The sequence below is a fragment of a genome, unplaced genomic scaffold, assembly GCF_019419815.1.
Source record: "Pyrus x bretschneideri cultivar Hongxiangsu unplaced genomic scaffold, Pyrus_bretschneideri_v1 Contig7, whole genome shotgun sequence".
In the NCBI taxonomy this organism is placed as follows: Eukaryota; Viridiplantae; Streptophyta; class Magnoliopsida; order Rosales; family Rosaceae; genus Pyrus; species Pyrus x bretschneideri.
This window is the reverse complement of record NW_025999809.1, coordinates 7416028-7475703: the sequence shown is the minus strand read 5'-3', so window position 1 is coordinate 7475703 and position 59676 is coordinate 7416028. Positions and strand designations below refer to the sequence as shown.

Genomic DNA, 59676 nt, shown 5'->3' with positions numbered 1-59676 from the left:
TTGAGGCTCTAAAAATGATCTCTCCCAATAAGAGCTATATATCTTTCGGATTCTATATAAGGCTATATATTTTATTTATGTAGTAATTTGATTATGCGGTAAATTTATTTTTGTCTTAACTTTTCTTAATTTGATTTTTGAACGTATTATCTTAAATTTTAATTTATGAACATTTTAACCTAAAAAAATTCAAATTCTGACAGAGTTAGATTTCATCACGTATGTACTATTATAGCTTTCTTATCTCAATCTCATCCGTTGGTTTGTTTCTATGAAATCAGACAATATAAGATTTCATTTCATAACAACCATTGAATTTAATTATCTTATCTCAATCACATCCGTTGGTTTACTTCTCTCATTGACATATTCTCTGAAATCAAACAAGATTTTCATTTCATTACAACCATTGTATTGAATTATCTTATCACAATTTAGTTATGTTATTTGTTTATATTTTCGGTTTAGGTCTCTAAACTACCAACGTTAAATTTCCCCACTTTTCATTTTTCAATCTAGAAAATTAAACACAAAGTACTACATTTTTTTTTTCTAATCAATCACACAAAAAATAGCCATTGTTTGTATATGTTTTCTTAATCAAACAAACAGTTGACAATAAACCATTAAAATGTTGTTTTGGAATTAAAAATGGGGCTCACCCATTTCTTAAAATAAAAAAATAAAAAAATAAAACCCAAGATTGGGCCTCTAATTTGGTGTGGGTCTCCCTACTTTCTGCGGTTAGATGTTGCCTAACTTTTTGCCACCCAATGATTGAAGTTGCTAGCCCATGTGGTGGATGTAGCCCCATTTTTCGTCCCATTGGGGATGAAATTTTTCATTAGAGCTACAAACGTGGTAGTCTCAAGGAGGATAAAGCCTCCATTAGGGATGCTTTTACAGAGCTAAAATTAATTTAAAAAATCCTGGAGTTGCTACGTGGACTTTTTTTGTTCTTTCAAAAAAGATTAGAATACCATCATCAAATTAGTGAGACCCACATTTAATCCACGCGTAGTTTAGACTCCTTGAATGTAACGACCCGTCCCTAATTTTGAGATTTTATTTATTTTAAAAGAGTGAATTGATGAAAATGCCCTTGGAGGTAAGGTTATTGACTTTCATTGACCGTTATTTCGTGATGTGTATAAACTATTATTTTACTGTATTCTCGCAGTACTCAACGGTACGAACGCGTAGGCGCAAATAGAATCGAAATTGGCAACGAAAATATTACAGAACTACGAATTCAAAAAATAGTTTTGTAAAAATTACTATTTTATATTTTATATTTCTTTTAATTATTATATTATTATAGTATTATTTTAGTAATATTTTGTTAGGATATTTTGTTATTTTAATAATTTTAGGCCCGTGGGACCCATACCTCTCCTCTCCATTTTTGCGACGTATGTCTCTTTCTCCCACACACTTAGGTCTCTCTCTAACTCTCCCGAAGCACTCTCTCTCCCGGACTCCTCCCTTGCTACAACATTGGGGACACCATTTCCGGCCTTACTCGCCATTCCAGCGAGCAACTTCACCAACGACCACTACCTTAAAAAAAACTTCATAGTCACGATCCCAAACCATGCTGAGGCCTTTCTTCCTTCTTCTCTATCTCCACAGTGGCATCGTTGCTGTTCATATTTTCTTTGACGAGTTCTCGAGTTTTCCAATGACGATGGGCCTCGAAACTAACCCAAAGCTTCATGGATCGTGTTTTAATTTACGATTCTAGCATATTTAAGGATTTTTGGTGATGTTTCAACGTAGAAACACCTCGAGGAAGGTCTCCCCAGTTTTTCTGGTGAGAAACCTGAACTTTGCAGGCTTTTTCCTGTCGCCTCCGATCACGGCTTGACTTCTTGATGGTATATTCATACTGCTACAAGGTCATGCCTTTTGCCCTCAAGAACGCGGGAGCCACTTACCAATAATTGGTAAACATGACGTTCAAGAAGCAAATTGGAGTAACCATGTAGGTCTACATCGACGACATCATGGTGAAGGGCAAGCAGCGATTAGACCACATTGGCAACTTGGCGGAAACTTTCGACATCCTTAGAAAGTACAAGATGAAGCTCAATCCCACCAAATGCACATTCAGAGTATCTTCAGGTAGATTCTTAGGGTACCTAGTAACCTAATGAAGAATCGAAGCACATCCCAAGCAGATTTGAGCAATCCTAGAGATAAAGTCTCCAACTACCTTGAAGAAGATCCAAAGCTTGACCGGACAAGCAACCGCACTTAACCGCTTCATCTCGCAATCCACCGATCAATGCAATCCTTTTTCAAAGCAATCAAGAGGGCACAACGAGACAAATAGGATGATGAGTGTGAAAGAACTTTTCCAAGACCTGAAGAAGTATCTCACATTACCTTCCTTACTATCCAAGCCAGAAGTAGCGGAAGACTTATACATCTACTCGGCAGTCTCAGAAGTAGCAGTAGCTCTGCCTTGATACGAGAAGAGATGAGGGCCCAACTGCTGGTATTCTACACTTCTAAAGCTCTTCTCGATGCAAAAACTAGATATCCGAAGATCGAGAAATTAATTTCGGCACTAGTTATTGTGGCTCAGAAGCTCAAACTATATTTTCAAGCTTATACAGTCATCGTCATGACTCAATATCCTTTACGATCAATCCTAAATGGTCCAGATGCTTCTCAACGAGTAATGAAATTGGACCTCGCACAGCAATAAAGGCCCAAGTGTTGGCGGACTTCATAGCAGAATTCACGTCTACCTAGGCGACATAACAGAGAAACCCAATGACGCCTCGGAGGCAACCGAGCACACCCTAGCCATGCCTGCTTCACCTGATACGGTTTGATGCTCGAGCAGGCAATCACTCTAGGCTTCAAAGCATCCAATAACAAAGCAGAGTACGAACCCTGATTAGCAGGTCTTCAAATGGTAAAAGACTTGGCAGTGAAAAAGCTTGCAATTCATTCTGATTCCCAACTAATCACCAGCCAGACTACTGGGAAGTACACGGTAAAACATTCGAAGATGGCGCAATACCTAGAGAATGTACGAAAACAACTTGAGGCATTTTAGACTTACATCTTCACTCAAGTTCCGCAGGCAGACAACACCCACACAGACGCGCTAGCCGGCCTAGGCTCCACCCTCGATCACCAACTCAAACGCTCTATTTTGGTGGAGTATCTGGACAAACCAAGCATAGAGGTGGAGCCAGCAGCTGAGGTTTCACAAGTTAGTACAACTCCAAACTGGCAAGATTTTGTTATAGACTACCTGGTCAATGACGCACTCTCCATGGAAAGATTGGAGACTAGGATGCTCCAAACAAAGGCAGCACGCTATTATATGTGGAGCGACATTCTCGTTCGAAGATCTTACACTAGTAGGGCCAATGTCACCTGCTAATGGGGGCAGATACATGATCATCGTGGCAACTGACTACTTCACCAAATAGGTGGAAGTAGAGCCCATGACAACCACAACTCAGACGGACTAGAGCGCTTCATATGGAAGACCATCATTTACCGATTTGGTATCCCTCAATCCATTGTCACAGACATTGGCTCGCAATTCGTAGGCAAAGATCTGGCGAAGTTCTTCTAGAAATATGGCATCAAGTAGCACATGTCCACACCGAGGTATCCCCAAAGCAATGGGCATGCTGAAGCATCCAATAAGACGATTCTCGATTACCTCAAGAAATCCCTCTCCAACAAGAACAAAAAATGGCCAAACGAACTTCCCGGATATCTATGAGCATATTGCACAACCAAACGACGAGCAACCGGTGAGACTCCTTTCTCTTTGAAATTTGGTTTAGAAGCAATCATTCCTCCCAAATTCATCGTGCCAAGTATCAACACTTTATTGCCAAACATCGAGCAGAACAGAAAGGAGATGGCCACAAATTTAGATCAGGCAGATGAGAAATGCGAGAATGTTATCACTCGCATTGCAGCTTACCAGCAGCAGTTCCTCTCTAACTACAACAAAAGGGCCAAGATTCGACAGTTCTAGCCCAGGGATTTAATCTTAAGAAAAGCCTTCATCATTGCCCATAGAAAAGGCTCCAAAGAGATGGATCCCATCTGAGAAGGTCCGTACAAGATCAGCAAAATAGGCGGGAAGAGTGGTTACACCATCGCCACCATGAACAATAAAGAGATCAAAAAGCAGTGGAATGCCTACAATTTGAGGAAGTACCACGTGTGACCTCTCACTACATCAAAGCCTGAAGACTTAAACAGCTCGATGGGCACCACCTCGCAAGCCGAAGACTATCCAGTTGTTATGCAGTTCCTACTTTACAGCTAAGTTTTCGTTTGTTTCACTCATTTTTCAATGAGGAATTCAGAATTAATTTACAACTTGGCTCGGTTACATGCTTACAATAGCTGATCACTCATGCACTTCAAAAGAAGATCACGCACTTCTTAGGGACTTAGTGTAGGAATTGCACCCTACTAGGGACCAACAATGCTCTCTAGTATGAGAGGGTAAACTAATTCCCTGACAACTATATGGGTCTGCTCTCCGATGTGAGAGGATAAACTATACACTCTGAATATCTATACATGGATGAATCGGGCTGCCCTGGTTTAACTAAGTACACAATGGCTTGCACCATGATTCCTAGAAGTAGCCGTAATGGTCTTTTTCAAGGCTTAGCTAACTGAAGGATTTTTGGTCTCTTGGCTTAATTCGTGTGGAACAGGGCCTTAGAGACAGAAGAGGCACATTACACCGTATGCCCTATGGACGGTTGCCCTAGAACCCTAAAGCTGCAACCAAGTGCACTAAGGTAGTCTATGGTTTCCATAAGACTGCCTACGGGTTGCCCTTTAAGCAATAAGCAGTGCTAAACTTATACAACCGCTCATTTTTATGAAAGGTTAAACAGTTAACGTACATTTACGAAGCTCTATCCATTACCGACATGCTACACATTCAATAAGTTTCACCTTTGCCAAGTGCAAAATGATTGTTTAGATCTACACTAATTCCTAAAATGTTGTGATACTTGCTATACAACCCACGGAATTGGTTACATAAAAAGCAAAGAGTTCTCTTTGAACTTTGATTACGAAATTCCATACAACAGCATACTTTTGATATGATAGTGTTGGAAATGTGCCCTAAAACCAATCATATGATGATACTTTATGGACATTTCACATGTTAAACTAATCTAGTTTAATATTAAGGGCAAACATTATTGTTTGAGCCGTCTCATATAAATGTTATATGCTTAAACGATAAGTCCAAGGAATATGTGATTGGAAGAATGCGATCTAAAGAAGTTAGATTCATGAGACCATTCTTTCGTTGACACATCCTAAACGTTCCTGATCATAGGATTGTCAATTGGGCATTGACAGTCCGTTAAGATCAGTACGTGCTATGTCTTCTCTCAGGGAGAGTGATTAGTCTCGAGTCATTGGTGTGTGTGACATCAAGACAAGTACGTAGGTGCTCAATAGAGAATGAGTTCACTGAACACGATCAACGAAGATTTCTCATATTCATGTCACATGAGAACTCATGGTTGGGATAATGCAAATTAGTCTTTTGACCTGAGGCATCACAGTTGTCTTGTGGTTAGGTCCTTAATCTTTGATTATGTCAAAGTCACTCCATCATGAGGGTGTCCATGACATCGTTGGGGTTAAGCCACTTAGCCATGGAGGCAAGTGAATGCGCAACAAGGGATCTCTAACCTTCAAACTGTTTGAGGGAGAATACTCTATGATATGATTAAGAATCTTTGGCCAAAGTATGAATGAGATTTAGGAATGTGTTCCAAATCACATTCAAGGTAATCATATAAGCACAAGACTCACATTGGATAGTAGACATGAATAAACTATCAAACCAAACAATGTGGTCAAGAGTATTGTATTAGAGAAAGACCGTATTGCATTTGTAATCCTAAAACTGAATAGGTTCTCCACCTCTTCTGATTAGCTTGGGTAACCATGACATGCTGCTAGGCGTCAACCATGGTTTGTGGAAGCCCTAAAAGTGTATTATCACTAACGGGAGAATTGAAAGTAAGTTTCAATTCACAATCGATTAGAAAGAGTTTTAATCGCCCACTGCCTCGCTAAAAGGAACCTAATGGATCGTTCACCGAGTAAGGTAGAGTTTGAAGAAACAACGGAGATGAGTAAGAATAATTAAATGGTTTAATTATTTATCTAAGGCTAGGATTAATTAATATGTTAATTAATCAAACGAATAAGTTCGTTAAAGACCTCGGGTTAGTTTTGGGCCGCAAGGCCCAATGGGATTTGAATGTCAAGCCCATTAACTCAAGTTGTATGACAACTTGAATAAACAAAGGGCTTGAAAGCCCAATAAACCCTATAGGCTTGCCATGTTAGAAGAATAGGGCTTTTGGTCCATTAGGTCACTTATTTGAAGGGACTATATAAAGGACTTTATAGCCTAAAATTTACATATGGTAATTTTTGAGGAAAGGATGAGAACACAAGCTCTCCTTTCTCTCTAAAATTTAGGCCACCTTGGAGGGATCATCTAGCAATCAAACTCCTCCAAGGTCACTCATTTCTTCTTCATTATGCCTTGGTGATGAATCATTAGAGGTTCTCAATTTTGGGAACTTGGAGAAACCTTTTCATCCATCCAAATCCATGGATCTAAGATGCAAGGAATGAAGGCCCTCTCTTTGGGTGATTAGCCTTTGCTTATGCAAAGAGGAATCTACAAAGGTATTGATTTCTCAACTCACTTTGTTTTGAGTTGAGTCTTGGTTCACCTATCTACTAGGCTTTGAATTTCACGGGTAAATGTTTTGTTTTTAAGTGCATACAAGCATGATTCCGCCTTTAATTGTTAATTGCATGCTATTGATGTTGCTTAAATGAACATGTTTTTCACAAATCTTCCTTCAAGTGGTATCAAGAGCCTAAGTCTAGTAGTTGGTGAATCCTTTTGGGTTTTGTAGTTCATAGTTTGTGATTTGAATGTTGTAATTGTTACAATCTTTATTCTTGCTTCTTTGAATGTAAATTTTGTTAGAAAATTTGCCATCTCAAATGTTGTAGATGTAGTTCATATGAGCATGAATTTTGGAGCTAAAATTTGGTGCCATGTTTTTGGGGAAATTCGGCCAAATCCAAAGGGTGGATTTTTGGGTTCTTGTTTGACTTGTTAAAAGTGTTTTAAAGTGACTTTTGGAACCCCTATGTACCCTAGTATGGTTGTATGTAATTTCCCTTAAGTTTGAGTGGTTTTGGTATGTTTTTGGGTGAAGAATGTTCATGGAGCTCTTATGGGTTTTCATGGATGTTTTTCATTGTTCTTGATATGTTCTTGCCAAGAACAAAAGGTTTGGTGTTTTGATTTATTTCATAAAGTTTTTGTTTTGAAATATTTCTTATGTTTAAATATATTAGATATTTATTTTGAAAAATTAAAGAAATTTTAGTGGGTTGGTGTGTAATGATTTATTCCATTACACACACCCACTTACAAAAAACTTTGAAATTTTTATACACTTTGTTTCAAAGTGGCCACCCTACTCAATTAGGGTCCTTGTGGGGCTTTTATGCAATTATATAAAGTTTTGATACTTTTGTGTATTTGCATTTTGACCCAAAAGTTTACGTTTTTACGTAAAGGTCCAAAATCACTAAAAGGACAAATTGTTTTGCTCCTTTAATGAAATTTTATTTTTTGTGGAAATTTTTGGGTTCTAGTTGTAATTACATGAAGTAGTGGACTTTTGTGTTTTTACAAAGTGACCCCAAAAGTTTAAGTTTTTGCAAAATAGCCCAAAAGTTGAGGTTAATTGCACTATGGCCCAAACAAGTTGAGGTCATAGCATTTTGGCCCAAATTAGGTAGAGAACAAAATTGTTTTGTCTCTTTAAATGAGAATTGGATTTTCATTTCATTTAGCTCCATTTAAATCAATTCTATGGATACAAAAACCAAATGAAAATGTTGCATTCAAGTTTAATTAGTTAAAGCGTTAATTAATTAAAGAAAGGGTGATTATGAACCTTAGCCTACGATAATTGAGCTATGTGAAAGGCCGTTTCAAATTTGTTTGAACCATGGGAATGTGTAGATTAAATTTTGGTTGTAATTTGATATGATCAATTGTTGTAAAAGAGCATAAGCTCTTCTTTACTTTAAAGTAATTTGATTTGATCAATTGTTGTAAAAGAGCATAAGCTCTTATTTACTTTGAAGTACTCCTTTCTTGTTTTATTCGATATGCATGAAATTGGAGTAGTTGGGTCCAACGCCCAATAAGACAACACGCCTTAATGTGATTAAACGCGTAACTAAAATCAATCACCATCCCTAGACCGAGATTCAACACTAGGCTCGTGTTGAATCGAATCAAAGGTTCATAGTCATCCTAAGGCCCTAAGGCAACTATATAGTCCATCAATGAATGCAAATCTTATGTTAGTAGTACCATATAGTCTTGCTTTAAAAAACCGTTTTAAAAGCATAGTGGGAGTATTATATACTACTAAATCAATCATATGGACCAATAGTTGTAATAGGACCAAAATGTTTTAATTGGATTAAAATGTATGTTTATATGTGATGAGACCTAAAAACCCTCAACCAAATCAATATTAAGTTGATAAGCGAGAGATGCTTTGAATATCTCTTCGTGGCCTTCCACCGTGGTAGGCTCCAATCGTTTGTGACTTGTACACCGGCTTCACCCTATCATGGGGGAGTACAAAGTGCATGCTTACATTCAGGAGGAGTCTATACGCATATGATGAGGTGAGTGTAGGCAACGAGGATGGCCAACATCATATCATTGTGAGGCTATTCTTGAACCCCTACACAAACTAAGCATGGTGGGAATAACTTAACTAAGTGCAATAGTGCCAACATCGTATCATCGTGAGGCAACATTCTCTAGAGGCCAAACAAGATGGGTAATTACAAACGTTGTAAATGAGTAAAGCGTTATTCTCTCATCATTATTTTTGCTAACCAACATCGTATCATCGTGAGGTGGGCTTGGTAATAGTGAGCCTCCCATACCCTACTAAGAGTTTCCTCCAAAACTCTCGAATTCCGATGAGGGATATGGAATTTGCCAAAAATAGTGGGTGGTGCTATTTGATTTAAAGACCCGAATCAAATGGCTTAAAATCAATCAATTTATATTCGTTATGTATTTGTTTACCAATATATATTTGCAAACGCTATCCAAAACTTGACAAAGAAAAGCCGAATGCTTTAATTTTCGGACTTAGTTCTACAATCTCATAGATTGTCTTTAATGGCTTGTAGATGTAACTAAGTAGTCTCATCCTCATAATCTTCCTATTGATAATGTATCATTGGAAGAATATTTTAGATAAGTCTAACATGAGAAGGACAACACTTTTAATGTCATAATTCTTCAAATACAAATTGTTGTATGAAGAAATAAGAGTTGCTTTGAACAACCCTTAATCAACACAAACTTTAGTGCTTGTTTCTTTGTTACATAAACAAGGAACTTTTGAAGTAAGCACAAGGGCATGTACGCTTTATGTGCCATGATTCTTCACTTACACATTGTTGTATGAAGAAATGAGAGTTGCCTTGAACAACTCTTGAAAGTTTGTTATTATGTTTAGAACATAATGGTTGGTTGACAAAAATAGTCCATCAATATGGACTTATGATGATTTTGAATCATTGAGTGTTGAAGTGTTAAACCACTTAACGAGACGGAAACTAGGCAAGGACTTCACCTTTGTGTCCCTATCCTAATGGTTCACTAAGTTTATTGTAAACTATATAGTGAACAATAACCGCACGCTCTCCAAATCGTTTGATGTGTATAACACACTTGAAATAAGTTTCAAGAGAGATAGTGGGAGTTTAGGGACCATGACTATTGTAATCAAAAGGGAAGTCAAATGAAGAAGGCAAAATAACTCCAAGGGAACAAACTTTCTTTATGAAAGGATGGACATTGGAAGGGGTATTTGCAAGAAATGTCTTGCAAGTGTCAAGAACACACCTTTCGAAGGTGTTGTAATATGTTATTGAAATAGTTCAAAACAGTTGGTTCTTCTACTTGAATGCTTGATTCCGTATTAGTAACTATGTTTTACAATTGTTGTAAAAGTGTGCTAATAAAAAGTAGAAGATTAATGAGAGAAAAGAAAGTACTTCACATTCGGAAAGTGAATCAAATATAGATCTCTGCAAAAGCGGATTGCACTTACTTCCTCATATGAACTACCAAAGAAATTGGAAAATACTAAAGATTGTCTTTACATTCCAATTTTAAGGAACTTAAATCCGTCACTATAATAGAGATGGATGAATGTTTTGTTTGACAAAACATTGTTCTTTATTAATCAATGATTAGATTATGGTAATCTAATTAATTGTCTCTGTAGTAGAGATGATGTGGTAGTGTTAACTGTTTAAGAATATAACGATGCTTAAAACCCAAAAGGTTGCAAGGTAGTGACTAATCCCAACTGAGTTGTGATACCTCTAAAACATAAGTTACGAGTTGGTCATAGATGGATGCTTTGGATCGTTAGATCCGGATCCAATACCTTCTTGTTAAAATTGTATAGAGGCGAAATGTTCGAATTTTTATTCTTTTGGAAAGAAGAAAGAATCACAAAGTTGTTGAGGTTGATTCACTTAGATGTTAGTGGCACTTGTCCACAACATAATACTACTCATGTTGTATGACATTCACCGAAGATCACTCTCGGTTGGACTATAGTTTATTTTGAATAAACACAAGTCCGAATACTTTGCAAAAGGTTTCAAAGAATTCAAGAAATGTAAGTAGATGAGTAAGACGTCTAAAGTATTTACCTCCTTAGATTTGATCCAAGGAAAAAGTAACATTTTAGATTAATTTCCTTGAAAAATATCAAGGAAAGTAGCATCGTAAGATAATGTATTTCTCCATTAGGAGAAGAATGAACATAAATAAGATTTAGTTCGTTGGACATTATCAATTACCCATATATATATATGATATATATACTTCTAAGACATGTTAGTTGTAAAGATCCATCCATCATGGATCTTAGCAAGCTAGTGGGAGCTATAAGCGTCTTATGAGAAAAGATCAATTGTTTGATTTCTCATAAAGATGTAAATGAATCTTTTGTTTACTAGGTTTACAAAAGATTAGTGGGAGTTGATCATATTCCTAAATTTGAATATATATACATGATATATATTAATTTTGAAAATGAAAGGAATTCTTCATCGTTAAAGTTATGACTTTAAACATTCTATAATGATAGAATGTATATTGGAGACATAGTCTATATACATGGGATGGAAATCTATAATGATAGATTTCAAGATATAATTGGATTATATCAATCCCTAAAATAGACAATGAGATGCTAGGAAGTTTCTCATATGATGATAAACTTCAATTAGAATGACAATTCTAGTGAGACTAGGAAGTTGTTCTTATCAAAGGGAATGTACCCTTTGACTCCCAAAGAAATAATGCGTAAATAGAATCCTTTATGCATACGCAGAAAGGTGATTTATGTATTTCATATTATATGAAAACATTGATATAAGTTGTACCTAGAACGGTACAAGATGATATCAGTGCAAGCCCAGGATCAGAACCATGGCAACTGTCAAGTGAATCCTTAGGTATTTAAGAAATACTAAAGATGGATTCCTCAAGAATGAGGAAGAATTAGAGTAACGTAATGGAAGCGTAAATGTATTAGATTATGAATCTAATCCATCATAGAATATCTCTTCATTATGAATGAAGTGATAATGAGATATCTCTTTATTATGACTAAAGAGATATTTGGGTGGAAACGTTAAAAGTAAATGACTGTAATGTATTCCATCATATATGCAAAATATATTGCCATATAGAAGCTTACAACATTGTTGTTTGGATGGGAAAGTTCATTCATGAACTCTCCATTCGGTTCCAACCAGAAAGTGTATGACACTAATGGGGCGATAGCTCAAGCCAGGGAATCAAGGTCTCATCAAGGTCCGAACTCAAATGAGAGACTGAACCACATGATTGAGAATCATGTATAATGGTGACGTCGTTATTCTCAAGGTTGCTTCTATGGATAACATATAGATATCCATTGTCTAGGCCTACTACTCAGCCATTTATGAAATGACTACAGAAGAGGTATCATCACTGATGACTAAGCTGATTGGCTCTAGTGCAAGTGGGAGATTGTTGGAAATGTGCCCTAAAACCAATCATATGATGATACTTTATGGACATTTCACATGTTAAACTAATCTAGTTTAATATTAAGGGCAAACATTATTGTTTGAGCCGTCTCATATAAATGTTATATGCTTAAACGATAAGTCCAAGGAATATGTGATTGGAAGAATGCGATCTAAAGAAGTTAGATTCATGAGACCATTCTTTCGTTGACACATCCTAAACGTTCCTGATCATAGGATTGTCAATTGGGCATTGACAGTCCGTTAAGATCAGTACGTGCTATGTCTTCTCTCAGGGAGAGTGACTAGTCTCGAGTCATTGGTGTGTGTGACATCAAGACAAGTACGTAGGTGCTCAATAGAGAATGAGTTCACTGAACACGATCAACGAAGAGTTCTCATAGTCATGTCACATGAGAACTCATGGTTGGGATAATGCAAATTAGTCTTTTGACCTGAGGCATCACAGTTGTCTTGTGGTTAGGTCCTTAATCTTTGATTATGTCAAAGTCACTCCATCATGAGGGTGTCCATGGCATCGTTGGGGTTAAGCCACTTAGCCATGGAGGCAAGTGAATGCGCAACAAGGGATCTCTAACCTTCAAACTGTTTGAGGGAGAATACTCTATGATATGATTAAGAATCTTTGGCCAAAGTATGAATGAGATTTAGGAATGTGTTCCAAATCACATTCAAGGTAATCATATAAGCACAAGACTCACATTGGATAGTAGACATGAATAAACTATCAAACCAAACAATGTGGTCAAGAGTATTGTATTAGAGAAAGACCGTATTGCATTTGTAATCCTAAAACTGAATAGGTTCTCCACCTCTTCTGATTAGCTTGGGTAACCATGACATGCTGCTAGGCGTCAACCATGGTTTGTGGAAGCCCTAAAAGTGTATTATCACTAACGGAAGAATTGAAAGTAAGTTTCAATTCACAATCGATTAGAAAGAGTTTTAATCGCCCACTGCCTCGCTAAAAGGAACCTAATGGATCGTTCACCGAGTAAGGTAGAGTTTGAAGAAACAACGGAGATGAGTAAGAATAATTAAATGGTTTAATTATTTATCTAAGGCTAGGATTAATTAATATGTTAATTAATCAAACGAATAAGTTCGTTAAAGACCTCGGGTTAGTTTTGGGCCGCAAGGCCCAATGGGATTTGAATGTCAAGCCCATTAACTCAAGTTGTATGACAACTTGAATAAACAAAGGGCTTGAAAGCCCAATAAACCCTATAGGCTTGCCATGTTAGAAGAATAGGGCTTTTGGTCCATTAGGTCACTTATTTGAAGGGACTATATAAAGGACTTTATAGCCTAAAATTTACATATGGTAATTTTTGAGGAAAGGATGAGAACACAAGCTCTCCTTTCTCTCTAAAATTTAGGCCACCTTGGAGGGATCATCTAGCAATCAAACTCCTCCAAGGTCACTCATTTCTTCTTCATTATGCCTTGGTGATGAATCATTAGAGGTTCTCAATTTTGGGAACTTAGAGAAACCTTTTCATCCATCCAAATCCATGGATCTAAGATGCAAGGAATGAAGGCCCTCTCTTTGGGTGATTAGCCTTTGCTTATGCAAAGAGGAATCTACAAAGGTATTGATTTCTCAACTCACTTTGTTTTGAGTTGAGTCTTGGTTCACCTATCTACTAGGCTTTGAATTTCATGGGTAAATGTTTTGTTTTTAAGTGCATACAAGCATGATTCCGCCTTTAATTGTTAATTGCATGCTATTGATGTTGCTTAAATGAACATGTTTTTCACAAATCTTCCTTCAGATAGGTTATCAAATTTCATGCCTAAAAAATCTTTAGTATGTTGTGATGCAGGCCACATAGCTCAAAGGATTGAAGAAAGCTAAGGTTAATAGCCAAGTGGTCACGCTGACTTATCTGTTTCTGTAAGTAAGGCGTCCGGCTGCCGACCCTATGGCTAACAACTTTGCAAAAGTTATACACAAACACATACGGCTGCATAGGCTACGTGAACCTGTCCGTTTATAGAAAAGCAGCACAACTACCACTAGTTTAAAGGTCAAAGGTTGGGCGTAAATAAAAGAAGTGAAGATAAAGAAAAGCGAATGAAGCAAGTTTATTAAATTTTTTAGCAAAATTGATAAACAAATAGAAAAGACCCTAGAAGTTCAAGCAAAGCAAAAAGCAACAAGGAAAACAAAGAAAATCCTAAATGCTACCTAGAAGACTACTTTTCAGCAGCTTGGACAACCCACGACTATTTGGTCGCCACACCTTCAACAGCAGCGACGCTCTCAGCAGTGACATCATCCATCACTTCACCCCTGGCTACCCCAGCTTGGGCACCAATCTCCGACTACTTCACTAGTAGAAGCCTAAAAAAATAAAGGCAATCAAGTTTTTCGGAGAAATAGAGAAGGTTTCGAAGTCTTTCTCAGCAAACTCAAAGTCATATAGCCTACCAAAGAGATGATCTACATAACCCAGCTTATAGAAATCAGCCTAACTTTAAACAAGCGAAGCCTCGAGCCCAACTTTCTCACATTTCAGCTATTTGTTCTCCTTCAGCAGGCCAACACAGACGTGTTGTAGCTCATCCACTTCATTCTTTAGATTTTCGTTGATCTTCAGCGCACCTTGGAGTTCCAACACTTGGGGTTCAAGCTTATCGATGACCTTCTTGAAATGAATCATTTGATTATAAGCAACAATCAACTCTTCATCATTTGTGTAAATAGCAGAACGAAGCTCAGAAATGACATGCTTAAGATCTTGAATTTGAGGTATATAACATCCAATTTCCTTCTCTGCACTTTCATACTTAACTTGGATCGCATCAAGCTTAGTCTTCAAGTCAACAATCTACTGGCGATCGGTCAAGCTGCAGAAAAATGAGGGTAAAGATATTGGACCCTTTCAAAGCAACAAGTTTAGACTCCAACCTCTTGATCTTCTTGGCAGAAGAAATAGCCTCAGCTACCATAGTCGTTGCCATTTCATTAGTAGCCTTGGATTTTCTTGGTCAATGAGCATAGATTCAACTGCCAGAATTGTTGTTTTCTGCATCATAGGAAGTAGATGAGTCTTTCTATATTGGGTCGTATGTTTCATAAAGGAACTTGGGCAAACAACCCCTCTAATGCCATCAACAAGCTTAACACACGCGTCCATGTCTTCAAGCATATCTGGCTTCAAAAGTGCACAAATCTCATTTCACATCTCGTCCTGGGGTCCATTATATCTGGGGCCCGGATCCACCACCGTAGCACGATATTGTCTGCTTTGGGCCCCAACCACGCCCTCACGGTTTTGTTTTTGGAAACTCACACGAGAACTTCCTAGTGGGTCACCTATCATGGGAGTGCTTTCGCGTGCTACTCGCTTAACTTTGGAGTTCCCATGGAACCCGAAGCAAGTGAGCTCCCAAAATGCCTCGTGCTAGGTAGAGATGGGAATATACATATAAGACTTACAGGATCCACTACCCTAGGTGATGTGGGATGTCACAATCCACCCCTCTTAGGGGCCCGACGTCCTCGTCGGCACACACGCGGCCAGGGTTAGGCTCTGATACCAAATTATCACATCCTGGCCCACCACATCCCAGGCTCACTCCACCACCGTAGCACGATATTGTCCGCTTTGGGCCCCGACCATGCCCTCACGATTTTGTTTTTGGGAACTCACACGAGAACTTGTCAGTGGGTCACCCATCATGGGAGTGCTCTCGCACGCTACTCGCTTAACTTCGAAGTTCCCATGGAACCCGAAGCCAGCGAGCTCCCAAAATGCCTCGTGCTAGGTAGAGATGAGAATATACATATAAGGCTTATAGGATCTACTCCTCTGGGCGATGTAGGATGCCACATCTCAGCAGCCTCTCTAGAAATAGGCTTGGTGGATTTCTTACAACTGCGCATGTGAGCAGTCTCCTCTTTCTCAACAGGTAAACCAGTCTCAATAGCAAAAGGAATAGGCCTTGGCACAATTTTAGCAGTGGTGTCCACCTTATCGCTATTCATATTAGCAAGCCTCTCCAAAGGTGAACAGGACTTAACTCTTAACAGACGTCTTGCCACATATTTAAGCATTGAGGGCATGATGAAACCTATATGCTAAGCAATCTTATCAGCAATCGTACTAGCTATCTTTGGCATGGTAGGCATCACTGGCTCAGATCTAGCAGCCTTATCTTTCTTTCCCTTGGAAGAAGTTAAGTCAATCACAAGTTTATTGGCAGCAGACGGACCCTTACAAGTGGCGGCAAAAGCCTTCGATTTTTTCTCAATCGGCATTTCTTGAGCAGGCAGGGAAGATCTATTCTTTCCACCTTCATTCATAGCAGGCTCCACGACAACTATCAGACTAGTTAATGCATCCGCCTTGATCCGTTTTATCTCCTCTCTTGAAGGTATCCTACCTTTCTCCTAGCGAAGAGGACTAAGCATCCAACGCCATTCACGGTTCTTAGCAAGGATACCTAAAGCAACATTTACCTTCTTCATATCTGGAGAACTCTTGGGAGTTGAGCCGAATTCCTAATCTACATAATCAGAGGAGAACAATCAACAAATTAGAGAGTAGCTTAGCAAAAGTACAAAGCAGCCTAGAGACTAAGCAGTCTACGTATCAGTGATGAAAATCGTCGGAACGTGCAGCGCAGGGGAAGAATCAGACTCTCATTCTCCACTTATCTCCAAAGTCTTCTTAGCCCAGTCATGATCTCCCTTGCTCGAATGATCGAATAGCTTATTGCAGGATCGCAGCTGCCCAACTCCAACAATATGGCATATGTCAAAGAAGTACCAGAATTCGTTGATGGTTATATCCAAGTCAAAGAATTAACTTAGATTGAGGAATCCCACTATCACACGGACCGCATTTAGAGAACATCGAGCGGAGGTACACTTCATGGAGCAAAGCAGTTCTTAGAAGGCCAGGCCAAAAGCCTAGCCGGCTGCTCAAATGCATGGCCCATGCCAGGCCCAGCCCAGAGCCTCAGCACTCCATCAGCTCGACCTAAGCCGAGCGGCACCTGACCCAGCCAGCCACCGTTGTACCAAGCCACCTACAGCAGCAGCCATGTCCTGGCTTTCCAACCATTTTTTTCACACATCCTCGACCCCCGTTGAGCCAAATTTCAAGCCCCGAGGCTCCCAAAAATTAAGAAGACAAGGAAAATTATTTTTTTTCTTACCTTGATACAACATGAAGATGAAGAAAGCAACGAAAGACAGTCTTTTGCATGGGCAAGTGTATAAGATTACTAGGGGATGGGAACAAATATCCTTTAGCTTTCTCTCTCATTGCTCTCTGAAGTTGATTTAATCATCTACTTAAGGCAGACTTAAATAAACTTTGGAAGTGATTTATTTCCCTTTCCTAGAAGAATCTAATTTCCAATTAATATGAGAATCTACATCAAAATAGGAAATAATCTTATGTTTCCTAAAGCAAGGGAAGATCTCTACACCTAATGCCCTTTCTTGCAAGCAGCTCAACAGGTGTGGAGGCATTTGTGGAGCCAAAAATAATCAAGAAAATTATGGACGTGACACATGGACTTCTGGGTAAAAAGGAAAAAATTACCCTCAAGGCACACCGGGATTCCCACTCGAATGCAACGGACAATAATTGTGGATGCAAATTTCTTCCTCCTTGATCTTGGACAAAATTGCACCTACAAAACAATTAACACCTTTGGTCAAGGCCAAGAGCCTCACACGCCCACGATGAGAATTGGGGGGGGGGGGGGAGTAGGGAGCTTTGGGCCGAAGAACCTCCGATGCCAAAGTTAGAATTTAGAGAGAAAGTGTTTGAGAATTTTTTAGAGAGTTTCAGCAAGGGAATTGGAAGTGGTTTTTGGGAGAGAATGAGATTTTTGGAGTGCTAATAACAATTCCCTTTTTATTAAAACTAAAACTTTTTAAGCCCTTTTCATTAGTTTTCCTTAAGTTTTAACCTACATGGATCCATGGACAAGGATCTCTAACTAAATTTTCTTTTTCTTCAAAAATAATGGGTTTGTGGGTCATAAATGTTGTCAACTGAGGTGGGAACATGAACTTAATATTAGCTGAAGTAATTTAATGGTCTTTAGATATTAGCGGTATAGATTGGAATACAGAGAGCTCCATATGAAGACAATGAAAATATACATGAATTTGACCTATTATTTTGAGAAAATAATATTTTATTGTCTCTATACAGAGCTCTCTCTATATTACAATTTATACTGCTAATATCGGCCACTGCAACTAGTATTAAGTACTGGTTTGGTATTGAAGTGCTTTTATAAAAAGTGAGTATAAAAAAAAAAAACTGAGCTCAAAAAAGTGTTTGGTAAACATTTAAAAACAGCTTATTTTCACAGTTTTAGGTGAAAAAAAAGCTAAAAACGTGAAGCAGCAAAAATGAACTTATTCTCACAATACAACAAAAATAAATTTTTTTTCAAAGTACAACAATATCAAACCAATCCTAAATTTTAGCCTACATCAACACACGAACAAAGACCAATATCAAGGACAAATAGGATTTTTCAGGAAACAACTTTTCGCTTACCCATTTTGACTTTTGCAACTCCCGCTCTTTTCTGCATACAATATAGCAGGTGTAGGGGTATTTTATAGAATAAAAATTAATCTAAGAAATCATGAAATTATCATATAAAATTTGTTTCGAAGAAGATAAGAATGCCCTCAATTTAGCATATCTGAAGAAATGAACGGTGAATTATAGGAAGAAAAATTAAAGACATTAAAAATAAGATTAATACTAAATTTTATCTTTAAAATTCTTCTTATTGAAAATCAACTCAAATAAGTAAGGATTCTAATCTTATCCAATCCTCCCAAGAAAATAATTCTTCACCAAGTTCAAAGATGTGTGGCTCAAGTTTTAGCCTACATCGATCCACGAACAAGGATCTCTCACTAATTTTCTCAGAAACCCATCATGGGTCAATTTTCTGTATCTTTCATTGTCTCCGTACGAGCTTCTTGTATTACAATCAATACCACTAATATGTAAGGACCATTTAATAACTGCACGTAGTATTATGTTCATGTTTCCACCTCTCAACATTTATTGTGAGTAGTAACTAACTATGTTGACAGATAGCAACTATTGTATTACAATCAATACCACTAACATGTATACCACTAATATGTAAGGACCATTTAATAACTGCACCTCGTATTAGGTTCATGTTTCCACCTCACAACATTTATTGTGAGTAGTAACTAACTATGTTGACAAATAGCAACCATTGTTGACATTAGCTATCGGTGACAGCAGCACTTGTTGGCAAATTTACCTCAACCATGAAGCTTGTTTGACTAAAACAACACTTATTGCGCAGGTGGCTTGCTCATCACATTTTTGGTTAAACAGCTTGTTCGTGGGTTCTTTTTCTTAGTGGTGGTGATGGTGGTGGATCGACAATGACGACACAGTTGATGTGGTGGATGTAGCAATCTTTCAGATCTAGGGTTTTTGTTGTTGTGACCTTGCTTTTTGTGGGCATTTTTGTTGGGGTTTTTACCACCAATAATCCATGAGATTGACCAAATTCATCATTTTGGTTCCTCACTTTCAAAATTAATCAATGTCTTCCCTAACACTTATTATCGTACATCAATTTGGTCATTTCGTTTAGATTTTGTCAACTATTCTGTTAGTTTGTATGTGGGACCCACAAATCTAATAAAACGATGACACATGGATTACACAAAAGAAGGGTTTTATCACAAAATGGTTCATGACATTGACCAAACTCTTCATTTTGGTCCCAGAGTTTCAAAAATCAATAAATTTGGTCTCCGACTTTCACTACTCCACATCAATTTAGACATAAAATTTTGTCAATATTTTTTGTTAGTGTGAAAATATGGTCTCACTAATCCAATCATATGACGCCACATGGATTAACTATAAAAAAAAACTATTTTTTTAACATTTAAAACTAGAAGTAAAATAAGAAATTAAAAACCAAAACTAAAAGGAAAAAAAAAAAGCATCATCGTCTTCATCTTGGTATGCTTAAAAAGAAAAGGAAAGCACCAAGGCACCACTAAAGCTCTTGGCCTCCCTGAACTCACTCCTCATTTTCTCTAGTTGGTTATAATCCTATCAAATTTGAATTGAATTTGGATTTGATTTTATCGAATTTAGATTGAATTTTTTTTGTTTCCAATTGGGATCGTGGGATGCGAGAGAAATGCCAGCGCGGAATACTCGTCAATTGGTTTTCTCTAAAAAAATAGTTTCTCATAGTTGATCCACTTGGCGTCATATGATTGGATTAGTGGGACTACATCAACACACTAACAAAAAATATTAACGAAATTTTAATGGAATGACTCAATTGATGTGCGATAGTGAAGGTCAGAGACCAAATTTATTGATTTTTGAAACTCAGGGACTAGAATAAGGAGTTTGGTCAATATCAGAGACCATTTGTGATAAAAACTCTTGTTTTGTGTAATCCACTTGTCACCATTTTATTGGACTTGTGGGTCCCACATACAAACTAACAAAATAATTGACAGAATCTAAACGGAATGACCAAATTGATGTGTGGTGGTGAATGTCAAGGACGACATTGATTGATTTTGAAAGTGAGTGACCGAAATGATGAGTTTAATCAATCTTAAGGACATAAAAACCCTTTTTATTTTATTTTCTTACCGGCTATGCTTGTAACCCTTTGGACCTTCTATTTCATGTAATAGTTTTTTTAATTAATAAAAGTTTCTAGTTTGACAAACAAAATATGGTCGCGTTCAACTTCGTAGACTCTCTCATCTTGATTGTTTTTATACATGTAAATACGTAGACCCGGCCGGTGAAGAACTTAAAATTTTGGCCCAATTGAAATTTTGGTCATTGAATTAAAAATTCGTGAGTATTGATTATAGAAATTGTTATAATATATAACAATTATCCTTTTGGCTAATTTCATTTGAAGTTCCATCAACTTTTTTGTCCTTTTAAACCCTTTATTTTGAATAGAAGTTTTAATGGAGCTAGCTAAAAAGACCATTACTTTGTAACGGAATTAACCAACTGCTTTTTAAAGGAGTTAGCCAAAAGCACAATTACTTCATATTATAACAAATTCAGAAACCAATACCCACAAAAGCTTCAATAAAGCTAAAGTTGAAATCATTGCCCCAAATGCCTCACCGATTAATTAAACATATGGTTCCCTCGGTATTCTCAAATGCAAATGGTGCTTAATTTCTCGATTAATTTGAGAAAGTTTTGTGTTTGAGAGCGAGAGAAGGAACGAGAAGGATCAAAGCTTGCCATGGATCCTTCCTTGTATAAGGCGGCTATGTTGGGTCATACCGTCGATCAATCAATTGACCTTCTCCATCAGAAAACACCTAAAGACAACAATGTTCTTCATATTGCAGCCAAATACAAGCAAATAAAATTCTTCGAAAAAATCCGGCTTGACAGTCAATCACCGTTGTTTTGGGCCACCAACAAGAAAGGCGAAACTCCCCTCCACATTGCTGCCAGAGTAGGCTGCCCTGAAGTAGTTAAGTTCCTCATTAATCACGCCAAAACGTTACACATTAAAGGAGCTGATCAGGAGAGCGGCGGAGCTGATCAGGAGAGCGGCGGAGCTGATCAGGAGAGCGGCCCAGCTGACGGTGAAGCTCATAAAAACCTACTCCGAATGACTAATTTTGACAAGGATACGGCATTGCATGCTGCTGCTCGATATGGACACGATGGAGTGGCAATCCTCTTAATTAAAGCTGACCCTCAATTGTGTTGTTTTACTAATAGCGCAGAGGAGTCGCCCTTGTTCTTAGCTGTTTCCCATGGCTTTCAACTCATAGCTGGTTCTATCCTAAATTGTCCAGTATCCCCTTCCTTTCAAGGGATCAACGGCGTGACAGCTTTACATGCAGCAGTTACTCAAGGAGACAGAAAAGCAAAAGGTAACTAATTATAACTACACGAGAATCATAGTTAACATCTGGTACTCTTATCATCATATAATTCACGCAACAGCCAACCTTTTCGAAGAGATATTGATACACGGAAGTGATTTCCTCACACGACGTTTTCTCCCTATGCACACCCTGTTTATTTCTGGCCCTTTGATTGAAAAATTAAAAGAGAATCAAGTGACAGAACTAAATAGGGGTGTGAATAAAATGGTGTGCGGAAATCATTTTCCTTCTAATATTCTCATCATCCCTAACTAGCTGTAAGTGATCTAACTTCTGTATATAAACATGCAAGGCAATGTGGCGCTTATGGTATCCAAAAATCCTGATATTATCAAAGAAGTTGACGCACTTGGGTGGACTCCCTTACACTATGCAGCATTTAGAGGGAACCTTGAAGCAGTTCGAGTGTTGATGCAATGTGATAGCTCTGCTTGTTACATCTTGGACAAATCGGGAATGTCAGCTCTCCATGTCGCGGCCTATGCAGGCCACCTAAAAATAACGGATGATTTGATTCGATGTCGGCCTGATACTTGTGATTTGCTTAATGCCAAAGGCCAAAAGTTTCTTCATTCTGCAGTTTTGGGTGGACAAACAGACGTAATTAAGTACGTATTGAAGACACCTAAGCTTGAAAGACTTACAAATGAAGCAGATGAAGATGGAAACACTCCTTTGCATCTGGCCGTCATTCATAAAAAATGGGAGAGTAGAGAAATTTTGAGAAGGAATGATAGGGTGCATAAGTCTGCTATCAATAAGGAGTTGTCAAAGGCTGTTGATATTGCTGCTGACAATTTTGCTGCTGACAATATTGGAAAGCAGGTAAGAAACACTGACAAATACAACGAATTTTAAAGATACTAATTCATTGTACCTTAAAACTTCACTTGAAAGTGTTCCGCTGCTTTGTGAAGAAACTCCTACCCAAATAATTAGTGTCACAATACTTGTATTCATTTTTATTGTCCACAAATTGAGTTTCTATATGTTTTAGGGTGTGAGAGCTCTAGACCAGCTGGGGAGGTCCGTTGGTGTGCCATTTTTCCAACAACAAATCAGCCGTGAATTAAAAAAAATGGAATCTTCTCCAGAGAAGGATACCTCCAATACGCAGCCAAACATTACAGTCAACGGTCAAAAGCTACCCGAAAATTGTACTGATCAGGTCATGAATGGAACTGATACCGATCTAATAGTCGCTGTGCTTATCGCAACCGTCACATTTGCAGCGGCTTTAACTCTTCCTGGAGGTTATAAAAGTGATGGAGCTGCAGTTTTAGAGGAAAATATCTTTTTCCAAATTTTTCTGGTATTCAACTGTTTCTCCTTCTTTTCATCAACTTTAGTGATTTTAGCTATATTCTGGGAGAGATTTTTATCGATCTATAGAAAAGAAGACGTAACTGGAGCGCTCCTCCACATGTCCATTGGAGGAATGATGGCCGCGTATGCTTCAGGAACTCTTGCGTTTCTGTCCAAAGGCTCCGCACTATTATTGGCTTTATTGGCTGTTGGTTTATTCGCTCCAATAATAGCAATGTTCGTTGGATCGACTTTCATCAGCCAGTTGAAGCCTCTATCAACTTTTCCACAAAAACAGGAAAAGATCAGTTGGCTCCGCAAGGTCTCAATTTAATAATGGTGTTTAATTACTTGTTAGTTTGCTTAGTCCCGTTTGACTTAGTGATAAAGGATTTATGGTTACCATTATGTACTTTATGCAAAAAAAAAAAAAAAAAAAAAAAAAAAAAAAAAAAAAAAAAAAAAAAAAGGAGAAAAAATAAGTGTGATTTGAATGTTTTAATTTCAGCCTCGAGATCTAGTTGAAGGATACGTAGCCATGATTTCTTATTGGACTTGATCACAGTGAACATTAATGTTGTTTTTGTTGATAGTTAAGTTGTTTTCAGATTTTCTTAATTGTCTTTGTATTGTCTTATATGACAAGTTTAGGTTCTGGATCCATTTACTTTTGAACGTCTCATATGTCCTTGTAATAGCCATGTGTCATCATCATATTGATGACCTACTATGTACGGCTAAGATTGGATTTAGTGCTTAAAAGAATGAAAAGGGAAAAGTTGGTTTTATGCTTTGAAAAGAAACAGAGCAGCCGCATTCCATTAAGAAAAAAAAAAACAGAAAGCTTTCCTTTTCCAGAGAGTTTCAAGTTTTCTTTCCTCTTCTTCATACTTCAAAACTAAACCCAGAAATTAAGCACTCCATCCATAAACTTCAACATGGTATCAAGAGCACAGGTTTGAATTTGAATCTGGGCGTTGTGAAATCGCGAAGCAGAAAAGGGGAAATCAACGAAATACCCTAATCTCTGACAGTTCAGTCTCAGATGGCCAGAGCCGGAGGTGGTGAGCTACGAGCTCCCATTTTGAATGGAAGTAACTATGATTTCTGGATGATCAAGCTGCGTACGATCTTCATCTCGCAGGATCTCTGGAGACTAGTTGAAGAAGGGTATGAAGAACCTGAAAAAGATGAGAAGGATGAGAAAGAGCTTACAGCAGCTGAAAAACTAGCACTGAAGGACAACGTCACTAAAGATGCAAAAGCACTAGGACTGATTCAAAATGCAGTCTCAGATGATATATTTCCTCGCATAGCTCAACAGGTAACCTCCAAAGCTGCTTGGGATATTCTAAAATCAGAATTTGTTGGTGATAAGAAAGTAAGATCTGTGAAATTGCAAGGGCTTAGGAGGGAATTTGAACATCTTAGAATGAAGGATGATGATTCTTTATCTGGGTATGTATCTAAATTGTTTGAGCTTGTGAATCAAATGAGGTCATATGGGGAAGAACTTTTTGATCAAAGAATTGTACAAAAACTTTTGATTAGTCTACCTAGGAGCTATGATTCGATTGCAGAACTTATAGAGGAAACCAAAGACACATATACAATTAGTGTGCAAGAAGTTGTGGGTTCCTTGAAGTCACATGAACAAAGACTACAAAGGCATGCTGACTATGGTTCAGAGAAGGCTTTTTCATCCTTGATTATCAATCCCAGAGAAGGACCAAGTTCCTCATATGGGGGTAGCTCAAAATTCAAGAACAATTGGAAGAACAAAGGCAAGAAAATGGATGTAAAATCTGCAAATGTCCCAAAGAAGGAGAATCAAGGTGAAGGAACAAAGATTTCCTGTGTTCACTGCAACAAACTACATTATGGAACCTGTTGGTTTAAGGGAAAACCCAAGTGCCATAAATGTGACAGATTTGGTCACTTAGCAAAGGACTGCAGAAGCAAAATTATACCTGCAGCAAATTATGCAAATGAAGTAAAGGAAGAGGGAACTATGTTTTATGCTTGTCACTCAGCCTCTGTGGTGAAAAATTCTAGTGTATGGTATGTGGACAGTGCATGTAGCAATCATATGAATGGCCATGAATCCCTCTCGATTGAAGTGAACAGAAATGTGATAGAGATGGGTACTGGTGACTTAGTTCAAGCTATTGGAAATGGAACATTGGTTATTGACACCATACATGGAAAAAGATACATAAAGGAGGTCATGCTAGTGCCAGGACTAGATGAAAACCTCTTGAGTGTAGGCCAAATGGTTGAACATGGGTACTTCTTGGTATTTGGGGATTATCTAGTGGATATCTTTGATGACAAAACCTTTAAGAACCTTTTGGAAAGGGTGCAAATGACCAGCAATAGGTGTTTCCCTATGACACTTGAATATGGAAATGAAGTAGCTAGAAGAGCAACTGTTGAAGGGACCACCTGGAATTGGCATAGGAGATATGGGCATCTGAATTTCTAGAGTCTAAAATCTCTACAACAAAAGGAAATGGTTTATGGGCTACCTGAGATAAAAGATACATCCAAAGTTTGTGAAGGGTGTGCTATAGGTAAAGCTCACAGAGAGGTATTTGACAAGGAGAAAGCATGGAAAGCCACTCTACCTCTAGAATTGATCCATACTGATGTATGTGGACCAATGCAAGTCTTTACCATAGGAGGTAACAAATACTTCCTAACCTTTATTGATGATTACACCAGGATGTGCTGAGTATACCTGATGAATTTGAAATCTGAAGTTTTCAATATCTTCAAGAAGTTTAAGGCCATGGTAGAACTACAAAGTGGATTCAAAATCAAGAAGTTGAGGAGTGATAGAGGGGGAGAATACACCCACCTCCACTGAGTTTTTGAAATTTTGTGAAGATGTTGGTTTGGAAAGACAACTCACAATTGCCTATTCCCCTCAGCAAAATGGAGTGGCTGAGAGGAAGAATAGGACAATTGTTGAGATGGCAAAGGCTATGATACATGAGAAGCATTTACCATATAATTTCTGGGGTGAAGCAGTAACAACTGCAGTCTACATTCTTAATCGATGTCCTACCAAATCACTTCATGAAGTAACACCTTTTGAAGCCTTTAGTGGCAGGAAGCCAGGAGTCAAGCACTTGAGGGTCTTTGGTTCTATATGCTACTATCACGTGCCTAGTCAACTGAGGCACAAATTGGAGGAATCTGCAATGAAGGGAATCTTCATTGGGTATGGAAAATGTGAAAAAGGTATAGAGTGTATGACCTGCATTCCAAGAAAGTAATATTGTCTAGGAGTGTCATTTTTTATGAGAACTTAGCTTGGAATTGGGAAACACAAAGGGAAATGCCTATTTCAGTTCCACTGAATGTTGAGATCAATGATAAAATCACTGAGCAAGTGGAATCAGCACCTGCTTCAGATCAAATACAAAGCGAAGACACTACTGGAACACAAGATTCAAGCGTAAGGGTCCAGAATTTAGCAACTCTTACCTCTACAGCGGTTAGGTTAAGAAGCTTAACTGATATCTATTCAAGGTGCAAAATGTGTATCATAGAACCAGAAAATTATCAAGAAGCTGCAAAAGATAAAGCATGGCAGGCAGCTATGGATAATGAGATCTCCATGATAGAAAAGAATGAAACTTGGGAGTTGGTGGACAGATCTATATCCAAGCCAGTCATTGGAGTTAAATGGGTATATAAGATCAAACTCAATCTTGATGGTTCTATACAAAAACACAAGGCAAGACTAGTTGCTAAGGGATATTCTCAAAAGCTCGGAGTGGATTTCAATGAAACCTTCGCTCCGGTAGCAAGGATGGATACTATTAGGACACTAATAGCTCTTGCAGCCCAGAAAGGTTGGAGATTGTTCCAACTTGATGTCAAATCTGCCTTCTTAAATGGAACTCTACATGAAGAGGTCTATGTAGACCAACCTGAAGGTTTTGTAATTCAGAATGCAGAAGAAAAGGTTTATAAGTTAAGGAAGGCATTATATGGCCTGAAACAAGCACCAAGGGCCTGGTACGAAGAAATTGATGCATATCTCATCTTATGTGGATTTGAGAGGAGCCCCAGTGAACCTACACTTTATGTTAAGGTAAGAAATGGTACTAAAACTATAATCATCTCAATCTATGTGGATGATATAGTTTACACTGGCAGCAGTGAAGAATTGATGTTAGAATTCAAGTTTGATATGATGAATAGGTATAAAATGACAGACTTGGGACTGTTGCACCATTTTCTTGGCATGGGGATTCTGCAAAGTGAAAAAGGGGTCTTCATTGGGCAAAAAAAATATGCTCTATCTCTGCTAGACAAGTTTGGTTTGCAGAACTGTAAACCAGTGAGCACACCACTGGCTACAAATGAAAAACTTTGCAGGAATGATGGAAATGAATCCACTGATGAAGGAGTTTACAGGCAGATTGTGGGCAGCTTGCTATATCTAACTGCCACTAGGCCTGACATTATGTTTGTTGCATCACTGTTGGCAAGATTTATGCACTCTCCCTCCAAGAAACATCTTGGAACTGCCAAAAGGGTCCTAAGATATATACAAGGGACCATTGATTTTGGAATTGAGTTTGAGAAGGGAAAGAAAGCTGTACTTATAGGATATTGTGATAGTGACTGGAGTGGGTGTGAGGATGACATGAAAAGCACTTCTGGATATGCATTCACATTTGGAAGTGGTGTGTTTTCTTGGGCCTCTGTGAAGCAACACAGTGTTGCTCTCTCAACTGCAGAAGCCGAATACGTCAGTGCAACTGAAGCAACAACTCAAGCCATTTGGCTAAGATTTGTGTTAGAAGATTTTGGAGAAATGCCGGCAGAAGCTACTCCACTTATGTGTGACAACACATCAGCTATAGCCATGACTAAAAATCCTGTCTTCCATCAAAAATCGAAACACATAAATAGAAGGTACCATTTTATCAGAGAAGCATTGCAGCAAAATGTGATTGACATCATGTATTGCAAGAGTGAAGACCAGCTTGCTGATATTTTCACTAAGGCTCTTCCTAAAGCTCTTTTTGTTTTCTAAGAGATCTCCTTAGTGTGAAATCAGTGAACAACTTAAGATGGAATGTTGATAGTTAAGTTGTTTTCAGATTTCCTTAATTGTCTTTGTATTGTCTTATATGACAAGTTTAGGTTCTGGATCCATTTACTTTTGAACGTCTCATATGTCCTTGTGATAGCCATGTGTCATCATCATATTGATGACCTACTATGTACGGCTAAGATTGGATTTAGTGCTTAAAAGAATGAAAAGGGAAAAGTTGGTTTTATGCTCTGAAAAGAAACAGAGCAGCCACATTCCATTAAGAAAAAAAAAAAAAACAGAAGGCTTTCCTTTTCCAGAGAGTTTCAAGTTTTCTTTCCTCTTCTTCATACTTCAAAACTAAACCCAGAAATTAAACACTCCATCCATAAACTTCAACAGTTTTCTGGTTGGGATAGTCGTGGCCAAAGGGATCAGTGATCAGTTTGAATTTTGGCCTTCCATGTGAGTAAAGGTTGTAACCAGTATAGCTACAAGCTTAATTAATTTCACTTGTATATTTTGTCAGTCTGTTGGCAAGTAATCTTTCTCTTTGTTTCAAAAACTGTTTCCATTGGATTAATAACTTAGCCGTGTATAAAATTCAGTTACAAGGAAGACAATACAAAATATTACGTTCACATTAGAAAATGTATGTTCGGAACAAAATTGGCGAGATATGGGATCATACCATTTACAGTTGAAGCGCCAGTTACTTCAACTTATCTGGGCATATATGTACATCTCTAAAGTCGATGTTCTAAAACTCGCTACTCGGCAGTCTGGCGGCCGGCTTAGGAGGAGGCTAGGGATCGCGACGGTTCGGTTTGGGAATGAAAATGTTATACGCATCCCTATAACCATGAAAAATTAACCAAATTCATAACTACAAATTAACCATTCGGGATTATCCATAATCGCACCGAGTAACAAATTCCCTATCGTTAACGGTTATATCAATCTTTGTCAATACAAAATATATTTATTCAATTGATGCACTATAATTTAGTAGATACTAATGTCGTTATTAAATATCTACGTCTAATCATAGAAAATATAACATTTTTTTTTTGGAGTTGTTCAAGATAATTAAATATCATAAAACATTGATGATGTTGGCTAATGTTTGCCCTCTCTCATAAGCACCATTGAATTCTCATTGATTGTAATTCAAGACTTTTGACCTTTCCCACAAAATGCAACTTTTGTGCTCACACAATGCAACTTTTGTATTTTCAACTTAATTAGATTTTAAAGTGCTAATAATATTTCTCTTACATTATATATAAATTATATTCTATATTGTACATACCATTCGGGTCGGATTCAGATTGAGGACCCCTATAACCATATTCAAAATCATAACCGAATAATGTTTACGGTTTTTCCCCACATCCAAAATATACCCAAATTTTCATACTCAAACCCTTTTCGTTCAGGAGATTATTCATAGTTACTGGGTTTAACGGTTTGAATTGCAAACCCTATCGGAAGCCTAGATTTTTTTTATTTAATTATATATATATATATACACACACACACATATATGTCAACTTTTACTTGGAAAAACATAATTGTCTTAAAAAACTTAAATTGCAAAATAGAATGATATATAAATAGATATTAATAGAATGGGTAATCTTAGAGAGATCAAATTTTTTAAATCAAATTTGCAAACCAAATTTGCAAGCAGAGTGAGAGGGATAGAATTGGGTCCTACAAAGAGGCAACTGGACACTTCTGAACTTTTGAGATACAAATAGATGGTAATTATTCTGCACTTGACGCTACTGCAGATTCCAGATTTGATCTTTTGGTACCGTTCTTGTGATTGAATAAATCGTCTATTAAGTTTTTAACAATATCGAATCTTTGGTTTGCTAGTTTGAGAAAACAAAACTAGACGTCAAGAGCAAAGATGTACAGATCAGGAAGATGTTCATGGATTAGAACTGAAGGTAAAAGAAGGAGACCTGAAAAATAAAAACCTGCAAGACAAGGTATTTTAAGGAAAAGTCTTTTTCACTTTATATACATAAATTATAAGAATTTCAGTTACTACTCTGGTTTATTTTTCAGGTAAAAGAATTAGAATTGGAAGCACAACTCTTAATCGAGAGAAAGCTGGCACGACAGCACGTTGTCACAAAGATAGCTGAGCAACACCAGTAGCAAATGAAACACCAACAGGATGAGCAACGGTTTACAAACCGACCATTAGCAAGTCACAAGATCCTCAGTGAAATAGGCAGCACATTGGGAAAAGACCAAGTAAACCCTCTGCAACCACTGATGGAGAAGACCAACAACAAACCCTCAGCGCCCCTTTTTCATGTATCGGATGGTTTTATCAAGCATCTTGATGCTACGGAGAAAGAAAACAACCCCGAAATGACTGAACAATTTCTTGTTCCAAAGAAAGCTGGAAGGGCCTCTACTTGTCCGGCATTTCAGCGGATTCCAGTAAACACAGCTCCAAGGCGCAACTCCCTAATCCCACTTCCAAGTGTACCATTTCGTGTCCAATCCCCACCACCTGCATTACCATTGGCACCTATAGTATGCCATGCTTATAAGAAAGTTGATCCAGATGTGACTGAGACTGACTGCTTGCCGGAACAGACACCTTGTAGTAGTCCTAAAGTCATCAGAAATGGCGGCAAAAAGCTAAACAGCATACTGAGACGAAGCCTTCAAAAGAAAATCCAGAAAATCCCCAATGCCACCGCACATGAGAAAAGGAGTGAATGTGGGGATGGAGAAAGTTAGAGTCTCTATTGGAAGTCGAGCGTGCATGGGGAACAGGGTGTTACTAGGAAATGCTAGAAGAGCCGGAACTAAGAAAGCCAGAAGCCTAATAGTCATAGGGAAAAGGAGAGGGGGTGGAATATTATTGGTACAGCAGCGAGAACTGCTACAAAAAGCTGATGACGATGTATGTACTTTATTCAGCCATGGTGCGAGCATAGAGGTTATATTCTTGTAGCCTGCAGGTATGGATAGGGAGGGAGAGAACTAATCATTTGTTTATTTACTGATGTACAGAACTTCCGAATATGTTTGAGAATGTCAACGGTATGTGCTTTGTGGTGCACCTGATTAAAACTGACGGGTTGTGTTTTTCCGATACAAGTTACAAAAAAAGAGATCTTCTTGCCTAAGAATTCTTCAATGTATCAGTACCGAAATCAAACCAACCGCGATTAGTATTAACATGACACATAAATCATTGTTAATGACACATCATTTGAAGACTTGGGTCATTCTGCTTTCAATTTTGTATAAGCTGACTAAGTGAAGCTTATGACATTTCTGTATAGAGTATTATTTTGTTCCTTCTCAAATTTGTCATGCAGAATGACATTTCTGTAATTATGTCTCGCGTATGAATTCTCTATCTATTTAGTAGAGGAGAAAAAGCTACAAAAAATGACTTCAATTCAATTTTTTTTTTTTAATTTTTGAGTACACAATATAAAATTGAAGAAAGTGAAGTAAAGTTTACAGAGAATTATAGACAGAAAGTGTGATACTTATGGCAGGCTACAGGTACAATTTTGTATCCTTCTCTAACCATTAGCATTTAGAAGCATACAAATCTCAATCAATCTTATTGTAGATAATCTTCGACATGAAAAAGATTGTGAAATCTAACTTATACTGTACAACTACAACCTGTTTGTCTAGTATAACGAATAGAATGCGGCACTCTCTAAATTTCATATTTTCAGGAACTCCAATGCGAGTGGACTCCCTGCAAAGGTTGCTAACAAAAACCAACACTATTGTTGAAAATATTGCTTATTATAACTGCTTCTGTTAGTACATTGAAACTGGACAAAAGGAGAAGATCGACATACTTTACCTTCATTTGAAATATTAAACTTTCGTCATAACCATTTATATACAATTCCACAACCAATTCCATAACCAAACCCCTTGTTAGTTGACAAAGTATTTAGCAAAAAGCAAAAAGCAACGGTGACAAAGAGTACACGAAAGGCATACTATCACACTCAGATACATACCTTAGAACGATTATTCCCATCACCACAGCCTTGTTGGTTTGATTGATATATGTTTCACTGAGATGAAAAAAAAAATTCATGAAAAATTAGTCCACAAAGAGGTCAAGCAACATTTAACAGTGACGAGAAAAAAAAAAAGACAGAAAAATAAAATAAAAAAAAAAAAAAAAAAACAGCATCATGAAATAGGACCAACTGAAAATTATGGAAAAAAGGACGAATAAAACTCAATTAACCTCACAAAAAGAAGTTTTACGATCACAGTAGAACACTCAAACACATACTAAGCCCCAACTTACTATTTCACAGCAGAATAAGTAAACCTTTTCCTTAAAGTTGAATGAACTTCAAATGGAGAAGAGATTGTTGTTTGTCTTTCAGAACTCATCTGGTCTCAGATAGAAAATCTCAGTTTACGCCCTTAAATCATCCCTACATATATGCTCTCTAAAAACTACAAACTCAATGAATGCACCTTCCTCGTAAATACGATTTCCCAACAATAGGCTCCCTGAACAAATTATACGTAAAACTTAAAAATGGCGGGTTGTTAATTTGGCATGCAAGCGGTACCAGTTCTAGTCTTACCAGTTGATAATTGTAAATCGTTTGCAACGCTGACATGCATAAGCAAGTCAGAGACGATGAATAACCTTTTTGTTTATAGAAGTTGAAAACATAATATTGAGAGACGATGAGATTTTGGAAACCCAAGAAAGTCTGATTCCTTAATTAAAAGGGGATTTGAATTCCAAAAAATTTGTGGAAACCGTAGAACAATTTCCAATGTAACCTTCTGGTAGAATTTGCTATACTGAGAAAACCCCAATACTCACTTTAAAATAATGAATTTTAGACCTTTTTTGATACATTCAAACCCCAACAGTAACAATTATGTTTGAACAACTAAACCTATCACAACCTTACCAATACACCAATCTTCTGCACATTCTGAAACCCACAAATATATAAATCGAGACAACAGACGAACAAAAAGACAGTAACTTTCCCACGTTTCCTCGGCAACCAAACAGAGATAAGGGAGAAAAAATAAAAACCAACAGTAAAAATGGTAGAAACTTTCCCACATTTTCTCAGCAACCAAACAGAAAAAGACGAAAAAAGAATCAAAATCCATGTGAGAAAATCCAAAAATTAAGCCAAAGGAAAGAACTTTAGCCATACCCATAACTCCACTAACGACACTGCGGACGGCGCAGGTATTCCAAATGTCTTGGCCGCGCATCTCCTCCACCGTAAGTGGCCGTATGGGCTCAATCGGCGGCTTCTCGACCTCTCTCGAGGCCCTAGGTTCGTTCTCCGGATTCGAGGCCATTACTGTAAAGCTTGAATGGGCAGCGAAATCAGCAACAACCCATAAATAGTCAGTTGTTTTGGGAGTCGGAAAGGGTGAAACTTTTGGATCGGTTAAAAAGGGTGGCTTTTTGGGTTCGCCGCCATAGACGTTTTGAGAGAAGTCTGAAACATATTCCAAAGAAATTATAAACTTGGAATTGGTGACGCAGGGGGAGTTCTAGATGAATTACTGGAACTTGGTTGGTGAGTTTTGTTGTAAATGTTAAAAATATATCTGGGTTCGTGCTGATTTGTTGAATGAAACAGATATGGGAGTCGAAGACTGAGAACACCAATGATATCTCTCTCTGCAAGGTCTCTCTCTCCCTCTCTCTGTGCAGTATTGAGAAATGTTTTCATTCATTTTTTAATGATTAAGTTACAAAGAGTATTTATAGGAAATAACAAACCAAAACAGAAAAAGTAAATTACAAAGGTGACTTTCCTAACTAACTTTTTCACAACTGGTTATTACTATTTACTTCGGTAACTTTCTCTTCGCACCCCGTCAAGCTAAACAGAGAAGGTTGAAGTGAAAGCTTCGTACGAAGATGAAGAAATCGCTGTCTGGGAAGAGATTTTGTGTGAATATCAGCAATTTGATCTTGGCTGCACACAAACTGAACCGTGAGAAGTTTGGCAAGGACTAGCTCTCGAATATAGTGATAGCCGATCTCGACATGCTTGGCACAGGCATGGAACATGGGATTGGAAGCCAATGTGATGGCTGAAATGTTGTCACACCAAATTTGTGGTAGAGAAGGCAACTGAAATCTAATATTCGTGAACAATTTGCATATCCATGTCAATTCTGCAGCAGTGTGAGCAAAGGACCTATACTCAGCCTCTGTGGATGAACGAGCAACAATGTGTTGCTTCTTGGCACTCCAACTAATGATGAAGGAACCAAGGAATATGCAGAAACCACCAGTAGAACGTCGATCCCAAGAACATCCTGCCCAATCAGCATCTGAGAATGCTTTAAGGGTGAGATGTGAAGAAGTTTTGGGAAACCATAAACCATGTCCAAGAATGCCTTTAAGGTATCGAAGGATACGTTTAATTGCTTGAAAATGTGGTTCTTTAGGAGAGTGCATAAACTGGCACACTAAGTTGACTACAAAGGAAAGATCAGGTCGAGTCTAAGTGAGGTACTGAAGTGCCCTAACTATTGATCAATATTCTTCAGGATTGGTTAATGGAGAACCTGTGAGATCCAATTTTGTTGAACCAAGAAGTGTAATGCAAGGTTTTACTCCATCCATTTTAGTTCGTTTGAGAAGATCCAAAATATATTTGGACTGATGAAGAAAAATTCATAAAGCAGATCGAGTAACTTCCAAGCCAAGAAAATAGTGCAAATCCCCCAAGTCCTTAACTGGAAACTGAGCATTAAGTTGAGTAATCCCCCAAGACCAAGATAGGTTGTTTAAGAACAAACAAGCTGTGATTAGATTGAGAAGCTTGGAAACCCATAGATAGTAATGCAGATTGAAGTTTTTCAAACCATGCTCAAGGGGCTTGCTTTAAGCCATAGAGAGACTTTTGCAAATGACAAATATGATTGGAATGATCTTGATCAATTAAGCCAGGAGGTTGAGACATGTAGAAATTTTCCTTCAAGAAACCATGCAAGAATGCATTGCTTACATCCAGTTGATGCAAAAACGAGTTGGACTGAACTGCAAGAGTGAGAAGAATTCTAATAGTTACTGGTTTAGCCACTAGGCTAAAGGTGTCACTGTAGTTCATTCCCTTTTGTTGATTGTACCATTTTGCAACAAGTCGAGCTTTGTACCTGTCCACAGATCCATCAGGTTTTCTTTTGATCCGAAAAACCCACTTACAGCCAACAATATTGTAGGTAGAATCAGAAGGTACAAGTTTCCAGGTTCCAGTGTTTTGGAGGGCATTAAATTCATCATACATTGTAGCTCTCCAATGTGAATACTTGGAGGCTTGGAGATATGTAGATGGGACAAACTATGTGTCAAGGTGAGGAGGGAGTGGTTGTTTAGTTGCTGTAAAGGCTTTGGGTATAAAGATCCCTAATTTGGATCGAGTTTGCATAGGGTGAATAGAGACTGTGGATAATGAGGTTGGTGCAATGGTAGTTGCAGGTTCAGGTAGGGTATGAGAACTTGGTGCAGGGTTTGGAATGGGTGAATCTGGTAGGAGTGTGGGTGCAGGGTTTGAATTTGGAGGGGAGGGAGAACTTGGAGCAGTGGTATGAGGTTAAGAGAGTGAGGCAAATTGTGAAATGGGAAAATGCTAAGAGAGAGAGTAGAGTTTGGGAAAAGTGAGAGAAAATGAGAAAGAATGAGGTGATGAGGAACATGTGGTTTGTTGTTGTTGAAGAAGGTTGGAATTATGAAAAGCAAATGTGGCTTCATCAAAATGGACATGTCGACATACATAAACTCGATTTGTAGAGGGATCCAAGCATCTATAACCCTTATGAAAGAGGTCATAACCAATGAAGACACATGGCTTGCTTTTAGGGTCTAGTTTTCATTTAGTATAAAGTTTAAGCCAAGGGAAATAACTGCAACCAAAAATTCTAAGTTAAGAGTAATCTGGACACTTTTTGAAGAATTGTTCCCATGGTGAAGGTTTAGACACTAGAGGTAGTCTATTGATCAAGTAAACTGCAGTAAGAAAAGCTTCTACCCAAAAATGATGTGGAACCTTAGAAGCAATAAGAAGAGTCCTGGCAGTTTCGACAACATGCATGTGCTTTCTTTCTGCACAACCATTCTGCTGGGGTGTATGTGGACAGCTTAATTGATGTTGAATGCCATGAACAGAAAGATGGTGCTTGACATTAGAACTGAGAAACTCACCCCCTAAATCAAATCTCAAGGTTCCAATTTTATAGCCAAACAAGTTTTCAACAAATGCTTGAAATTCAATGAAATTCTGAAATACATCTGACTTGTACTTAAGTGGATACAACCAAGTATATTTGGTAAAGTCATCAACAAAGATGATATAAAACCGATAGCCGCTTACAGAAAGCAATAGAGCTAGTCCCCAAACATCTGCATGAACCAACTCTAAAGGTCTAGATGTATTACAAATAGAATTCTGAAATGGTAACTTGGCACATTTGCCTAAAACACATTTGAATAGAAAATATGTTGAAGGAAACTAGAAATAGGCAAGGCAGACTTTGAGAGCACATATTGCAAAGTCTTGAACGTGGGATGCCCCAAACATTGATGCCAAGTAGTAGGAGAAGCTTTGATTGCAGTATGAGCATGATATGGTGCTGAAGAGTGAGAAGATGCATAGAAAGGATAGAGACTATGTCGAATATGTGCTTTAAAAAGCATCTTCCTCGTAGTAAGATCCTTGACATTAAAGTCAAAAGGATTTAGAGTCAATGAACACCAATTGTCCCGAAGAAACATATTTGCAGAAAGTAGATCATGCTTTAATTGTGGAACATGCAACACATTATTTAAATGAAAATTTGCAGTAGGTGTATAAAGTGAAGTAGAACCAGAGTGGAGAATTGGTAAACCTTGGCCATCTCTAATATACACTTGGTCAGGACTATTGTATGGATGTGGATTTTGGATATTGTTAAGATTATTGGTCATGTGAGAACTTGCGCCAGAGTCAAGCAGCCCTGGAGGAGGAGAAGAAATGTTGGTGTTTGCATACATTGCAAGTTTAGCTGGTGGAACTCGGCCCTAAAAATTAAGATTCATCCGATTTGAGCAGTCAATAGCAAGATGACCTGGATCTTCACAGATTTAGCAAGCATTGGCTTTGAAAGTATTTGTAGAATAACAAAAACCACCACGATTTCCTCCTCGATTGTAAGAATTATTGTTGTAGCGATTGGATCGATAGCGATTGCCTCCACGATTGTAAGAATTGTTATGGCGCTGAGAATTGCCTCTGGTGAAGTTAGAAGGATTGGTGTTCTAAGCAGTGTATGCCTGAGGTGTAGGAAGCAAATGAGGGAGAGTTGAAGCTGCTTGAATGGAGTTAAGAGCTTGATAAAATTTAGCAGTGGAAGATCCTTAAGCTTGTTTCTTGTAAGCAAGAGCCATTTCTTTACTAAGCAAGAAGCCATGAAGATCATCAACTGAAGTATCAGCCAATCGAAACTGTACTGAGTCCACAAAAGAATCATATTCATCAGGGAGTCCATCGAGAATAATAAGAAGCAAATCATGATTATCAACAGGAGCACCAGCTGTAGCAAGAGCATCAATAATCTCCTTGATGCGCTGCAAGTACTCAGAATGGAGGAGGAACCTTTGGTAAAAGATTGTAAATTCATGCGCAGTTGATGAATGTGAGAGCAAGAGACACTGCTAAAACGTTTTTCAAGATTAAGCCAGAGGTCACGCGCAGATTGAACACCAACTATGAATCATGATGCAATATTGTTGATTGTGATCGAGTTGTTTGATGCCTGAATGGAAGAATTAAGGTTTGTGTTCATCGGGGAAGAGGTCAAATTGGCAGTCGTAGGGCACTTAGTGTGCATTGGAGAATGATGAAGAGGTTCAATCACTGGAGAATATGAGTGAGAGGAATTAACCATCATGGATGAACACGAAAGAGAATGAAAGTGATTTGTTTGGTAGGTAAGAAAATGCAAGAAAATTTTCCCAAAGGATCAGGAGTCGGAAGACAGAAGGCCTCATGATACCATATTGAGAAATGTTTTCATTCAGTTTTTAATGATTAAGTTACAAAGAGTATTAATAGGAAAGCTAAGAATAACAAACCAACACAGAAAAGGTAAATTACAAAGGTGACTTTCCTAATTAACTTTTTGATAGTTGGTTATACTATTTACTTTTGTAACTTTCTCTTCATGCAGCCTATACTGTTGCCTGTAAACCCATACTCCTATACCAGTTCCCTTCAATCTTCGTAGAAAATCCTCTCATCTCCCTCTCTCTCACCCTTGTCCCATCTTTCTCTACAAATCATAGAAATACTCTCATCTCTTTCTCTACAACGGACACCCGTTGTCCCATCTCCCTCTCTCTACAAATCCCTGAAATCACTCGTAGAAACCCATCCTTTCTCTATAACGGACCACCTCTCTCTTTACAAATCCCTGAAATCACTCGTAGAAACCCATCCTTTCTCTCTGCAATGGACACCCCTTGTCTCATCCATCTCTCTCTGCAAATCCCTGGAATCACTCGTAGAAACCCATCCTCTCTCTACAATGGACCACCTCTCTCTCTGCAAATCGCAGAAATCCCTCGTAGGCATCGAATCAGCCTACAAAACGCCTTCTCAAACTGAAAACTCAGGCCATAAAAACAACTCCACCGTGGGTGATAGCCTAGTGGACCGACAACCATTTCATCCAATTGCCTCCCTCTCCTATCTTTAGCCCATGCAAGCAATTAGGCTAAGGGGGAACCCAAGTGAGAGGGCAGGCTCGAATCGATGGCCCGAAAGCCTAAGGCTAAATGATGCATAGCTAACGTCAACCATGTTATGAAAAAATTTGCGTCAAGTGCGTGTCGCACACATGCGCGTGGGGGTGCGTCACCAACAGCTTTTCAGTCAGTGGGATCCACTGTCCAGAAGTTTGAAATGTTACCGTTGTTGGGCCACGTGGCACCTTCTTGCCCGTTGGATTTCAACAGATACTTTTTCTGGATCGTTGGATTTCCAACGGTCAAAAAAAATTTCAAACCTTCAACAAACGACTAGATGACATGGCACAATTGTTGGAAATGTGCCCTAAAACCAATCATATGATGATACTTTACGGACATTTCAAACTAATGTAGTTCATTTCAAACTAATGTAGTTTAAATGTAAAGGGCAAAGATTATTGTTTGAGCCGTCTAATATAAATGTTATATGCTTAAACGATAAGTCCAAGGAATATGTGATTGGAAGAATGCAATCTAAAGAAGTTAGATTCATGAGACTATTCTTTCGTTGACACATCCTAAACGTTCCTAATCATAGGATTGTCAATTGGGCATTGACAGTCCGTTAAGATCAGTACGTGCTATGTCTTCTCTCAGGGAGAGTGACTAGTCTCGAGTCATTGGTGTGTGTGACATCAAGACAAGTACGTAGGTGCTCAATAGAGAATGAGTTCACTGAACACGATCAACGAAGAGTTCTCATATTCATGTGACATGAGAACTCATGGTTGGGATAATGCAAATTAGTCTTTTGACCTGAGGCATCACAGTTGTCTTGTGGTTAGGTCCTTAATCTTTGATTATGTCAACGTCACTCTATCAGGGTGTCCACGGCATCGTTGGGGTTAAGCCACTTAGCCATGGAGGCAAGTGAATGCGCAACAAGGGATCTCTAACCTTCAAACTGTTTGAGGGAGAATACTCTATGATATGATTTAGAATCTCTGGCCAGAGTATGAATGAGATGTTGGAATGCGTTCCAGATCACATTCAAGGTAATCATATAAGTACAAGATTCACATTGGATAGTAGACATGAATAAACTATCAAACCAAACAATGTGGTCAAGAGTATTGTATTAGAGAAAGACCGTATTGCATTTGTAATCCTAAACTGAATAGGTTCTCCACCTCTTCTGATTAGCTTGGGTAACCATGATATGCTGCTAGGTGTCACTCATGGTTTGTGGAAGCCCTAAAAGTGTATTATCACTAACGGGAGAATTGAAAGTAAGTTTCAATTCACAATCGATTTGAAAGAGTTTGAATCGCCCACTGCCTCGCTAAAAGGAACCTAATGGATCGTACACCGTGTAAGGTAGAGATTGAAGATTCAACGGAGATGAGTAAGAATAATTAAATGGTTTAATTATTTATCTAAGGCTAGGATTAATTAATATGTTAATTAATCAAACGAATAAGTTCGTTAAAGACCTCGGGTTAGTATTGGGCCGCAAGGCCCAATGGGATTTGAATGTCAAGCCCATTAACTCAAGTTGTATGACAACTTGAATAAAACAAAGGGCTTGAAAGCCCAATAAACCTATAGGCTAGCCATGTGTAAAAGAATAGGGCTTTTGGTTCATTAGGTCACTTATTTGAAGGGACTATATAAAGGACTTTATAGCCTAAAATTTACTAAGGGTTATTTTTGGGGAAAGGATGAGAACACAAGCTCTCCTTTCTCTCAAAAATTTTGGCCAATCTAGAGGGGAATAGCTAGCAATCTTACTTCCTCTAGGTCACTCATTTCTTCTACAATATACCTTGGTGTGGAGACTTAGAGGTTCTCAATTTTGGGAACTTGGAGAAACCTTTTCATCCATCCAAATCCATGGATCTAAGATGCAAGGAATGAAGGCCCTCTCTTTGGGTGATTAGCCTTTGCTTATGCAAAGAGGAATCTACAAAGGTATTGATTTCTCAACTCACTTTGTTTTGAGTTGAGTCCTGGTTCACCTATCTACTAGGCTTTGAATTTCATGGGTAAATGTTTTGTTTTAAGTGCATACAAGCATGATTCCGCCTTTAATTGTTAATTGCATGCTATTGATGTTGCTTAAATGAACATGTTTTTCACAAATTTTCCTTCAAGTGGTATCAAGAGCCTAAGTCTAGTAGTTGGTGAATCCTTTTGGGTTTTGTAGTTCATAGTTTGTGATTTGAATGTTGTAATTGTTACAAGCTTTATTCTTGCTTCTTTGAATGTAAATTTTGTTAGAAAATTTGCCATCTCAAATGTTGTAGATGTAGTTCATATGAGCATGAATTTTGGAGCTAAAATTTGGTGCCATGTTTTTGGGGAAATTCGGCCAAATCCAAAGGGTGGATTTTTGGATTCTTGTTTGACTTGTTAAAAGTGTTTTAAAGTGACTTTTGGAACCCCTATGTACCCTAGTATGGTTGTATGTTATTTCCCTTAAGTTTGAGTGGTTTTGGTATGTTTTTGGGTGAAGAATGTTCATGGAGCTCTTATGGGTTTTCATGAATGTTCTTCATTGTTCTTGATATGTTCTTGCCAAGAACAAAAGGTTTGGTGTTTTGATTCAAAGTTTTGATTTATTTCATAAAGTTTTTGTTTTGAAATATTTCTTATGTTTAAATATATTAGATATTTATTTTGAAAAATTAAAGAAATTTTAGTGGGTTGGTGTGTAATGATTTATTCCATTACACACACCCCACTTACAAAAACTTTGAAATTTTTTTTATTACTTTGCTTCAAAATCAGCCACCCTACTCAATTAGGATCCTTGTAGGGCTTTTGTGCAATTATATAAAGTTTTGATACTTTTGTCTATTTGCATTTTGACCCAAAAGTTTACGTTTTTACGTAAAGGTCCAAAATCACTAAAAGGACAAATTGTTTTGCTCCTTTAATGAAGTTTTATTTTTTGTGGAAATTTTTGGGTTCTAGTTGTAATTACATGAAGTAGTGGACTTTTGTGTTTTTACAAAGTGACCCCAAAAGTTTAAGTTTTTGCAAAATAGCCCAAAAGTTGAGGTTAATTGCACTATGGCCCAAACAAGTTGAGGTCATAGCATTTTGGCCCAAATTAGGTAGAGAACAAAATTGTTTTGTCTCTTTAAATGAGAATTGGATTTTCATTTCATTTAGCTCCATTTAAATCAATTCTATGGATACAAAAACCAAATGAAAATGCTGCATTCAAGTTTAATTAGTTAAAGCGTTAATTAATTAAAGAAAGGGTGATTATGAACCTTAGCCTACGATAATTGAGCTATGTGAAAGGCCGTTTCAAATTTGTTTGAACCATGGGAATGTGTAGATTAAATTTTGGTTGTAATTTGATATGATCAATTGTTGTAAAAGAGCATAAGCTCTTCTTTACTTTAAAGTAATTTGATTTGATCAATTGTTGTAAAAGAGCATAAGCTCTTATTTACTTTGAAGTACTCCTTTCTTGTTTTATTCGATATGCATGAAATTGGAGTAGTTGGGTCCAACGCCCAATAAGACAACACGCCTTAATGTGATTAAACGCGTAACTAAAATCAATCACCATCCCTAGACCGAGATTCAACACTAGGCTCGTGTTGAATCGAATCAAAGGTTCATAGTCATCCTAAGGCCCTAAGGCAACTATATAGTCCATCAATGAATGCAAACCTTATGTTAGTAGTATCATATACTCTTGCTTTAAAAAACCGTTTTAAAAGCTTAGTGGGAGTATTATATACAACTAAATCAATCAAATGGACCAATAGTTGTAATAGGACCAAAATGTTTTAATTGGATTAAAATGTATGTTTATATGTGATGAGACCTAAAACCCTCAACAAATCAATATTAAGTTGATAAGCGAGAGATGCTTTGAATATCTCTTCGTGGCCTTCCACCGTGGTAGGCTCCAATCGTTTGTGACTTGTACACCGGCTTCACCCTATAATGGGGAGTACAAAGTGCATGCTTACATTCAGGAGGAGTCTATACGCATATGATGAGGTGAGTGTAGACAACGAGTATGACCAACATGATATAATTCTGAGGTTGTGCTTGAACCTCTACATAAACTAAGCATGGTGGGAATAACTTAACTAAGTGCAATGGTGCCAACATGATATAATTCTGAGGCATTCATTCTCTAGAGGCCAAACTAGATGGGTAATTACAAGAGTTGTAAATGAGTAAAGCGTTATTCTCTCATCATTATTTTTGCTAACCAACATCGTATAATCGTGAGGTGGGCTTGGTAATGGTGAGTCTCCCATATCCTGCTAAGAGTTCAACAAAACTCTCGAATTTCGATGAGGGATATGGAATTTGCCAAAAATAGTGGGTGGTGCTATTTGATTTAAAGACCCGAATCAAATGGCTTAAAATCAATCAATTTATATTCGTTATGTATTTGTTTACCAATATATTTGCAAACGCTATCCAAAACTTGACAAAGAAAAGCCGAATGCTTTAAATTCCAGACTTAGTTCTACAATCCCATAGATTGTCTTTAATGGCTTGTAGATGTAACTAAGTAGTCTCATCCTCACAATCTTCCTATTGATAATGTATCATTGGAAGAATATGTTAGATAAGTCTAACATGAGAAGGACAACACTTTTAATGTCATAATTCTTCAAATACAAATTGTTGTATGAAGAAATAAGAGTTGCTTTGAACAACCCTTAATCAACACAAACTTTAGTGCTTGTCTCTTTGTTACACGAACAAGGAACTTGAGAAGTAAGCACAAGGGCATGGACACTTTATGTGCCATGATTCTTCACTTACAAAATGTTGTATGAAGAAATGAGAGTTGCCTTGAACAACTCTTGAAAGTTTGTTATTATGTTTAGAACATAATGGTTGGTTGACAAAAATAGTCCATTTATATGGACTTATGATGATTTTGAATCATTGAGTGTTGAAGTGTTAAACCACTTAACGAGACGGAAACTAGGCAAGGACTTCACCTTTGTGTCCCTATCCTAATGGTTCACTAAGTTTATTGTAAACTATATAGTGAACAATAACCGCACGCTCTCCAAATCGTTTGATGTGTATAACACATTTGAAATGAGTTTCAAGAGAGATAGTGGGAGTTTAGGGACCATGACTATTGCAGTCAAAAGGGAAGTCAAATGAAGAAGGCAAAATAACTCCAAGGGAACAAACTTTCTTTATGAAAGGATGGACATTGGAAGGGGTATTTGCAAGAAATGTCTTGCAAGTGTCAAGAACACACCTTTCGAAGGTGTTGTAATATGTTCTTGAAATAGTTCAAAACAGTTGGTTCTTCTACTTGAATGCTTGATTCCATATTAGTAACTATGTTTTATAATTGTTGTAAAAGTGTGCTAATAAGAAGTAGAAGATTAAATGAGAGAAGAGAAAGTACTTCACATTCCAAACGTGAATCGAATATAGATCTCTGCGAAAGCGGATTGTACTTACTTCCTCATATGAACTACCAAAGAAATTGGAAAATACTAAAGATTGTCTTTACATTCCAATTTTAAGGAACTTAAAACCGTCACTATAGTAGAGATGGATAAATGTTTTGTTTGACAAAAACATTGTTCTTTATTAATCAATAATTAGATTATTGTAATTTAATTGGTTGTCTGTATAGTAGAGATGATGTGGTAGTTTAACTGTTTAGAATAAGATGATGCTTAAAACCCAAAAAGGTTGCAAGGTAGTGACTAATCCCAACTGAGTTGTGATACCTCTAAAACATAAGTTACGAGTTGGTCATAGATGGATGCTTTGGATCGTTAGATCCGGATCCAAGACCTTCTTGTTAAAAATTGCATAGAGGCGAAATGTTCGAATCTTTATTCTTTTGGAAAGAAGAAAGAATCACAAAGTTGTTGAGGTTTATTCACTTAGATGTTAGTGGCACTTGTTCTCAACATAATACTACTCATATTGTATGACATTCACCGAAGATCACTCTCGGTTGGACTATAGTTTATTTTGAATAAACACAAGTCCGAATACTTTGCAAAAGGTTTCAAAGAATTCAAGAAATGTAAGTAGATGAGTAAGACGTCTAAAGTATTTACCTCCTTAGATTTGATCCAAGGAAAAAGTAACACTTTAGATTAATTTCCTTGAAAAATATCAAGGAAAGTAGCATCATAAGATAATGAATTTCTCCATAAGGAGAAGAATGAACATAAATAAGATTTAGTTCGTTGGACATTATCAATTACCCATATATATATGATATATACTTCTAAGACATGTTAGTTGTAGAGATCCATCCATCATGGATCTTAGCAAGCTAGTGGGAGCTATAAGCGTCTTATGAGAAAAGATCAATTGTTTGATTTCTCATAAAGATGTAAATGAATCTTTTGTTTACTAGGTTTACAAAAGATTAGTGGGAGTTGATCATATTCCTAAATTAGAATATATATATATACATGATATATATTAATTTTGAAAATGAAAGGAATTCTTCATCGTTAAAGTTATGACTTTAAACATTCTATAATGATAGAATGTATATGGGAGACATAGTCTATATACATGGGATGGAAATCTATAATGATAGATTTCAAGATATAATTGGATTATATCAATCCCTAAAATAGACAAAAGATGCTAGGAAGTTTCTCATATAATGATAAACTTCAATTAGAATGACAATTCTAGTGAGACTAGGAAGTTGTTCTTCTCAAAGGGAATGTACCCTTTGACTCCCAAAGAAATAATGCGTAAATAGAATCCTTTATGCATACGCAGAAAGGTGATTTATGTATTTCATATTGTATGAAAACATTGATATAAGTCGTACCTAGAACGGTACAAGATGATATCAGTGCAAGCCCAGGATCAGAACCATGGCAACTGTCAAGTGAATCCTTAGGTATTTAAGAAATACTAAGGATGAATTCCTCAAGAATGAGGAAGAATTAGAGTAACATAATGGAAGCGTAAATGTATTAGATTATGAATCTAATCCATCATAGAATATCTCTTCATTATGAATGAAGTGATAAAGAGATATCTCTTTATTATGACTAAAGAGATATTTGGGTGGAAACGTTAAAAGTAAATGACTTTAATGTGTTCCATCATGTATGCAAAATATATTGCCATATAGAAGCTTACAACATTGTTGTTTGGATGGGAAAGTTCATTCATGAACTCTTCATTCGGTTCCAACCAGAAAGTGTATGACACTAATGGGGCGATAGCTCAAGCCAGGGAATCAAGGTCTCATCAAGGTCCGAACTCAAATGAGAGACTGAACCACATGATTGAGAATCATGTATAATGGTGACGTCGTTATTCTCAAGGTTGCTTCTATGGATAACATATAGATATCCATTGTTTAGGCCTACTACTCAGCCATTTATGAAATGAATTACAGAAGAGGTATCATCAATGATGACTAAGCTGATTGGCTCTAGTGCAAGTGGGAGATTGTTGGAAATGTGCCCTAAAACCAATCATATGATGATACTTTACGGACATTTCAAACTAATGTAGTTCATTTCAAACTAATGTAGTTTAAATGTAAAGGGCAAAGATTATTGTTTGAGCCGTCTAATATAAATGTTATATGCTTAAACGATAAGTCCAAGGAATATGTGATTGGAAGAATGCAATCTAAAGAAGTTAGATTCATGAGACTATTCTTTCGTTGACACATCCTAAACGTTCCTGATCATAGGATTGTCAATTGGGCATTGACAGTCCGTTAAGATCAGTACGTGCTATGTCTTCTCTCAGGGAGAGTGACTAGTCTCGAGTCATTGGTGTGTGTGACATCAAGACAAGTACGTAGGTGCTCAATAGAGAATGAGTTCACTGAACACGATCAACGAAGAGTTCTCATATTCATGTGACATGAGAACTCATGGTTGGGATAATGCAAATTAGTCTTTTGACCTGAGGCATCACAGTTGTCTTGTGGTTAGGTCCTTAATCTTTGATTATGTCAACGTCACTCTATCAGGGTGTCCACGGCATCGTTGGGGTTAAGCCACTTAGCCATGGAGGCAAGTGAATGCGCAACAAGGGATCTCTAACCTTCAAACTGTTTGAGGGAGAATACTCTATGATATGATTTAGAATCTCTGGCCAGAGTATGAATGAGATGTTGGAATGCGTTCCAGATCACATTCAAGGTAATCATATAAGTACAAGATTCACATTGGATAGTAGACATGAATAAACTATCAAACCAAACAATGTGGTCAAGAGTATTGTATTAGAGAAAGACCGTATTACATTTGTAATCCTAAACTGAATAGGTTCTCCACCTCTTCTGATTAGCTTGGGTAACCATGATATGCTGCTAGGTGTCACTCATGGTTTGTGGAAGCCCTAAAAGTGTATTATCACTAACGGGAGAATTGAAAGTAAGTTTCAATTCACAATCGATTTGAAAGAGTTTGAATCGCCCACTGCCTCGCTAAAAGGAACCTAATGGATCGTACACCGTGTAAGGTAGAGATTGAAGATTCAACGGAGATGAGTAAGAATAATTAAATGGTTTAATTATTTATCTAAGGCTAGGATTAATTAATATGTTAATTAATCAAACGAATAAGTTCGTTAAAGACCTCGGGTTAGTATTGGGCCGCAAGGCCCAATGGGATTTGAATGTCAAGCCCATTAACTCAAGTTGTATGACAACTTGAATAAAACAAAGGGCTTGAAAGCCCAATAAACCTATAGGCTAGCCATGTGTAAAAGAATAGGGCTTTTGGTCCATTAGGTCACTTATTTGACGGGACTATATAAAGGACTTTATAGCTTAAAATTTACTAAGGGTTATTTTTGGGGAAAGGATGAGAACACAAGTTCTCCTTTCTCTCAAAAATTTTGGCCAATCTAGAGGGGAATAGCTAGCAATCTTACTTCCTCTAGGTCACTCATTTCTTCTACAATATACCTTGGTGTGGAGACTTAGAGGTTCTCAATTTTGGGAACTTGGAGAAACCTTTTCATCCATCCAAATCCATGGATCTAAGATGCAAGGAATGAAGGCCCTCTCTTTGGGTGATTAGCCTTTGCTTATGCAAAGAGGAATCTACAAAGGTATTGATTTCTCAACTCACTTTGTTTTGAGTTGAGTCTTGGTTCACCTATCTACTAGGCTTTGAATTTCATGGGTAAATGTTTTGTTTTAAGTGCATACAAGCATGATTCCGCCTTTAATTGTTAATTGCATGCTATTGATGTTGCTTAAATGAACATGTTTTTCACAAATTTTCCTTCAACAATATCAGCCGTTGGATTTGAGATTAATGGTCCACGTTATTTGCCTTTAAAAATTAAAAAAAAAAAGATAAAAAGGAAAAAAGTTACTGTTGTACCACGTGGCACAATCTAGAGGGTTGGGTTTCAAATTTTTGTTAATCCAACGTCAACAATTAATTAAGTTAATAAAAAAAATGTTAAAAATTAATAAAAAAATCCGAAAAAAAATTTAAAAATTAAAAAAAAAATTTAAAAATTAAAAAAAAATGGATTTTACTTTTCTATAAATACCTTTTCAATATCTTCTACCTTACACTACAATTTCATATTTTCTCAAATACTTTCAACCACATTCCAATCTTTCTCTCAAAGTTTCAATCCAATTGGTTTCCAACAAAATGATTAATGATGCAGGTACGAATTGGACCCTTATTGAAGATGTTACGTTGTGTTCTAGCTGGGTTGAAATTACTCATGATCCGATTACGGTTAATGAGATGCAGTTGCAAGAAATGTGAAGTCTTATTCATACCCTTTTTCTTGAAAAAATTGGTAGGAAAAGAACGAAAAAATCGATGTCCAGTCGTTGGAGAATACTCAGCTAATCGTTTAGTCATTGGAGAAATGCCTTGGCACAAACTAGTAGTAATATTCGAAGTAGGGAAAATTTCGCAGATCAGGTAACAATATATTATTTATTTGTTTGTACTATACCCAAATTTACATTAGCTACTTCGATTATAATTATTTCTTCTCTTGCATTGTGTAGACACTTCAAGCATAAACTTGGTATAATGCCAAAACCAAAAACAAAAAAAAATCATTCACCCAGTGGGAATGTTGGAATATTGTCAAAGATTGTCCTAAATTCAGAGTTGTGACTGTCGGTCCAGAAATTGTCTTGAATAGCACCTCTCTACACTCTACGCCTGATCATGACTTGCATGTTCATGAAATCGACACAAAACAAGTGCCAGAAGCGACCCCTGAACAAGGGTCAGGGTCGACCCGTTATACAAGGGCTAGAGCCCTCCAAGAAATAAATATTTTAATGAGCAATGCATGATTGTATTTCTACCCATCTTTAACCGAGGGGCTAGAAGGCCATAGGGCAAATATAGCCTTGTGAAAAAAAAAATCATCTCCAACCGATGGCCAAAGGGTAATGCGACCAAACATAATTTATTATTTAAATTTAAAAACTACAACAACTTAAATTTAAAGGAAAATAATGTCAGAAATGGTGTAGGAATGACTTAGGTATTTATAAGAAAAAAAGAGATTTTTTTTTAAAAATATTTGGCCCAAATTTTTTTTTTTTTAATCCAACGGTAACTAACGTCAGCTAGCCGTTGGTAACTAGCGTCACATTGACGTCAGCTACCTTCGGATTCAAAATTTTTGGCCAGCCCCAAGCTAGCTGGCTGGCTGGGTTGGGCCAATGGCCATTTTCTCCCTTTTTGGCCCGGTGAGGCCCACAAGCCCTTTGGCAAGGTCCTCAGTTGGAGACGTTTTTGTGCCATTTCAGGCTATTTTCGGTCCTTTGGCCAAAATGGTTGGAGATGGCCTCACAAAGACCAAAAAGGTCATTTGGGCCAAAGCAATGTTTTGTGTGTCCCGGCAAGACACGGCTCATTTGGGCCGAGTCCATGTTTTCTATGTGACAAACGGCCCGCAAAAGAACCCAAAGGCAGCCTTGCAATTAAAACAAAATTGAGGCCCCATGCAACATGAACAGTGCTATTGAGAACTCGGAACTCTATTTTAAAGTAATCCTATGACCAAATAATTATAAAGAGTCTGAGCCTTCAATCCTTTTGGGCCCGAACAATATCAAATACTAGCTCGATCTATAATTCATGTGTCTCTAATTGCATGAATTATGTATTGTATTTTGTATATGATAAATATAAAAATTAATCCCTACGATGATTCGGATTATCCGGAAACATTGAAGGATCTTTTTTTTTTTTGAGTACTTGAAGGTCTTAAACATTGATATAATTCGTAAATTACGCCACAACTACACCTTTTATTAATAAATAAAAAACTTATGAAGTGTATATTTTTTTGTTCCCTCTAATGAGAAGAGAGCATTTTTCACTTTTATAACACGTAATATTTTGGGGTCGGTATTTGGGGTTAGGGTTGAGAATATTTTGGGGATGTAACCAAACTATAGACATTTATACAAAGTCTCTGTCAAAAGTTCGATTTCAGCTTCTAAGGTCCAAGCTTTCACTTGGATCTCCTCCTTTCAACTTTAGGGGTATAAAGACACACATCATCCTCAGTCTAATCAACTTTGCCAACTAAACTCCAAGTCAGTAGTTACTTAGTACAGAAGTTTTGTTTGTTATAACTGTAATGTAACTAATAATAGCTTAAGGTTAATTAGTTACATTAGTTGTATTTACTGTTTTGTATAAATACTTCAACGTAGATCATTTTCAATCAATGAGAAATACAATTCTAATAACATCTACTACATCTTTAATAAAGGTAAGTTATACCATCACATGTGGATCCATTCTCTATTAGAGAGATGGTACAAATATATAATAAGAGTAGCATTTTTGTTACTCACGTGATATACATGGACGAGTAATACTACATTTACCATCCATTTGTATCATCTCATTAATAGAGATAGTGCTCATCAACACATATGGGTCTTAGGGCTGGGCACGGGTCGGGCCGGGCCGGTTCCAAAATTGGAGGGATCAAACCAAACCCGTTTGGAAATACAACAGGGCGGGGTGGGACGGGTTTGTGATATTTTAATGTTATAATCGAACCTAACTCGGTCCGTTTAAAACGGGCTGATTCCTACGGGTCCATGGGTCCATTTTTTATTTTTTATTTTTTTTATTTTTTCCGTTCTCTTATTCTTTAGCTCTCTCGATTGTTCCAAAGGATGTTGGATCATGGCAACAAGAATGCAAGCCTTCTAATTCTCTTCTTCTTCAAGTCTCTTGTTTCCATTTATCCATTTCAATCCCTACACAAAGATTGGGGATTCTCCCTCAATCTCAAAACCCTTAATCCTAAAAATGGAAATCACAGAAGAACAAAGAAGATGAGCCGACCACCAACACTTTCTCCACGGATTGAGGAGTGCAGCCACCACCACCTCTTCCACGGAAGGTCTTCGACAAAAAGGTCGTCCCCTCCGCTCTCGCTTTCAAGCTCAGATCCTCCGTGTCGCCAACTAGATCTATTTGGGTTTTATTTTCAATTGGGTTTTTTGGATTTGAAGAATGGGTGATAAAGATCGGTGTTTTTTTTTTTTTTTTTTTATCCCGTTTTCTGCTGTTCTGTTGGATTGATTTGGGTTTGTCACCTTCTGCAAATTTGTATTGGAAAGTGAGTGATGGCGGAGGAGGAGGTTCTATATCCCTTTGGCGAAATCACAAATGAAAAAGTGCTGAAAAAAGATGTTATGGAGCTCTTGCACTCCAGTCCAATGGTTCAAATTCATACTGGGGGTGGAAATCAGTGTTTTGTATTGAATTGTTGGTTCAGCCCGGGGGTCCATTTCTTCCAGGATTTAGACCCGTCCCACACCGCCCCTCTATTAACCTGGACCCGACCCGCCAAATTTTAAAAATTTGGACCCGTTCCATACCTGCCCCGACCCGTGGGTCCAGGATCCGTTTGCCCACTCTTAATGGATCATATCTCTATTAGAAAAATGATACAAATACATGGTAATAATATCATTTTTTTTTTAAGGTGGATACGTTTAAAGTGGTCATGAGAGTGATTCAACCACCAGCATGTCGGAGCGTGTAACATTACTTATTTATACGATGATGTCAGATTAATATGATGATGTACACAATTAGGCTTCTTGTCAAGACCATTGGATTTGTTTTTCCTTCTGGCACAGTTGACTCTTGATTACAAAATTCACGTATGTAAATTTATGGTTTTCTTTGCATTTCTTATAAACATGCACATGGTGCTTATAAATGCAATGTCTCTTTCCCTTTCTGTTTAGAAAATTGAAATCAGAGTTTTGGCCCTGAATAAAAGTTCGTGGTATTAGTACATGAATTTGTCATAGTATGGAGTAATAGTTCTTCTAATAACTCATTAGAACTAATTATATATTTTATTTGCCTGTTAAAACTTTTTATTTTGGGTAGAAGTTCTAATAGTGTTACTCAAAAACACTATTGCTTCACATTGTGATGAGTTCAGAAATCAATATTCACGGTTTTTTTTTTAATTCAATAACCAAAGCTGTAATTAAACAAAGTTCAAGAACCATCACTCCAATTTTCTTTTTTCTTTTTCCTTTTTTCTTTTCTATTTTATTTTTAAAACTTCGTGGGAGATTCTTGGTGTTGTGTTTAATATGAATTTGAGTGCTTCAAATCCACACAAAAACAAAAGGTTGATTGGGATTGTATACTTTGCAGCATGTACAAGTTATTCGAAAATATTGGTTTGCTTTTAGCATAGTATCTATTCTCGAGGCCTTTCAGGAGGAAAGGGACCCTTTCTGGATCCACTTTATGAGAATATTTGGGATCTTCACATCCTAGTCACATCGTACAACGTGAGATCAGTTTTCGTCAGGTACTATTTGTATTTAATTTTAAATAAAAAAAATGTCAAATAATTTTTGATCGCACGATATACGATGAATAACTAAGATATGAATATCCTAATGGATCCTAATGGGATCTAATTCCCTGAAACCAAATATGGAGAATCTTTATATATAAAGCTAACAACCCCTTTTAGGGTCACAAGCTTCACCAAAAATTTTTTGACAAAAATGTTCCCAAAACAAAAATTTCAAAAGCAATCCAAAATAATGCACCAAATAATACAGGGGTATTTTCATCATTTTAATAGTATTTTTTAATAATTAATTCTTTTTGTACATTTTTTTATTTAGTACCTCACAATATGCTAGCAATAATGTAATTCGATCAGTTATTCATTAAATATTATTTTCTCTATTTTTAAAAACATTCAAAACATCTTAAGAGACGTGTAATGCCGGTTATAAAAAAGGTCTTTCGCACGCGTATAATAATATGATTAAATTAGTTGTCAAATGATTGTTCTTTTATTTATTTTATTTGAACAAACGATATCATCTACACTAAAGAGGAGATGGTGGGCTTAGCCTCACAATGAGCTAGCAATAATGTGATTCAATCAGTTGTTTATTGAATATTATTTTCTCTATTCTTAATGTAAATTCAATAGAATGTAGATGGAAATTGAAAGATCGATTTTATTATGTGAATTCAGCTGCTTTGATTGGTTTGTGAGGGGTTTTTTCTAACATGATCTAAGATTATTCATGTACTTCAAATATTTGACTTTCTTTTTGTCAATTTACACATATAAATATATTTAAAATGTGTAAGTTGCGTGAAGCACGCCGTGATTCAACATGCATGCTTGAAGGCTAGCTTTTTTTTTATTTTTTTTTTTATTTTTTTTTTTGTAAGAGAACAAATCTGGAGAAATTGTTCAAGCCTAAGTTGACTTTTGAATGAAAGTTCCCTAGAAGAAATAGGACGGTGTGAGTTGTGGATTGCTTACATATTTCGGTTCATTTATTGGGAAATGGGTAGATCATGTTGAAATATCTCACATTGATCGATCGTATCTTTGTGAAAAGAAAAGTTTAAATATCCTAACCTCACTCTAACTAATACTGAGGCTTTTTGTGATAAAACATAACACATGACGGATTGTGCATGTGATAATTACCAAGTTGGGGACAATATATGTGTTGTTGGAAGTGAGTCTTCGGCTTGTCTCTCTGATAATTTTAGAGATCATCCATTTCATTTTAGGAAACACAATATAAATACATAATTGCGTTCAAATTCGTAGACTTTCTCATCTTGATTCTTTTCATACGTGCGTGTAAATACATAGGCCTGGCCGGTGAAGGACCTATTCATTTACTAACTATCTTGTTTATTGACGTCTCACTGTTAAGAGAAAAATGAACCAAGTATAGTCTCTGGATTTTGGCCCAATTGAAGATTTGTTTGATGAATTAAAATTTGGTCAGTATTGGTCCTTGTGGAGCAATAGTTCTTTTGACGAACTCCGTCAGAAGTTCCATCCTTTTTTGTCCCTTTAAACCTTTTATTCTGGATAAAAGTTCTAACGGAGTTAACCAAAATGATTATTACTTGACACTAAAACAAGTTCGGGAACCAATACTTACAAACTTTTAGTTTAGAGACCAAATCTCCAATTGACTAAAATTCAAAGACCATTGCATCAATTACCTCACCTATTAACTAAACATATGGTTCCCGCAACATTCTCAAATGCAAATGGAGCTTATTTCTCGATTAATTTGAGAAAGTTATGTGTTTGAGAGGGAGAGAAAGAACGAGAGACATCAAAGCTTGCCACGGATCCTTCCTTGTATGAGGCGACAATGTTGGGTGATACTGGTTTCTTTACAAGAATTAGGGATAACGACGATAAATCAATTGATCTTCATCAGAAAACACCTAAAGGGTTTATTTACGATGTGAAGTAATAGTTTTTTTAGTAACTCGTTAGAACTAATTATATATCTTACTTGTCTATTAAAACCTTTTATTTTGGGCAGTAGTTCTAACAGTGTTACTCAAAAACACTATTGCTTCACATATTTCATAAATCAATATTCCTGGATTTTTTTTATTCAATAACCAAAGTTTGCAATTAAACAAAGTTCAAGATCCGTTAGATACGCTACTCCTGTTTTCTCTTTTCTCTTTTTCTTTTTTCTAATTTATTTTTCAATCTTCAGATTCTTAGTGTTGTATTTAGTACGAGTGCTTCAAATTTCCAAAAAGAAAAAAAAGAAAAAGAAAAAAAGAAAGATGGATTCGGATTGTATATTTGCAGAATGCACAAGTTATTCAACCATATGGCTTGCTTTTAGCATAATATCTAAGGAAAATTAAAGGCATCAAAACTTTAAATTTTAACAAAATAATGTAATAACTTAATTTAATGATAAGAATAAAAAAAAAAAAAAACAAATACTCTATTTCACACACCACACGTCACACAGTCACACTCGGGCCCATGTGGCTTCTTTGTCTCTTTCTCTTCACGTGGGTTTGTCTTTGTTTGTTTTATTTTTTTAGGCTTTTTAGGCAAAATGGTTATTAAGATTTACATAACACATCACTTTGGTCTTTGAGATTGAAAATCAATAGAAATGGTTCCTGAGATTGTCCACCATCCATTATTTTGGTCATTCCTTTAAAAACTCCATCAAGTGGTCCCAGAGTTCATACCGGAAACTAATATTTTTGGCTGGAAGTTTGGGCAATTTTCAAAACTTTGTAACTCAATCGTTTCTTAACCAAATTCGACCCATAATATATCAAAATGAAGACAGGAAAGTGTTGAACAAGATTATACTTATTTGGAAACCCAATGGTTGCCGGCGATGACCAGAAAATAGCCTGAAAGGTGATTGGTCTGCGGGAAAACTGGAAAACTCGTCGGAAACTGGGTAAACTTTAAACATTCATAACATCTTCAATACTCAACAAAATCGAGTGATTCAAACATGAAAATCATACTTCTCAATGAGACGAAAAGAATGGTACCTTTTTCGATGGCTAACTCCTTGGTTTTGCCAAAAAACGGCTCAAAAGTGCTTAACTCGATGAGACCAAGACAACCATTTTCGAACCGTTTTTCGGCCAAAACTTAGTGAGTTAGCCATCGAGAGAGCTACCATTCTCTTTGTCTCATCGAGGAGTATGATTTTATGTTTTGAATCATTCAATTTCGTTGAGTATTGAAGAAGTTATGAATGTTTACAGTTTACCTAGTTTTCTGCGAGTTTTCCAGTTTTCCCGTGGACTAGTCACCTTTCAGGCTATTTTTCGGCCAAACCATGGTGAGTTAGTTGTTGAGAAAGGTACTATTCTCTTTGTTTCATCGAGAAGTATGATTTTCATTTTGAATCACTCGATTTCATTGAGTATTGAAAAAGTTATGAACGTTTAAAGTTTACCCAGTTTCTAACGAGTTTTCCAGTTTTTCCGCGGATCAGTCACCTTTCAAGCTACTTTCCGACCATCTCCGGGCAACCATTGAGTTTCCAAATAGGTATAATCTTGTTCAACACTTACCTATCTTCATTTTGATATATTATGGGTTGAATTTGGTTAAGAAATAATTAGGTTACGAAGCTTTGAAAATTGTCCAAACTTCCGGCCAAAAATCTCTGTTTCCGGTATGAGCTCCAGGACCACTTAACTCAGCTGTTAACGGAATGACCAAAATAATTGATGGTGGACAATTTTAAGGACCGTTTCTATTAATTTCAGACTCAGGAACCAAAATGATATGTTATGTAAATCTCAATGACCTTTTGGCTAAAAAGCCTTTTTTTAATTCCCTTCTCTCTCCCTCTCGTTCCTGTTTATCTATTTTTCTCTTTTTCTCTCATCTTCAACCCCGTGAGTTTCTCTCTGTCCTCCTCTTTATCTTTTTCTCTCTCTCGCTCTTTAGTCAAAGTTGGATGAGACTTGTTTTTGTTTTTTTTTTTTTTTGGTGAACTTGGATGAGACTTGCTAGTCCATCCTTTTAACTCTCTCACATTTTATAAAAATTAAAAAAATTAATGTTTTGAAATTGATATAAGCATTGTTTATGAAATTGAAAAATAAAAAGTTTTCTTCATTTTTTTAGGGAAGTGTTATTGGCACTCCAAAAATCTCATTCTACACTCCTTACAAGTGTATTTTTCTTTCTAAATATAGAAAGTTTGGAGTGTAGAATGAGATTTTTGGAGTGCCAATAACAATTTCATTTTTTTATGGGGTTTTTTGAAATAGGTCCAAATTAACTAAAAATTGGACCTATTTCAAAAGTTAAAAGTCACTAAAAATTGGACCCATTTTAAAAGGTAGTCTATAAAATTGGACCTATTTCAAATTTTTCCTTTTTTTTTTAATGTAATATTATTATTTAGTTTGTTCTAAATGATGGGTTGTTGTATTATTTAACTCATACAACGTGATATAAACTCAAGATAAATACATAGTCACATTCAATTTTGTAAACTTACTCATCTTGATTCTTTTCATACGTGTCTGTAAATACATAAGCCCGGCTGCTGAAGAACCTATTCATTTACTAACTATTTTGTTTACCATTAAGAGAGAATTAGACTAATAGTCTCTGAACTTTGGCCCAATTGAAGATTTTGTCATTGAACTAAAAATTTGTGAGTATTAGTCTCTGAATTTGTTATAATGTGAAGCAATGATTATTTTGGCTAACTCCATTAGAAGTTCCATCCATTTTTTGTCCCTTTAAACCCTTTATTTTGCATGAAAGTTTTAACGGAATTAGCTAAAATGATCATTGCTTTCTAACAGAGTTAGCCAAAAGGAAAATTGATCCACATTATAACAAGTTCACAAAATCAATACTACGAATTTTTAGTTCGGACCAAAGTTCCAATAAAACTAAAGTTCAGGGACCAGTGTCCCAATTACCTCGCCAATTAATTAAACATATGGTTCCCACAGTATTCTCAAATGCAAATGGTGCTTAATAGAAGGTTTTGAGTTTGAGAGGGAGAGAGAACGAGAGAGATCAAAGCTTGCGATGGATCCTTCCTTGTATGAGGCGGCAATGTGGGGTGATACTGGTTTCTTTACAAGAACCGGGGGTAACGGCGATGAATTAATTGATCTCCTCCATCAGAAAACACCTAAAGACAACAATGTTCTTCATATTGCAGCCGAATACAAGCAAAATAAATTCTTCGAAGAAATCCCGCTTGATAGTCAATCACCGTTGTTTTGGGCCACCAACAAGAAAGGCGAAACTCCCCTGCTTATTGCTGCCAGAGTAGGCTGCTCTGAAGTAGCTGAGTTCCTCATTAATCACGCCAAAACGCTGCACTTTCAAGAAGCTGATCAGGAGAGCGGCCCATCTGACGGTGAAGCTCATAAAAAGTTACTCCGAATGACTAATTTTGACAAGGATACGGCATTGCATGCTGCTGCTCGATATGGACACGATGGAGTGGCAAACCTCCTAATTGAAGCTGACCCTCAATTGTGTTGTTTTACTAATAGCGCAAATGAGTCGCCCTTGTTCTTAGCTGTTTCCCATGGCTTTCAACTCATAGCTGGTTCTATCCTAAATTGTCCAGTATCCCCTTCCTTTCAAGGGATCAACGGCGTGACAGCTTTACATGCAGCGGTTACTCACACAGACGAAGAAGCAAACGGTAACTAATTGTAATTTATAATTACACATGAATCTTTTATAGAAGAGATATTGATACACGGAAGTGATTTCCTCACACAACATTTTCTCCCCATGCGCACCCTGTTTATTTTTGGCCCTTTGATTGAAAAATCAAAACAGAATCAAGTGACAGAACTAAATAGAGGTGTGAATAAAATGGTGTGCGGAAATCATTTCCCTTCTAATATTCTCTTCATCCCTAGCTAGCTGTAAGTGATCTGACTTCTGTATATAAACATGCAAGGCATTGTGGCGCTTATGGTATCCAAAAATCCTGATATAATCAAAGAAGTTGACGCACTTGGGTGGACTCCCTTACACTATGCAGCATTTAAAGGGAACCTTGAAGCAGTTCGAGTGTTGATGCAATGTGATAGCTCTGCTTGTTACATCTTGGACAAATCAGGAATGTCGGCTCTCCATGTCGCGGCCTATGCAGGCCACCCAAAAATAACGGATGATTTGATTCGATGTCGGCCTGATACTTGTGATTTGCTCAGTGCCAAAGGCCAAACGGTTCTTCACTCTGCAGTTTTGGGTGGACAAACAAATGTAATTAAGTACGTATTGAAGACACCTAAGCTTGAAAGGCTTATAAATGAAGCGGATGAAGATGGAAACACTCCTTTGCATTTGGCCGTCTTTCACAAAAAATGGAAGAGTGCACAAATTTTAAGTGGGGATGACAGGGTGCATATGTCTGCTATCAATAAGGAGTTGTCAAAGGCTGTTGATATTGCTGTTGACAATATTGGAAAGAAGGTAAGAAACACTGACAAATACAATGAATTTTAAAGATACTAATCAGTATATTTTAAGGGAATTATCATTAGCACTCCAAAAATTTCATTCTACACTCCAAACTTTCTATATTTGGAAAAAAAA

General features: G+C 37.0%; 2 protein-coding genes and 1 long non-coding RNA gene across 3 annotated transcripts; 2 read left to right on the top strand and 1 right to left on the bottom strand.

Moving 5' to 3' along the window:
* Nucleotides 1–21242: 21242 nt before the first annotated feature.
* Nucleotides 21243–23922, top strand: LOC103939625 (ankyrin repeat-containing protein At5g02620-like). The gene is made up of 3 exons (XM_009349726.2): nucleotides 21243–22153; nucleotides 22461–22993; nucleotides 23166–23922. The coding sequence occupies exons 1-3, from the start codon at nucleotides 21508–21510 to the stop codon at nucleotides 23805–23807; spliced, it is 1821 nt and encodes a 606-aa protein (XP_009348001.2). The 5' UTR covers nucleotides 21243–21507; the 3' UTR covers nucleotides 23808–23922.
* Nucleotides 23923–31960: 8038 nt separating this feature from the next.
* Nucleotides 31961–34239, bottom strand: LOC125472507. The gene is made up of 2 exons (XR_007254473.1): nucleotides 33743–34239; nucleotides 31961–32614 (listed from the first exon to the last, which is right to left on the bottom strand). It is a non-coding gene; the product is annotated as an uncharacterized LOC125472507 (long non-coding RNA).
* A 23901-nt stretch (nucleotides 34240–58140) lies between these two features.
* On the top strand, nucleotides 58141–59601 carry LOC103939624 (ankyrin repeat-containing protein At5g02620-like). The gene is made up of 2 exons (XM_048574202.1): nucleotides 58141–58771; nucleotides 59036–59601. Exons 1-2 carry the CDS (start codon nucleotides 58141–58143, stop codon nucleotides 59584–59586), a joined length of 1182 nt encoding a protein of 393 aa, XP_048430159.1. The 3' UTR covers nucleotides 59587–59601.
* The last annotated feature ends 75 nt before the right edge of the window (nucleotides 59602–59676 follow it).

Coding starts and splice junctions, on each gene's coding strand:
- LOC103939624 (XM_048574202.1), top strand. CDS start 58,141: ATGGATCCTTCCTTGTATGAGGCGGCAATGTGGGGTGATACTGGTTTC. Junction 58,772..59,035: donor CACAGACGAAGAAGCAAACG/GTAACTAATTGT, acceptor TAAACATGCAAG/GCATTGTGGCGCTTATGGTA.
- LOC103939625 (XM_009349726.2), top strand. CDS start 21,508: ATGGATCCTTCCTTGTATAAGGCGGCTATGTTGGGTCATACCGTCGAT. Junction 22,154..22,460: donor AGGAGACAGAAAAGCAAAAG/GTAACTAATTAT, acceptor TAAACATGCAAG/GCAATGTGGCGCTTATGGTA. Junction 22,994..23,165: donor CTGACAATATTGGAAAGCAG/GTAAGAAACACT, acceptor TATATGTTTTAG/GGTGTGAGAGCTCTAGACCA.